Source organism: Homo sapiens, chromosome 1 (assembly GCF_000001405.40).
Source record: "Homo sapiens chromosome 1, GRCh38.p14 Primary Assembly".
Classification (NCBI taxonomy): domain Eukaryota; kingdom Metazoa; phylum Chordata; class Mammalia; order Primates; family Hominidae; genus Homo; species Homo sapiens.
The window spans coordinates 119,816,846-119,876,780 of NC_000001.11; the positions used below are offsets into that span (position 1 = coordinate 119,816,846).

The 59,935-nt window shown below is 40.8% G+C and overlaps 2 pseudogenes across 2 annotated transcripts, besides 2 other annotated features; one reads left to right on the top strand and one right to left on the bottom strand.

Moving 5' to 3' along the window:
• Positions 14,427-14,627: a silencer, noted in NCBI's record as "peak397 fragment used in MPRA reporter construct". NCBI's record gives its function as "represses an SCP1 promoter by STARR-seq MPRAs in K562 erythroleukemia cells {active_cell/tissue: K562}" and the evidence as "EXISTENCE:reporter gene assay evidence [ECO:0000049][PMID:32103011]".
• NBPF7P (NBPF member 7, pseudogene) lies at positions 16,864-27,879 on the bottom strand (annotated as a pseudogene). 2 transcript variants are annotated; one of them, NR_171566.1, is made up of 10 exons: positions 27,768-27,879; positions 27,456-27,665; positions 25,588-25,690; positions 24,541-24,755; positions 23,412-23,484; positions 22,339-22,550; positions 20,439-20,514; positions 19,152-19,363; positions 18,659-18,873; positions 16,864-18,059 (listed from the first exon to the last, which is right to left on the bottom strand). The product of NR_171566.1 is annotated as an NBPF member 7, pseudogene, transcript variant 1 (transcript). The 2 variants fall into 2 exon arrangements; NR_171567.1 differs by lacking the exon at positions 18,659-18,873 and having other exon boundaries at positions 27,456-27,879.
• Positions 36,360-37,146, top strand: PFN1P9 (profilin 1 pseudogene 9; annotated as a pseudogene).
• Positions 41,821-42,115: a silencer, noted in NCBI's record as "tiled region #12070; HepG2 Repressive non-DNase unmatched - State 23:Low". NCBI's record gives its function as "represses a minimal TATA promoter and a strong SV40 promoter by Sharpr-MPRA in HepG2 cells {active_cell/tissue: HepG2}" and the evidence as "EXISTENCE:reporter gene assay evidence [ECO:0000049][PMID:27701403]".

Below are 59,935 nucleotides of genomic sequence, written 5' to 3' on the forward strand. Positions count from 1 at the left end.
TTGCCCAAGAGGCACAATGGAAGTTCCACTACCAAGATGTAAAATAAAAAGCTTTCATCTCTTAAGGTTTTCAACTCAAACTTAATTTCCTTCATGATTCCTGTCCTAAACCAGCCCCCTCCTCTATAACATTTCCCACAGTGTGTGGAAATTATTTGCTTATGGGCCTAATGTCCTCAATAAGGTATCTTTTCTCAAGAACAGAGATGTGACTTTTCATATTTGTCTATATGTCTGACACTTCAGTTGTGTTTAATAAGTGCTCACTAGACAAATCTCAGTGTATTGAAATCCCCAGGATAGCACTTGACACATAATAGGCCCACAATACATGTTAGTTTCTTTACTCTATATTTTCTTCTAAAGATTTTCACAGACTAGGTTGAGCTTTTTATCTCAATAATTTATATACATTTTACAGATGCATATGTAGAGGTGTAAAAGGCTATTATAATAGCAGGCACTATAATTCTTTTTTAGGGGAATTGTCTTTGATAGGGAAAATACCTTGGTAAGTAAATTGGGGTGGAAAGTGAGACCCTAAGAATATTGATTAGGAAAATGCAAGGCAGTAAAACGTACTTAAATTGTTCTGCTTTTTAGCAATAAACTTGAAATTTAATGGAGGGGAGCAGGAAAAAAGGTGAAGAGAGGGAGAGAAAGGAGACAGCAGAGTAGTAAAGCACTGCAATGTGTTCCAAAGGGCTTTTAAAAACATGTCTGTCTAATATTAAACTAAATTTTTGTTTACTCTTTTGTAAATTGTAAGCGTTCTAAATTCTGCTATGTTCACTGAGGCCTTGTAAGAGTGGAGATTTTGGGTTGCTTTGCTCTTATTTTTCTATTAGAATTTCAAAGTGTTGTGTTTATTAAAAAGCACAGTATTATATGTAGACCACAATTTCATTTTTGTAAAAAAAATAAGCTGTATAAGTATTCACGGGTGTATTAATTTGTATGCATAGAAAAATATGCAAATCACACTGATCTGTGATTATTCTTGGGGAATGAGATGGGAGTGGAAAAAGAGAAGAACTTTGACTTTTTATGGAATTTTGTGTTGTTTGAAAATGCTCACTAGCATGTTTTATTTTGTAATTAGCCAAACAAATAAATACATGAAATAATCCCTTTTCCAGCCACCTCACTAGGCTGCTGGGAAGACCAGTTATGATAATCTATGTGAAAATTGTTGAAAACTGTAAAGTGCTCTGAAAACTCAGAAGTGCTATAAACACACAAGGGATTATTTATGTCATTGAGCAAAATGACCCATGACTTTGGTTTCTCATTTCTTTATCATTAAAATAAGGGAGTTGGACTAGATGGTTTCTTAAACGCCTGCCAGGTTCACATTCTCTATGGTGTATCTCTGTTCCTTGCTTTTCAATCACCAAGCTCTCAAAATCTCATCCTCCTGCCTTATGGGCTTCCACAGCATGTCCTCAGGGCTCACCTGGTCTGTAGCCTTGGGCTTTGTGAGTCCCTGAAGATTATTTAGCCTGAGTTCAAGGAGGGCTGCTCTCCAGCACTAAATGTACAGGAAGCCTGCCTGTTTGCTGACTTCATTCGGTTGCCATAAAGCTGGATTAGATATCTGTAAGCATCTTTAATGACCAGGATTATTTGAGAACTTGTCTGTACCTCTTCTGGCTTGGAAAAAGCTATTTAACCAGAAGACCATGGCCTGTGATTTTTTTTCTTTTCTTTTTTTTTTAAATTATACTTTAAGTTCTAGGGTACATGTGCACAACATGCAGGTTTGTTACATAGGTGTACATGTGCCATGTGGGTTTGCTGCACCCATCAACTCATCATTTACATTAGATATTTCTCCTAATGCTATGCCTCCCCCAATCCCCTACCTCCTGACAGGTGTGTGATGTTCCCCGCCCTGTGTCCAAGTGATCTCATTGTTCAATTCCCACCTATAAGTGAGAACATACGGTGTTCGGTTTTCTGTCCTTGTGATAGCTTGCTGGGAATGATGGTTTCCAGCTTCATCTATGTCCCTACAAAGGACATGAACTCATCCTTTTTTTTTTAAATTATACTTTAAGTTTTAGGGTACATGTGCACAACGTGCAGGTTTGTTACATATGTATACATGTGCCATGTTGGTGTGCTGCACCCATTAACTCGTCATTTAACATTAGGTATATCTCCTAATGCTATCCCTCCCCTCTTCCCCCACCCCATGACAGGCCCCAGTGTGTGATGTTCCCCTTCCTGTGTCCATGTGTTCTCACTGTTCAATTCCCACCTACGAGTGAGAACATGCAGTGTTTGGTTTTTTGTCCTTGCAATAGTTTGCTGAGAATGATGGTTTCCAGCTTCATCCATGTCCCTACAAAGGACATGAACTCATCATTTCTTATGGCTGAATAGTATTCCATGGTGTATATGTGCCACATTTTCTTAATCCAGTCTATCATTGTTGGACATTTGGGTTGGTTCCAAGTCTTTGCTATTGTGAATAGTGCTACAATAAACATGCGTGTGCATGTGTCTTTATAGCAGCATGATTTATAATCCTCTGGGTATATACCCAGTAATGGGATGGCTGGGTCAAATGGTATTTCTAGTTCTAAATCCCTGAGGAATCACCACACTGACTTCCACAATGGTTGAACTAGTTTACAGTCCCACCAACAGTGTAAAAGTGTTCCTATTTCTCCACATCCTCTCCAGCGTCTGTTGTTTCCTGACTTTTTAATGATTGCCATTCTAACTGGCATGAGATGGTATCTCATTGTGGTTTTGATTTGCATTTCTCTGATGACCAGTGATGATGAGCATTTTTTCATGTGTCTGTTGGCTGCATAGATGTCTTCTTTTGAGAAGTGTCTGTTCATATCCTTTGCCCACTTTTTGATGGGGTTGTTTGTTTTTTTATTGTTAATTTGTTTGAGTTCTTTGTAGATTCTGGATATTAGCCCTCTGTCAGATGGGCAGATTGCAAAAATTTTCTCCCATTCTGTAGGTCGCCTGTTCACTCTGATGGTAGTTTCTTTTGCTGTGCAGAAGCTCTTTAGTTTAATTAGATCCCATTTGTCTATCTTTAGCCTGTGATTTTTGGTTATTTGCTTTCTCTCATCTTTCTTTTTATTTCACTTTGGATTCTGATGGCTTCAAAATTTCCCCCTCCCTCCCTTCTTCTTCTCTTTCTCCCTGTCTTCCTTTCTTCTCCCCTGGTCCTTTAAGTCATTTTCTTTCTATTATGTATCCACTTGTTTCTTATCTGTTGTGTTTTACCATATCACCTCCTCTAAATGACTAGGTGAAAATACAGATTCCTTTATTACCAAATTCCTTGTTTCATTTTGTATTTTATGAAGATTTTTGTGATAGCATTATTTTATTTGGTTTAATTTATATAGAATAAAATGCACACATCTTAAATATTAAACTAGAAGGATTTTGACATATCTATACACTTGTGTAACATTAATTCAGATCAAGATAGAGAACAGTTTCATCACCTTGGAAAATTCCTCCTGCCCTTTCCCAGTCAGTCTTCCCACCAATGATACAACTATTCTTACTTCTTTCACCATAGATTAATTTTGCCTTTTTGTCAATTTCATATGAATGAAATCATATAATACATACTCTTTCATATCTGGATTTTTTCACTCAACATAATGCCTCTGTAATTCATCTACATTGTTGCCGGTATTAATAGTTTGGATTTTTTTATATTGCTAAGTACTATTTCATTATATGAATGTGGCACAGGTTATTTATTATTATTATTATTATTATTATTATTATTATTATTATTATTATTATTCATTCTTGGTTGACGGGCATTTTGGCTATTTCTGGTTTTGGCCTAAAGTTTCTATGAATATTCTTTTTTTTCTTTATTTCTTCTTAAAAAAAAAAAAGGGACGCATGTGCCGAACATGCGGGTTTGTTCCATAGGTATACATGTGCCATGGTGGTTTGCTGCACCTATTGACCTGTCCTCTAAGTTCCCTCCCCTCTACTCCTATCCCCCAACAGCCCCTGGTGTGTGTTGTTGCCCTTTCTGTGTGTTTTGGTTACTGTAGCCTTGTAGTATAGTTTGAAGTCTGGTAGCGCGATGCCTCCAGCTTTGTTCTTTTTGCTTAGGATTGTCTTGGCTATACAGGGTCTTCTTTGATTCCATATTAAATTTAAAATAGTTTTTTCTAATTCTATGAAGAATGTCAATAGTACTTTGATGGGAATAGCACTGAATCTATAAATTACTTTGGGCAGTATGGCCATTTTCATGATACTGATTCTTCCTATCCATGAGGATGGAATGTTTTTCCATTTGTTTGTGTTCTCTCTTATTTCCTTCAGCAGTGGTTTGTAGTTCCCCTTGAAGAGGTCCTTCACATCCCTTGTTAGCTGTATTCCTAGGTATTTTATTCTCTTTGTAGCAATTGTGAATGGGAGTTCATTCATGACTTGGCTCTCTGCTTGCCTATTGTTGGTGTAAAGGAATGGTTGTGATTTTTGCACATTGATTTTGTATCCTGAGACTTTGCTGAAGTTGCTTATCAGTTCAAGAAGTTTTTGGGCTGAGCTGATGGGGTTTTCTAAATAAAAAATCATATCATCTGTGAACAGAGACAACTTGAAGTCCTCTCTTCCTATCTGAATACCCTTTATTTCTTTCTCTTGCCTGATTTCCCTGGCCAGAACTTCTAATACTATGTTGAGTAGGAGTGGTGAAAGAGGGTATCCTTGTCTTGTACCGCTTTTCAAAAGGAATGCTTCCAGCTTTTGCTTATTCATTATGATATTGGCTATGGGTTTGTCATAATAGCTCTTATTATTTTGAGATATGTTCCATCAATACCTAGTTTATTGAGAGTTTTTAACATGAAGGGGTGTTGAATTTTATTAAACGCCTTTTATGCATTTATTGAGATAATCATGTGGTTTTTGTCTTTGGTTCTGTTTGTGTGATGGATTGTGTTTATTGATTTGCATATGTTGAGCCAGCCTTGCATCCCAGGGGTGAAGCTGACTTATCTTTCAATAGTCAGGTCCCTCTTCTGTAGGGCATCTGCAGTTTGCTAAGGGTTCACTTCAGGCCATATTCATCTGTTTTTCTCCCATGCCTAGGGATGTCACTCAAGGAGCCTGGAGAACAGCAAAGATGGGTGCTTGCTCCTTCTTCTGGGACCTCTGACCTCGAGGGGCACCAACCTGATGCTACTAGGATCGTTCCTGCATAGGATGTCTGACATCCCTTGTTAGAAGGTCTCACCCAGTTGGGTGGCATGGGGAGCAAGACCCCTTTAACAAAGCACTTTGTCCTTTGGTGGAGAGGGTGTGCTTTGCTGCAGGGAATCCCACTTGTCTGGGCTGCCTGGATTCCTCAGAACTACCAGGAGGAGAGGCAAGTCTGCTGGTCTGCAGAGACTGCGTCCACCCCTCCCGCTAGGGGCTCAGGCCCAGGGAGATCCGAATTCTGTCCCTGAGCCTCTGGTTGGAGTTATTGGAGATCGTGCATGGAAGCCCCACCCAATGAGGAAGGATGGGTCAGGTTTAGGCCTGAAGAGGCACTCTGGCCACAGACTGCCACAGCCGGTTGGGCTGTGGGGACAAGTCTTGGGACCAAGCTGTCCAGCCTCCCTGGCTCCAGCAGGGGAAAAGCCCAGCCTGGAGCTATAGAAATGGGTGCTGCCCTTCCCCTGCCCAGGGAGCTTAGCATGTTAGGCAGTTGCTAGTCCCAGTGCTGGCTGCTTCCCCTTCCCCAAAGAGCTCAAACGGCTTAGACAGCAGGCAGCTGCAGCAGGTGCTGGTCACCCCTCTCCCTGGGAGTTCAGTACACTTAAGCAGATTCCAGCTGAGGGGCCATAAGAATCTGCACATTCTGGAGTTGGGACGCAAGGCCCCAGTGGTGTGGGTTTTTGAGAGGGATCTTCCAATCTGTGGGTTGCCCAGTTCTGTGGAAAAAGCACAGTTTCCCCAGCTGGGTAGCACGTTCACTCACCACCTCCCTTGGCTTGGTGGAGAGGGTTTCCCTTTCCCGTGTGGCTCTCAAGTGGGCCATCCACCACACTACTCTTTCTCTCTGTGAGTCATGCCAGCCTTCTAGTCAATTCTGATGAGAGAACCTGGATACCTTGGTTGCCAGTGAAGGATTCACACGGTTATTATGGGTTTTTTGATGGGAGTCTCTGATCACTGCTACTTCTATTCAGCCGTCTTGGCCCCACCACCCTGTGTCTGAAATCTATAGCTGAAATGGATTTATGGAGCCAAACTAAATATAAAAGTAGAAGCAGCAGCAAGAAGAGCTGTGTAGGCACTCCTGGTCCTCAGCTTGAGCACAGGGAAGCCATTCCTGGCTTTATCTCATGGAGGTCCTTGGGGTATGAATATTCTTATACAAGCCTTTTGGTGGACATGTGTTTTAACTTCATGCAAGGAGTGGGATTTTTGTGTCATGTGATAGGTGTATATTTAAGCTTATTAGAAACTGACAAGCTGTCTTTCAGGGCTTTTGAATCATTTTACATTCCCACCAGCAATGCTTGAGAGTTCCAAGTGCTCCACATCCTCAGTAATTGTTAGTAATTGTTAATCTGGCATTGTTAGTGTTTTAATACTTTTTGTCTTAATTCAAAAAGTGAGAAATTTATTTTTTGTGCTATAACTTAACACAAAGTAAGGGACTAAAAACTGCCCAACTATCAACATAGCAAAAAGGCAACCCAAAGAATGGGAGAAAATATTTGCAAATCATGTATCTGATAAAGGAATAATATCCAGAATATAGAGAGAATTTTTAAAAGTCAGCAACAAAACACAACCCATGTTGAAGTGACAATAGCAGTCTGCACTCCCATGTTCATTGCAGCACTATTCACAACAGCCACAAGACATTGAATCAACGTAAGTGTTCATCAGTAGATGAATGGATAAAGAAAATGTACTATAAATACACAATGGAATACTATCCAGCCATAAAAAAGAAGGAAATTCTAGCATTTATGACAACATGAATGAACCTCGAGAATATTAAGCGAAATAAGCCATGCACAGAAATACAAATACTGTATGATCCCACTCATATGTGGAATCTAAAATAGTTGGTCTCATTGAAATAGAGAATAAAAAGGTGGTTCCCAGGGGTGGAGCTCTTTGTAGAGGGTGGTGATTGGGGGGATGTTGCTCAAAGGATACAAAATTTTAGTTGGGAAATAAGTTCAAGAGATCTATTGTACAACACAGTGACTATAGCTCATAATATATTACATTCTTGAAAAATTCTAAAAAGGGGGGTATAAAGTGTTCCCATCACTAAAATATAACCAGGTGAGGTAATGCATATGTTGTTAGATTTAGTCATTTCACAGTGTGTATGTACTTCAAAACATCACATTCTATGTGGAAAATATATACCAATTTATCTATCAATTTCAAAAAAAAAATCTGATTCAAAAATGGGCAAAAGAGGTGAATAGAAATTTCTCCAGAGAAGATATACTAATGGCCAATAAGCATATGAAAAGATGTTCAACATCACTAAACATTAGGGAAATGCACATCAACACCGTAATTAGATAACACCTCACATCCATTAGAATGGCAACTATCAATAAAACAGAAAATAACCAGTGTTGGTGAGGATGTGGAGAAATTCGAACCCCTGTGTGCTGTTGGTAGGAATGTAAAATGGTACAGATGTTGTGAAAAACAGTATGGCTATTCCTTAAAAAGCTAGAAATAGAATTACTATATGATCCAGCAATTCTACTTCTGGGTATATACCCTAAAGAATTGAAAGCAGGGTCTTGAAGATATATTTGTACACCCATGTTCATAGCAGCATTATTCACAATAACTAAAACATATAAGCAACTTAAGTGTCCATCAGCAGATGAATGGATAAGCAAAATGTGGTATATCCATGCAATGGAATATTATTCAGCCTTAAAAGGAAATGAAATCCTGCAATATGGCACAACAGGGATGATCTTTGAAGGCATTATTCTTAAAAATAAGTCAGTCACAATAAGGCGAAAACTGTATGATTCCACTTCTATGAAGCACTTAGAGCAATCAAAATTACAGAAGCAGACAGTAGAGTAGTGATTGTCAGGAGCTTGAGGAGGTAGGCAGGGGGAGTTATTGTTTACTGGGTGCAGTGTTTCAGTTTTACAAGATAAAAAGTGTTACAGAGAAAGACACTGGTAATGGTTGCACTTTATGAATGTATTTAATACCACTGAACTATACACTTAAAAATGGTTAAGATGGGCCAGGCACGGTGGCTCACGCCTGTAATCCCAGCACTTTGGGAGGCGGAGGTAGGTGGATCATAAGGTCAGGAGATCAAGACCATCCTGGCTAACACGGTGAAACCCCGTCTCTACTAAAAATACAAAACATTAGCCGGGCATGGTGGCAGGCGCCTGTAGTCCCAGCTACTCGGGAGGATGAGGCAGGAGATGGCATGAACCCGGGAGGTGAAGCTTGCAGCGAGTGGACATGGTGCCACTGCACTCCAGCCTAGGCAACAGAGCGAGACTGTCTCAAAAAAAAAAATGGTTAAGATGATATATTTTATGTTATTTGTATATTACCACAATAAAAGAAAAAAAAATAGCTACTCAAAGAAAATGTCCCAGTTCTTCTCTAGAAGATAAGTCTTTTGTGGGGGAATCAGTATGCCTTACAAGGCCTCAGTTTTCTCATCTTTAAAACAAAGGGGTTGGAGTGGGTGATTTCTGGCTTCATTTCTAACTCAAATAATGGATTTAGAGGAAAGCAGATGAGTACGGTTGTCAGTGCCTGGGCTTTGGCATCAGAGACTCAGGTTCTCACGGGGTTCTGCTGCTTATTAGCTGGGGGGCTTTGGGGTACATAGCCTCAAGAATCCTCTATTTTCCTTCTAATAAAATCAGATATTAATTACACATCTGCCATAGGGAAGTTGTGAATATTAAATGAGATAATGAATGCAAAGAGTTTAGTATAGTGCTTGACACATAGTAAGAGCTTTATTAAGCTCTTAATATCATTTTTAAAAAGTGGACACATGGGAGGCCAAGGCAGGCAGATCATGAGGTCAAGAGTTCAAGACCGCCTGACCAACATGGTGAAACCCTGTCTGTACTAAAAATACAAAAAAATTAGCCATGCGAGGTGGTGCACGCCTGTAATACCAGCTACCCTGGAGGCTGAGGCAGGAGAAGCGCTTGAACCTGGTAGGTGGAGGTTGCAGTGAGCCGAGATCATGCCACTGCACTCCAGCCTGGGGGACAGGGTGAAACCCCATCTCAAAAAATAAAAATTAAAAAGTAGGCACTTCCTGAAGTACCCCAGTTGTTCCTGTGACACATACAAGCTGGGAATAAAGAGGAGAATATCATTTACTCCCAATATTCTAACCAAAGTACTCACATTAGGTGGGATATAAATTTTCATGCACAGGGTTTATGCTTGAAAGCACAGATGTTACTAAGCCAAGGCTCAAGGCCAACTGTAGGTCTCCAGTACTTTCTACCTCCCTCGATTTTTGGTTTGCTCAGGTTTCCAATCTCTTTAAGAAAAACAAGAAAGACAGGAAGAAAATTATTATTTACCTTCAGTTCTGAAAATTATTCACATCCTTAAATGCTCTCAGGCTTTTTAATTTTGAATTTCAGAAGATGTCTCATCCTTCACATAAACAATCGATACATTTTCTTTTAAAAATAGAAAGTGAATATGAAGAATTTATTTTGAGGGTGATACTATGAATTCATATGAGTTTCTTTTTTTCTATGCTTTCAAAGATTTATAAAAATTTAAAAAGTCAACAAATAAGTGGACTTCATGCTTTCTGGCCGAGGGAGCCTTGAGGCCCTGGTACTGACATTAGGGGAATGAGAGGGCCATGTTTGATTCAGGTCCTCCACAACGTGGTGGGGCATTGGAGTTCATATCATGCAGTCCTACGTACTGAAAGACAGGCCTTGGGGCTCATGATTTCAAGTGAGAGCAATGGGTGTGGTTTGCTCTGGGAGTGGGAACTGTTGGTGATGGGTCCCAGGGTGTCTCTCAGTTGTTTCAGCAATCTTGGCCCTGACTAACATTGACAAGCCATCTGGAAGCACCAGAGCCAGAAAGTGGAAACTGAGGAAGTTCCCGTGTGAGGATGTGGCACTAAGGATCAACTACAGGGTGCAGCAAAGCTGACATTGTGACCTTGATGATAGCAGAGGCTCATTGGTCTGTTTCAGCATCTACCACAGTGCCCAGCATATAATAAAGGCTCAATGTATGGTTACTGAATACATGAGGGAAACATGGTGAGAATCAATGGGTTTATGAACTAGCTGGGCTAGAATCCCTTTTGGGGCTTTCTCCCCTAGAGACTCCCAGCCATTTGGAGGAAGATTTTATCCCCTAGTGGTCAGCTTGGGTAATAGAGGCAAATCCATGTCTTCTGCAAGAACAGGTTGGAAGCAGTCAGGAGCCATCTTTTCAGTTAGTAGACTGTGTGGCTAGAGCAATTTCATGTAAAAACTAGGAAACAAGATTTGTGATGCTCCACTGAGAAGGGGAACAAGCTATCGATGCTGATACTCAGCTCCACCCTCAGGCATGGGGAGACCAAGTCCCCTGAGAGTCCCTCTGGCCATGGCACTGGCTACTCCTGGACTGGCTTTGACAGTTTCTCTTCAAGTTGATGACAAAGAATGACTTTATTTTGGGCAAGAAATTGGTATTCTAATGAACATGGTCATAATATAGTTGACAGATTATGTGGATGGTAATTTCCCTCCTTGTGGGGTCTCCAAAGGCTTGAAGTATTTCCTTATTTAAATTTTTGAACATAAAGCAAAATTGAAAGACTTTTACAAAGGTGGGTGTTTTTACCTGTATATCTGTCTCCTACATTCTATCATTAACATTTACTATCTTTGCTTTATCACATATCTATACATTTACCCATCTCCCAATCCAACCATTCATTCATCTTAGTTTTTTGATGCATTTCAAGGTAAACTGCAGACATCAGTACACTTCCCACTGAATCCTTCAGCATTCACATCCTTTACTAAAGTGCAATATTTATCTACAGCTTTTTTCCTTTTGAGGTAAAATTTATATACAATTAAATACTCAAATCATAAGTGAATATTAGATGAATTTTGACAAATGCATGTGAAGATATGGAACATTCTCATCACCCTAAAAAGTTCCTTGTGCCCCTTCACCATCAATTTTGATTCCATCCATAGGCAACTACTGTTCTGTGGGGACTTTTTCCCACCAGAACTTCTATCAGTGTGATTAAAGAATAGGTACTCTTTTGCATATGGCTCCTTTTGCACTCAATAAAATATTTTTGAGATTCATCAATGTTGTTTTGTGTGTCAACAGTTTGTTCCTTTAGCCATTCCATGGAATGAATGTATCACAATTAATCGCTCCATTCTCATGTTGACAGATACTTCAATGTTTCTAGTTTTTGCTATTACAAATAAAAGTGCTATAAACATTCTCGTGTAAATCATTTTGTGGACATACGTTTTAATTTTTCTTGGATAAATACTTAAGAATTACTGAGTCATACAGTGGGTAACTGTTTAGTTCTATAAGACTCTGCCAGACTTTTCCCCCCCAAAGTGTTTATACTATTGTACATTCCAACCATTAATATATGAGAGGGGAGAAAGCTTTTCCTACTTCCAAAGAGGCCTGTCTACATATACGTAAATTTTTCCAACTGGAGACATGGCTGATGACTTCAGGGACATGAGCATGGGATACAGGAACACCTGGCATCACCACCACCATGAAGTTGGGATTCAGGAAGGAGGTTAATCATATAAGGAATCTTTGACCAGCATCAGCTCCTGTCAGGCCACACAGAGTACTGAAATGTTAATGGCACAGGGGGCCCTGGAGTCATGGTAAGAAAGTATCTCATTGGTGAAACCTTTCTTCCATAAAGCAGGTAAATAAATTATTTGTTCCTTCTTGGTAGTCCTTGAAGATGGTCAAACAAAATAATATCATATCTGCAGAAACTCAGATCTTGGTAAGATTTACTAGTTGGGAATCCAATGATAATGCCAAGAAGCAGCCGCCAGTTGGGATCAAATGTGAGCCTATGGATCAAGGTGCATACTCGAACACAGAGAGCTTTCTGAAAGATGCTACCAGTAGTTTTTCCAGGGCAGAGATGGGTTCTTTATTTTTCTGTCTAATCTAGCCCATATGCTTAGCTGAGAAGTTTTCTTCATATCACTTTAAATGATGATGTCCCTTGGTTTTCTAAACATTCTTTAGATAAGAATTTTATGAGCATTCTTTATTGCATTAGGATTAAAATTAATGAATCTTAAGGTTTTATTGCAAAGTCTTGCCTTGTTTCCTTTCTAAGATGATACAATTTATAACATGCAAGTTTGCTGACTGTCTCCTCCCTTTGTGTACATATAAAATGAGCAAACATGTGGCCATGAAACAGATGGTCATAGAATTGGTTCAGTGGTTGTGAGTGCAGCAACCCAAGAGTGTCTTATCTGAAATACCACCAGGAATGCCTGGACACAGTAGACAAAGGTTGTTCAACTGGACGCCTTAGGATACATGCTTCCAAAAACAAAGTAGCTGAAAAGAAACTAGAATAACAGGATATCAGAGCCAGAGGAGCATTTGGAGGTAAGTCAGTACCTCCTCCTTTTTGTCCTACAGGGGAGATAGTGGAACAGAAGCAGGGATGGGCCTGCCTTCTGTGCCCACAATTCACTGGGGATTGTTGTGGTGAAGAATTTCATTTATAATGAAGGAGAAATAAACCCCCATCACCTTAAATTCAGGCAGGTTTATTGAAAAGGTGAAGAGGCCTCTTGCAGAAGCAAAGCATAGCTGAGGCTTGCGGACTCTGGGAAAACGAGCAGCCGACAGTGACTAATGCTGCCTCTGACTCTGGGGCCGTGTGTTGTCTTGCTCCCTGTGAGCATCTCTTCTATTCTTTTGCATCTTCCCTCAGCCTAGCAGTCTCTGTTTACTCTTCAACACATAATTGAGCAAGGCTGTGCCAGCCCCAATGCCACCTGGCACTTTAGATCAAATTAAAAATGCATGAAATGAACTGGCCCTTTATAATACAGCTGTTGGAACAACAGCTGGAAATACAATATGTTGACTCCTGGTTTAGTGCTTTATGCTAAACTTCCTTTTCTGAAAAGAGCACAGACTTTGGGATATTAGAATACATTACGTTTCTGGGTTATTTGGAGTTTATGGTTTTCATGAAGCTTTGAAAGCTTTCATCCAGTATGTTTTAAATATTTTTCTATCGCCCTTATCCACTCCATTCCCTTCAGGGATTCCATTTAGTAGAGTGTTTAAAATTTTCCCACTGATGGGCTTTTTATTTCTTAAATTCATTTTTTCCTGTGTGTTTCATTTGTGTTCATTGCTATTGCTGTTTCCTTTAATTCATTAATCTTTTCCTCTGCAATGTTCAATCCAGTGCATTTTTTAAAATTTCAGACAGTAAAATGTAGTTTTCACTTATGGAATTTGATATTTTAAAAATATCTCCCACATCTTCATTTAATTAAAATTATAATAACTGCTCTAATGTTATTGCCTGCTATTTCTAACATGTGTGTCGTTTTCAACTGAATTATTTCATTCTTCATTATGTCTCCTGTTTTCCTGCCACTTTGCCTGTTTGATATACTGGGATTTGATGTCACACATTTGATGTCAATGCCCAAATGTGCCCAGTGGCACAACTCGGCCTCAGTGTCTATGCACACCCAAGCTTTTGCAGCAGGAGAGGCAGAGCAGAGGCAAATGTGCCACACATGGGGGTAGGGAGTCCCCCACTTGTGCTTGGGGCTTTCCTCTGCCTCATTGAAAAAATATGTGTTCCTTTTCTTTTCCATAAGACCTGCACTACTTCAGGCCCTGTTCCTCCAATGATCAGGACAGTCCTCTCTCTAGTCTCATCCCTCCAAAGGATGGACAATGGTTCAAAACAATTCAGGAGAGAAAGCATAGTCTTGTCAACAAATTGTGTTGCGAAAACTAGACATCCATAGGCAAAAATAGAAAAAAATTCACAGATGCTGGCGAGGTTGTGGAGAAAAAAGAATGCTTTTACACTGTTGGTGGGAGTGTAACTGTCAACCATTGTGGAAGACAGTGTAGTGATTCCTTTAAGACCTAGAGGCAGAAATACCATTTGACCCAGCAATCCCATTACTGGGTATATATCCAAAGGAATATAAATTATGCTGTTATAAAGATATATGCATGCATATGTTCACTGCGGCAAAGATATGGAATCAACCTAAATGCCCATTAATGATAGATTAGATAAAGAAAATGTGGAATATATACACATGGAATACTATGCAGCCATAAAAAGGAATAAGATCATGTCCTTTGCAGGGACATGGAGGGAGTTGGAAGCCATTATCCTCAGCAAACTAACACAGGAACAGAAAACAAAACCCTGCATATTCTCGCTTGTAAGTGGGAGCTGAATGATAAGAACACAAGGACAGATAGGGTTGGGGTGGAGACAACACACACTTGGCCCTGTCGGAGGGTGGGAAGTGGGAGGAGGGAGAGCATCAGGAAGAGTAACTAATGGATGCTGGGCTTGATACCTAGGTGATGAGATGATCTGTGCAGCAAACCACCATGGCACACATTTACCTATGTGGCAAACCTGCACATCCAGCACATGTACCCCTGAACTTAAAATAAAAGTGGAAGTAAAAAACAATAAACAAAGAAAAAAATCCACTTAAACATCCATACTTGCACTAAAACTAACTCAAAATTGATTATAGAACTAAATGTAAATTGAAACTCTAGTAAACTTACAGTAGAAAACAGAAATTTTTCATGATGTAGAGTTAGGCACGAAGTATTCTTAGTTATATCAACACAAACTATTAAAGAAAACATTGATATATTTAACTTCATAAAAATTAAAAATCCTTGGTCAGCACAAGACATTGTTAATAGAATAAAAACATATGCTACAAACTGGGAGAAAAATATGAAAATCCCACATATGATGAAGGACCTGTATAATGGTTAATTGTGTGTGTCACTGTGACCGAGTCCCAGTGTGCCAGGACATTTGTTCCAATATTATTCTGGGTGTGTGCTGGAGGGTGTTTCTGGATGATATTAACACTGGAATAGACAGACTAAGTGAAGCAGATTGTCCTCCCTAATGTGGTGGGCCTCATCCAATCAACCAAAGGCCAGAGGAGAAGGAAAGGGCCTAATAAGAAGGAAACACTTTCCTGGGTATCCAGCTTTCCATCTTGGGAATTGCGGCCTCCATAATCATATGTCCAAATGTGTGTGTGTATATATATATATATATATATATATATATATATATACACACACACACACACACACATACACACACACATGCATGTACATGCCTTATACATATATGTATGTATACACACATTTCATAAGTAAGTAGGAAGGATTGTTATTTTTAAAAGTTCAGTATTCAATGACAACTGCTGAGCTGGCCACTGCATACGAAGGAGTTCTATTATATGATTCTGTGTCCTTTTTTATACTATTGAAGTTCTGCATTTGAAGAAGTAGGATAGGATAATAGTTGATTTTCTCCACATACCCTTCAAAGCCCTAGGAATTAACAGGGAGTCAAAAATACCACATCCCTGCCCCTAAACACCAGGGGTAGAGAACCCTGTGGCCCTCAGGTGATTGTCTTTAGCAGGGTCTGGGAGCCACACAACTGCAGAGACAGCAGGAAACACTATGCAAATAGAGGCCACGACAGCAGGGAGGGCCTGTTCATGACAGAACACAGGTAAAACTCTCCTCAGAAAGCGAGTGTGGAGAAACAGAAATCATGCCTGAGACCTGGTGGATTAGAGCACTGGCTACTGGGGAATTGAAAGGAAGGGGCTTCACCGTGCAGAGGACCAGAGGTGCCAGTCTCGGAAATGCAGAATTGTTGGGAGATGGGGAGGTATGGACAAAGAAAGCATCCTCTGGAGACTCGTGGTGAAGACAATGAATGAAGTAACTGGCAGAAATTAGTGGTCCTGGTAGAACAAAATAGAATCCCAGAATGAGAACAAACACCATCCTTGTCCTCTAAAGCAAGACAATATTTTCTAAAAACTCAAGAAAAATCTTTTTTGGCAAGTACCTTTTATCTAGTGATGTGCGCCATGTACCAAGGCAGTGGGAAAAGGTTATTAAGCATGCTAAACTCAGCGAGCCCCTATTCCCCCATGAGGACTCTGTCAAGAATAAATTCCTTTCAACAAGTGATGCCCAGGACACTCACTTTTGAATAGTTCATGAGCCTCAGCATATTTAATTGTGGATCTGAACCAAAAGCCAAGGTGGAGACAAGGTGGGAAACACAGGCGGTCACTGGTATATGCTTGGGTTGAACTAACACCATAAGAAATGGCAGGTTAAGAGGTCAGAGAAGAGGAAAATAATATCTTTGGTTGTCATAGTGGTAAAAATTTAAATTCAAAAGAGAAGATTAAAAATGTATAAACCAAATATTAGAAGTGTGTCAAGTTAAAAGGGGACTTTTAAACATGATGCCAAAACATGTTTAGTGCACTTTCAAACATGAGCTACACAACCCTTCCTAAATAACAAACAAAAGACACACACACAAACAAAGACAACAAAATAACATTGACAAAGAAATGTAGTAAATACCATCTACTACTACATATGATAAATGTAGACTAAAATATGGAAGAGTTTGGAATGTAAACAGGGAAATAAGAATGTTTTTATTAATCTGTATCCTTACCCACCAAAAACAATCATAATAATAAAAGCTTAAAACATTGTGTGTAAAAAAAATTCACTAGTCCAGAGTAATAGGCAAGAATATTTTAATTAAACAGATTTAAAACATAAACATTTTAATTTTAATAGACTAAAATTAATCTTGGATGAAAGTTAAAATTTGGGCAGGGAATATTCTTTTTCACAACAGAATGCCAGCAGAAACAAGTTCATACTAAGGACTGAGATAAAAATTTCCAACGTACAAACATAAATATAATAACTGACACAGCCAGGGGTGATTAATTGATGATAAAATGCTCAGAGGAAGATTGTTAGAATACAGGTATTTGTACTTTTTCAAACCACTTTTCAAATTAATTATAAATCAGGTGTCTTTACAAGGGACAGATCTCCTAGACCCCTCCTTAACCAGGTAACCAGTCCTGATATCACAATAATGGTGATGGACAAACTGGACCTTCTCTGCCCGCAGATGGACTGAGGTTGGAAACTCACAGCATTGACTTTGCAGTGTTCCTGGCAAAACATTTAGGCTGAATTTAATCATAAGGAAATTTTCTGACAACTTCAGAATGAAGAAAATTGAGCCAGACAGCTGACGTCCTCTACAAACAAATCCATGTCACCACCATCAATGACAACAACAAAAAGATGAGGAGATACTTTGGGTTCAAAGTGACTAAAGAAGTGAGCTACATTATCTTTTCAATCCTTTTGAACCCAAAATGTCTCTTCTCTTTTTGTTGTGTGATTTGTGGTGACATGGATTGTGTGAAGGAGAGCGGTCAGTTGTCCTGCTCAGTGTTCTACATTCTGCAGTTGTCTGCTGATTACTTCCTATGAAACTCAGGCTAAGTGTTTTCCGCAAGAATATGGCATTGTTCATATTCTGCACTGGCAGAGTCCCGGGTGACATGCTGTCTCCTGCCAGCGGCTCCTGACTCCTGTTCTCTACAGGATGGAATTGAGAGGAGCAGGGCTAAGGCCTCTCAATGCTGTTTGTCCATCTGGGAATTGGTCTCCTTGGGTATTCATCTCAAGTGGAAATAGGATGAATTGTGGTTTCTCAAATCAAAGGAGCCTAGTGGTTTGCAATCATCAAGAGCATTCTGTGTCTAAAATTCAATCCTCAGTGAAGGAGCCCTGCAGTGTTGTGTTTGGAATTGAACTTGGTTTGCTGTTGTAGTTTTTTTCATCGAGCAGAAAAGCTACTTTTTGTGACATCCTTTCATCCTTTTCATCCTTCCAGCAGTATTTGGTATCTGTATGAGAGAGGAAAGGAAAAATGAAAAGAGCATCTATGTCAGGTCTTGCTGATGGCTGAGTTTGGAGGGATTGCTAAGTGGTGATAGCCCAGGGGCAAACTGAGCTTCTGCTGGGAGGATGAGCTGAAGCCTGAGCCTCCGGCTGGCTGAAGAGGCAAGTGCCGTCCACAAGTGAGAAGAAAACAACCCTGAACTTCCAGTCAGCCTGGAGTGCAGATAGAAGGACCTGCTTATGCCCAACCAGCATCCGATGACATCAGCCCCTTTCTTCCTGATCCCCTTTGTCCGGAGCAGAGTGATGGCTTTTCACACCTCCCAGGGAGGATGTGCTCAGCATCAACCATGCACACTCAGAAGCAGAGGGCTTAGAAGGAGAGGGCCCTTTGCAAAGAAAACCACCCCCTTACAACTCCATGTCCCAGTCTTTTGAGAAGATGCAGGAGAGCAGACTATTGGAAGAACCCAGGATATGAGAAGTAGCAGAGGCCTCAGACAATACTCACAAATAGGGAAGAGAAAAGCAGTGGGAGAATGAGCTATCATCATAGACAGAGAAATAAGGAGTGAGGGCCGCTAAGAGCCATAGATGTGATTACCTTCCTACTCTAAGCTTGCAGGCCAGAGAATCTGCATGCCAGTCTCCACTTGCTGAACGGCAGTTTTCTTTTGATCATTTTTGGTTTTAGGACACTTGAGGCGTGAATGTGGCCAATGACTTGATGCCCATGTGTGTTGTCAGCTGAACCTTCAAGAGCATCACCTTCCAGCTGGGGAGGGATCTTCATTGCAAGGGAAGGCTCTAAACCCAGCTCTGAAAATAAAACCACAGACAGTGGGATCCACTGGCATTGATGATCTTACTGTGACTTTCCTTCTACCCAAAGAACATCAAGTAAGGAAAAGTGACACCCAAAGGGTGAGGGGAAGCCAATGGAGTCACTTTGATATTTTCTTTTTTGTTGATCTTTCTCACATTACCCAGCAATGACAAGATTGCCAGGAAGCAAAGACACTCCCAATCCACAAAAATATTCAAAAAACATGTGTCATTCTAGACAGGTTGTGGGATGCAAAGAATAGGAAGCCTACCTGGGAAGCCAAGTGGAGTTTCTTCCCCTTTGGAATTGGAGTGTTCGCTGGCTACATCCTGAGCAGAGCAAACTTTCTGTTCAACTAGTGCCAAGAAAGTGCCTTCACAAGGTTGGTAAGATTGGGACACATCATGGTCACTACAAGAAGTCGTAACCCTTTCCTCCGGGGAGTCCTGCAGGACTTCCTTCTCTTCAGACTCCTGCAGCTTCCTGATGAGCCAGACAGGAGAGGAGTGACAAGAGGGATTAAATACCATGGTATCTCAGGTGATTTCATGGGACACATAAGGGAGTGGTCACAGAAACCAAAAGGGTAGTCTCCTCCAAGAGAGAAAAATCTATCCTTCTAAATGTGGAGTGGAGTGTGACTGCCCTTGGGACAGAGCAGACGTGAGCAGCAGATGCTGAGTGTGGTTGCCACAAATGAGCTGTTGCAGGAGGACCCAGACTCCCCCTGTAAACTGCGATCACGACTTGCAGCACAGAGAACTGACACAGGGCTTCGCTTCCTATGCCTAAACGTGTTGATGTTTACATGCAGCACCCAAGTAAACACAGCTCTTGAGGCATTCCAGATACACAGATCTTGTCTTTTCAAAGCCATTTTTAAAATATTTTGGCATGAATTACAATATCCCTGTTTTGTAATGAAATACTTGCCAACATGCTGACATCAAACACATAGAAAGCATACATGCGTCTCACTCTGGATTAACCACACGGGAGAGAACAGGTGATATCCCTGAGTTTGGTGAGTTCACCTGGCTCAACAGATAGCATGTTCCTATGCAAGAGGGGGATTAAGAAATTGAAACCTGGCTGAGCACTGTGGCTCACGCCTGTAATCCCAGCACTTTGGGAGGTCGAGGCAGGTGGATCACGTGGTCAGGAGATCGAGATCATCCTGGCTAACACGGTGAATCCCCACCTCTACTAAAAATACAAAAATAAATAAATAAATAAGCCCAGCCTGGTGGCGGGCGCCTGTATTCCCAGCTATTCAGGAGGCTGAGGCAGGAGAATGGTGTGAACCTGGGAGGCAGAGCTGGCAGTGAGCCAAGATCACTCCACTGCACTCCAGCCTGGGCGACAGAGCGAGACTCCATCTCAAAAAAGAAAAAAAAAGAAAAGAAAAGAAATTGAAACCTACTCAAGCACCACAATCAGGAAGACAGCATTGTTAAAATGGATAATTTGCAGTTGAATGAATGGATGAGGCAGTTCTGTTCATCACTTTCTATTTTTCCCTGGATCTGCAGTCTCCAGGTGTCACTATTGAACTAACAGCCCACAAATCCACAGAGTTACCTGGGGGGGCACTGGCGCTTTCCCTTCCTCTTCCTCATCATCATTTTGATTTTCTGTAAACAAATTCAGAAGAGCAGGTCATATTATGCAAATCACGCTTCACACAAGACCAAATCAGTGTCCAGTCATAGCACAAGGACATAAATATTCTCAGTGTAAGAATGTGATATTCTGACAGGAACGTTCTAATGTGCCCTAGATTAAGTCTTGTCAGAAGTAGATGAGCCTGCTTTTCAGATCCATGGGACAAAATCTCCCTCATCTGGTAGATCTTAATCTTATATCCTCTGCCCTAAGTCAGCACAAACAATTAAAACATTTTCCCTAAGATCTTCAAAAATTGCCCTAACAACTTTCCATAAGTGTTTCTGCAATACTGATTTATCTCTTCATATATCATGGTCAATGAATGGTTAGAGAAATTTATATAGAAAACTGAACTGATGGATGAATTCTAACAACTTTTGCTTAAAAAAGAATCTGTGGGGATGGCGGGGTGGCTCACGCCGCTAATCCCAGTACTTTGGGAGACCAAGGAGGGCAGATCACTTGATGTCAGGAGTTCAAGATCAGCCTGGCCAACATGGTGAAACCCCACCTCTACTAAAAATAAAAAAATTAGCCAGGCGTGGTGGCGCACACCAGAAATACCGGCTACTCGGGAGGCTGAGGCAAGAGAATCACTTGAACCCTAGAGGTGAAAGTTTTAGTGAGCCAAGATCACGCTACTGCATTCTAGCCTGGGTGACAGAGTAAGACTCCATCACCAAAAAAAAAAAAAAAAAAAAAAAAAAAAAAAAAAAAAAAAAGAAAAAGAAAGAAAGAAAGAAAAAGAAAAAAAAAGAAGAAAGAAAAGAAATCTGTGGTGCTACACAGAAACAGCAGCCATTCATGGGGTGAAGAACTCAGGTCCCAGCCTTGCTTTATGGAAACTTATAAGCAAGATAAGGGTACAAGTGTTGATGTCCTGGTTTCAGTTCACTGCACAGCTGAGACAAAGGAGATCCAGAATTGAGTTGACTTTGTCTTCCTCAAATGTGATTTTGGTGTTCTTGTGAGGCGGGTTGGAGTCAGCTGGCTTAAAGGAAATCCATACTGCAGATGAGGATTGTGAAATCAGGGAAATAACATCTTCAAATAAATGGACCAGGCTGTCAGTGGCCTCAGACAGGCAGAGAAACTCCATGGACATTGAGACACAAATTACACCATCGCAGCTGACAAGAGACATAGGAACCGAGCTCAGAGGCCTGACAGATACCTCCTGTACTCCTCCTGTACACAGGTAGCTATGGCTTTGTCACACCTGCCTCTGTTCCAATAACCTGATACTGGGGCCAGGATGACAAAGGCATGACATGGGCCAAGGAGGACAGGAAAGCTCTCTGACCCACAGGTATCTGTGTTTAATATTCCATCCTAGTTTCTCTTTCTCTCTCTCCTCTTTCACTTCTCTCTCTCTGTCTCTCTTTCTCTCTCTCTCTCTCTTTCTTTTTGACACAGGGTCTTGCTCTGTCGCCTAGGCTAGAGTATAGCAGTGCAATCATGGCTCACTGCAGCCTCTACCTCCTGGGCTCAGACGATTCTTCCACCTAAGCCTCTTGAATAGTTGGGACTATAGGCATGCAGCACCACAGCTGGCTAATTTTTTGTATTTATTGTAAAGATGGGATTCACCATATTGTCCAGACTGGTCTTGAACACCTGATCTCAAGTGATCCACCCACCTGGGCCTCCCAAAGTGCTGTGATTATATGGAGCACCTAGCTCCATCCTAGTTTCTGACTCAAACCAATATTTGTGTATACAGCTCATCCTCAGAATTGATCTTCCATAGCCTAAACAGAGGTATGAGACACAAGGAAAATAGAGGTTACCCAGAAGAATGTTTAGAGCATCCTGCCATTCATCTTGAGAAGATTCACTGTCTACAACCAGAATTGAGTTGACTTTGTCTTCCTCAGATGTGATTTTGATGTTCTTGTGAGGCGGGTTGGAGTCAGAAGGGCCATGGCTATTTGAATAAGTGATGGCACATTCCTCCAGTGAGTCCTCAGGGACTTCCTTTTCTTCAGCCTTCTGCTCCTCCCTGATGAGCCAGGTGGGATAGAAATGACAGAAGATTAAACAGAGAGGGATTGGATCCCAGGGAGACCTAGCTGATTTTGACAGGCGGCATTAAGAGAGTGGTCCCAGAAAGCAAACAGGAGGTTCCCTTTAAGAGGGAACATGCAATACTCTTCTCTCTGCAACAGAGCATGGCTACCATGGGAGCCAGAGAGGAAGAGAGCAGCTGGTGTTCATTGCACTGGACAGATAGGAGCTGAGGAGGATGAAGACTCAGCTATCCCTGTATGGTACACACAGCACACACAGAGAAACACAACAGCTGCCACACCTTGTTTCTTAGCTGGGTTGAATTTCACATACTGTGGCCAAGGGAATGCAGGCTTTGGGCCCATTATAGACTCCAGACATGGTGTGCCTTCTAGGCCTTTTTATTTTAACACTGTGACATAAAATGTAAATTTTTTTGTCTAGGTACTTTTCCTGGTGTTTAGCTTTGCTAGGTACTTCCTAATTCCTCTGCTTGTTGCCTCTTTGCTATTTATCTTTCCTAACAAGAACCTAAAGACAAATGTGGAGAAAGCAGCTTTGCACCTCCTCCTGGTTTTCACAACAGGGGAGAACAGGTCTTCTCTGTGTGTGCAGGAAATCCACGGGGCTGGTGAGTTTATCGAGGGTCATGCTTACAGGTACAATGAAGACAATGGACAAGCATGTTAACAGGACTATTTCCTTGTTGGGTGAGCACATGAAATCAGTGCACTCTGCAGCTTTCTTTATCCTGCATCTGGAATCTGTGACTACCTTCACCTCCCTTGTGTTCTTGCTGAGACCTTTTCCATATTTTACCACTCATTACCTGCTCCTGATTATTCAGTCTTACCTGGGAGCAGGTGATTCCTGTACTTTATCAAGCTCCTTGGTTTTATCATTTTCATCCTCATCTGTGTCATTTTCTGCAAATACAGAAGTGTTCGTTCAGATATTTCCCACTTCACACTCTGCAAGCACAGTCAGCCCAATGTGCACAGATACATGAACATCTATGTATGGGTCAGTGTTGTACTGAAAGCTCTCTTGTTTTATCTTTAACAAAATGACCTGGCATGGTTTCCTGGTCCATCAGGCAATGCATTTCTGATCTGGAGGGTCACCAGCAAGATGTAACCAAACACTGAAAAGACCTTTTGCTCTCCATATCACTGGAGGCTTGTGCAGCCTCTCTCTGGACTTGGGCAGCTGTCTCCCCCATCCTGCCACAGATCTGATTCCCAGGCACAGGCTTGGTGTCCTGTCACAGTTTGCATTTAGAACCTATTTATTTCTCTTAGAAGAGAACAAATAAACTTCTCCCACAGTCCTCCACATGTCAGGGGATTTTGCTGGCCCTCCATGTGGCTTCTGCTGTGTTATTCAGAGACATTCTCTGCATGGGGAGTGCTCCAGTCTGAAGCACTTTCAACCATCAAATGCCTCCATATCAAGTGCCTTCTCCAACACCATATGGTGAGGGGCTTTATCTCATTTTGAAAAGCAGGTGTAAGTGTTCTTCCATTTGACTACTAGAGACACTTGCAAGAGATAATGTGTCTGCCTTTGCAGATTGAGAGACAGAAACCCAGGAAAGATAAATCAATCACTCATCTACAGTTACTAAGAACGTTGCTGAAGACATAGCCTGGGAACCTTCATTCTTAGTCTAGAGCTCTTTTCACTCTAACAAGCACCCTCCTTTCACAGCCTCCTTCCTGTCCTTTAAAACTAAATAGATGCTGCCTCTTGTTCCAAAGACCAATTTCCATTAAGGAAGGAGGAAGATTTGCAATACTGTGACCTCCAACCCCACAGATTTCCCATCTCTGTTCTTACCCAGGAAGTCCTGGTCATGTCATGGCCACATATGTTTAGTGGAAAAAAACACCACTGATACAACTGTCATTGTGGAGGTGTGGAGGTCTGGAGTCTCTCATAAGCCTGGGGTTTTGGGTCATCAGGGCCTGTGGCCACCTTACCTGGGCTGAGCTTGTGGACAAGGTGCCGTGCCAGCCTACACCCCTCAGCCAGCTGTTCTCGGAAGTCCTGCCCCTGGGAGTTGTCATGCTTATCCGGAGTGAGAAGAGCCTGGAGATGCTGATTCAGTGAGTGGGAGGCATCTCTCCCTTCCCGTAACTTCTCCCTTAACTGGATCAGCTCTCGTTCCTGAGAGTGAACCAGGACTTTATATTGCCTAAGGTGAGATAGTAGAGAAAATTTAACACGGAAAGGGATGAGTGATCAGTTCTAATATTGCAATAGAGATTTCTGAGACAATATCCTCAAGGAGACCTCCAAGCAGGAGGTCAGCACATGTTTAAAGAAATGTCTGTGGCCAAGGGAAAGAATAGAAAATGGTTTACAGGCTTCCTCTATATCAGAGAGGGCTCCAGTAAGATCCTCGGTGATGTTCCATTCATCTTTCTCTTCTGTAAACAAAAGTGGGTGTCTTCCTAATTCAGTTACAAAAAGACAACCTTTCAGTTCCTCACTCTGGCCATGGACATTTCCATGTGAAAATACACATAGTGCATCTTGCGGCCACTAGATACAAAGCCATGTACAGAAATGAGGCCAGGTGCAGATGGGGCAAATTGAAAAGACAAAAGAAGAAAAGAATGACAGGGTTGAGAAGGCAACATTGATTGAGTGGAAGAATGAGAAGCCTCAGTCAGTCTGGAGGTGATTCTGACTAAGGGTAAGTGGGGTGGTTATGGGCACCATTTTGAGTATACTGAATGCTGCTGGGTGGTTCCCACTCCTTTGCTTAATTTTGTGTTATGCAAATTTCACCTCAACAATTACTTGTTTGAAAAAGAGAAAACAAGGCTCTGAGAAACAACTGCAACCCATAACTTATTATTATCCTTGTACTCCGTTTGACAAATATTTGTGTGTCGTGAGCCTGCCATGGCAATTCCTGCCCTTCCCCTGGCCCAGCTTAGCTCTTACTTCTCCCCGCCAAGATGCTGTACTTCAGAGATTTACAAACCTGCCCACCTGCCTGTCCCACGGGGCCCCCTCACCTGAGCTCCTCAGCTTGCTTGAGCTGCTCTGCAAGCTTCTCCTCCTTGAACTGCAGCTCTTCCCTCAGCATAGATTTTATGAGGTCTTTGCACTCCTCATACTCTGAGAAAAGACAGATGCACCTGCCTCAGTGGAAGGCTGGACATGCTGCTGTGGTCACTGCCTACAGGGCAGGAGCCAGGCCCATCCCAAGGACAAAACTGTCCCCAGTACCAGGGTCTAGATGGGGACTTCCACATCTTTACTCTTCAGTCTTCTGACTTTCTGGCATCTGATCCTCCAAAATTTAGAGACGAAGAAAGAGAAACTCAAGGGCACATCAAGGAAGTTGACAAGATGATTCAACCACAACGAAGTGGAGTCAGAAGTCACAGTCCCTGAGATCTGACTCTGAATGTGGGGCCACTTTCCCAAGCCTTGCAGCCTCTCCTCTAAAACACTGCACTGGGGCATGAGGTAGTGATTTCCCGCACAGGTGGGAAGGCCCCTAGGACTGTGGGACTGATGGTTTCCCTTTTACTGGGAATTTCAAGGACAAACATGTCAAAGGTTTTAACAATCTTTGATTTTTAAATCTTATCTTTGGATATGATTTTAAGAATCATATCTGAAGCATAAAGCATGAGACATAAGACCATAAGGCCATGAAGGAAATATGCCCAAATTCCAATAAAGTTTGTGTTAATTTAGAAACAGTAGAATGAAGAACTAAAAGATAGTGTTTACTCTGTGCCAATAACTGTTCTAGGAGATTGACAAGACATAGCTCATGTAATTCACTGCAGCAATTTACAGAGGTAGGTATCATTGTAGTACCCTCTGAACAGATGAGGAAACCGAGGAAAAAACACGACAAACAACTTGGATGGAGCCCAGGAGACAGGCCCAGGGTCCCTGCTCTGCACACTGCACTGCTACCTCCACACATTCTTGGGTGCGATCTTTCTTCCTCTTTAGGAACAAGAGCCTGTGCCCCAGGAGGCAGGACTTCCCTCTCACCAGGGTACTGTCTGCTTTCTTTTTCTTTCTTTCTTTTTTTTTTTTGTCAAGTCTTGCCCTGTCCCCAAGGCTGTAGTGCAATGGTGTGATCTTCGCTCATTGCAACTTCTGCCTGCCGGGTTGAAAGGATTCTCCTGCCTCAGCCTCCCAAGTAGCTAGGATTACAGGCACCCGCCACTACGCCCAGCTAGTTTTTATATTTTTAGTAGAGACGGGGTTTCACTATTTTGGCCAGGCTGGTCTCAAACTCCTGACCTCGTGAACAGCCCACCTTGGCCTCTCAAAGTTCTACGATTACAGGAGTGAGCCACCGCACATGGCCCCTACTCCCAGCTCTCGATGCTGTCACTTATAGATACCACAGGATCTATTAGGAGCAGAGTCTCTTGAAGCTCCTCAGAGCAGGTACTGGGTACTAACACCATGTTTCCCCCAGGGGCCCTAGAACAGAGCTTTGCCTATTGGGCCTCAACAGAAGCTTGAAATGAATAAAAGTTCACTAGTCTCAGACATTTAGAACAACAGAATATATGTTATTTGTCTGCAGGATCTTATCTGGTACAGAGAGGATTCTTGAAAACATGATTGAGCCTCTTGGAGAAAACAGGTCGTTCTGTGCCTGTGTCAGAAATCAATAACTGGGATTTTAACTCTAGTCCTACACCCACCTGACTGCAAACATGGAAATTTGCTAAATACCTTGCTACCTCTGTCTTCCAAATTAAACAAAATGTTGAAATACCCATTTCTATTTTCCTAGAAGTACGGGAAGGATGAAATTACTTTTGATGGAGAGAGCATTTAGTGTCTCAGAGAGAAGACAGGACATCATTCATCACTTTCATGATGGTGAGCCTATAGATCTTACTGTATTTGTTCTGCTGGTTGGCCAGGAAGCCGGCCATTTGAGTTACAAGAAATTTCTGCTTCATGTTTCTGAACTGTTGTTTGTTCTCTGCCAGCTGGGGGCGCAATTTCTCATTGATTTCTAGAATGTTCATCTCTGCTTTCTCACTGGACCAGGGGCCGGCAGATACCACCATGGTGACGTTTGTGGCAGAAGAGGTGGAGCCAGGGACTGGGGAGAAGAAACGCAAACACATGATGGGTTAAAAACTGGTGAAATCGAATAGGTTTAATCAGGACTGAGGAAGGTCAGTAACTGAAATTCTTAACTTACTGTTGAGAAAAACGTGATCACTCCCCACAGCACTTTAAGATCCTTCACCACAAAAACAAGGTTCGAGGTGCCTGAGCTCAGAGCTGAAGGCACTGCCTGTAGCTCAGACTCTGACAAGAGTGAGGTAGATTGTGGCCAGCATGCCAGGTAACGGTCTGCAGTTGCAATAACAGAATTAGAAGGTGGGGGTGTCATGGAATCTTAGGAGCCCTGCATTCCAATTGCCCAGGCTTTGCTGAAACACAGGCACCCTGGTCTCACTTGAGGGTCACCACCAATGGGGATCATTCCTTCAGCATTCACTCTCAGTATTCGTGTACCCTTGTGACAATGCCACAGACCCATCTCTTTCCCAATACATCTAAGCATATTCCTCACTGTTTATCTCTTGTCTGTACAACATCATCAACCAGAAACAGTTTCCCAACAGGTTATATTTTCTTAATGGTAGTCATGAAGTCACCCCACCTGCTCTAAGTTAAAACAGAGCTTAAGCCTTTTCCACAGGTATAAGATATCAAACTTTTAGCCTGCCCTGATATCCTCTGGGTCTTCTGCAGTTTTTTCTGTATCCACTAGAAAGTGAATGAATAATTCATTTTTTAAAAATGTTTTCTTTCCTGTCTCAGTATTCTTCTTGCTGCATCCCATGGTTATGTTGATTTCTTTTTTCTTACTGGGGCACCATCTTGGGCTTTCATTATGCTCTAGACCAGTTTGACATCCCTACGTCCAAAGCTCTTCCTCTACATGGGTTGATTTGTTTTTTAATGTCTCTGAGCACTACATTTTATACTTGTCACTTATGAATGTCATTCTAGTGCCACAAGAGCTCTTTTCAAGATATCAAGTGATCAAAATCATTTATATAGAGAGATCTCCTGAAAACATGTGTGACCATCTATTTTGGGAAGTTTCATAAACTTGATGCTATTTTATTGTTTCCATTTCATTTTCCCATATATTGAAAAGAACAGGGCCATGAACAGTTCTTATGGAATATGGTTTGATATATATTTTGCTGAGTTGGACTAACACCATTTGTTTTTGGTTACATTCCACTAACAGAACATGGCAAGATAAGTTTATGGTCAGGGTTGGTTGGTGATCCTCAGTGTTGCTGCGCAGTAGAAGGTGAGTTTGAGGTGAGAGGAACAAGTAGGAAAGAGTGATCCCCTGAACCACCTCCTCACTTTCTTAGCTTTCAACCCCACCTAGGTTTTGTGAGCCTGGAACTTGGGAGACTGTTCGGTAGCCCAGGTCTCCTAAGAGTGGGTGCAGTGGCTGTGACCCTGGGCTGCTCAGCATTCATGTGGAAATGAAGGAAGGAGGACTGGATCAATCCCATTTGAAAGCATCCTTCTCTGCAGCCCACACAATCCTCCAATGACACTGTAAGGATCCTGCTTTGAAATGTATCAAAGACTTTAAATCAATGTATTTTCTGGGGTCTGGGAGGCCTGACATTCTGTGTCAGAATGAAAATCTATCAAGTTTCTTCATTTTAAAAATGATAAAACTGCAGGTTCACAAAGTTACATGGCTTACTTGAGGTCACACAGGGATGAGTTTTCAGCACTGCCAGTAGAAGCAATCACAATAATTATTCAGTAATTATTCATAGGATCCATGCAATTCAGTAAATATTCACATAATTATTTAGTAATTATTCATTGAACAATTCATACCAGGCATTTTGTTCAAAACTGTGCTAATATTTCCACAGTGTATTTTTATCATAATCCTATTATGGTAATGCTATTATCCATAAGTAACAGGTGATAAACCTGAAGATGAGGGATAGCTAATCATGTATTTGGCCATATTTCCATTTTTTGGTTTTTGGGATGCTGGATGAATGACCAGAATGAGTCACAGGAAGAGTATTCATTCCTGTATTATTTTCCAGGACAGAGGTGTACCCTCCTAGTGTACTGGGACCAAAATTCGGAAGTGTCTGCAAACTTGCTTTAACCGTATGGGAAATAACCTCTATCACCTGGAATTTCCTTGGGACTTTGGAAAATACAAGAGAAGTATGAGACTTGGGTCTTCCCTTGGCTGTGTTTAATTCACTCTTCTATGGAATACCAATGATTCTCACTAAGACTTTTGCCTTTTTATAACCACAATGTATGCTTTATGGAGAAGATTTTACTCTTTGCTCTACTTAGAAAGAATAAATATGAGCAATGCTTTAGGTTTTATGCCCTGGACTTAATATTTTTCTGATTTCTGTTTTGAGATTAAATTCTCATGTAAATAGAAAAAATGCTTATTATTTCTCATAAGGCCAAGTTTGTTATTAGTTTGATTGAGTTTTTGAAGATGAGTTACAAACTTTTGATTTTGTCTTTGTCTGTCCCCATCAGCGCCACTCATTGTCTCTTAGTATGACCTGGTCTTGTCCCTGCACTTACCCTTGTCCTGCTGAGCCATCTCCATGCACTGTCCAATTCCATCAGTGATTCGGGGTCCTCCCAAGGCTCACTGAAATGGGCACAGGGATCAGGATGTCAGACACATTCCAGACACAAAGGCAACCCATACTGTAGAGTGGGCAGCTGTGTTCCCACTTCCCTAATGTTCCAGTGATGTCCTCAAACTGAAGGGAACACTTTTCCTTTTTAGGGGTCTGTTCTTCATGTCTCAATGCCTCTGATCTAGTGAACACAACTGTCCTGAAAGTGAAAGAACCTGCTAAATTTCGGGTTTCTGGTTAGGTGGCTAGAATAGATTTATAAGACTTCCTTACTTACCCATGACTGCTGAAGTTTGAATTCTTAGCAGTATGATTCCTTTTCTTGTAAGCTGAGCAGCTTAGGAAAGATTGGCTATGTTGCTGTGCAAAAAGAGGTAAACTTAATTTCTACTCAAAGCATGCTCGAATTTGAAACTAGGGCTTCCACTCTTCCAAAGCTGGACTATCACTGCCTCAGGCATGTGTCCCGAAGGGCTCTTGTCTCTGTTGTACTCAAAGTTTAAATGGAGACCAGCAAGCCAGGTTTCCTTTACTTCTAGGTTCCCTCAACAGTTTCTTCTCTGCTTTAGAGACTTCCTTGAAAATATTCTTGTCCTGCTGTTGTGTTTTGGCTTTGGAATGATGTGATGCAGCTCAGTGGGTCCTACCCCTAAGTTGATCAGAGTAATAAACAGCTGGGAAAGTCAGTGCAAATACAAGTTCATCGTCCTCCTTGCAGGGATTCTGATTCAGAGGGCTCAGGTGGGGCCTGGAATGTGTTTGTTAACATGACTCAGATGTGCAGTCAATTTAGGGACCCGCTGATACCATCAGCCTTACAGTTTATGGGATGATTCTTTCTGTTTTGCTGATGAAGAAACTGAGGCACAGAGAATCTGTAACTTGCCCAAGTTCCCCTTGCTGTAAGTCCTGGAGCCAGATCTCAGGTGGAGCAGCCTCTTCCCCCATCCCCTTCCCACATTTTCCAATTCAGCTGGGTCAATTCTTTCCAAGTACGTGTTTCTCTCCCCTATACCTCATTTCTGAAAAAAGGAAAACTGGAATTTAACTTCTTTCATCTAATACATTTCCTCACAACATGCTGCCAGCATCATATTCTGGCCACTCACTATTAAAGTGAGATGCCTTTTTTTTTTTTTTTTTTGAGACAGGGTCTTGTTCTGTCACCCAGGCTGGAGTGCAGTGGTGATTATAGATCACTGCAACCTCAAACTCCTGGGGTCAAGTGATCTTCCTGCCTCAGCTTTCCCACTAGTTGGAACTCTAGGCACACATCACCATTTCTGGCTAGTTTTTTTGTTTTTCATAGAGACAAGGTCTTGCTATGTTGCTCGGGCTGGTTTTGAACTTCTGGCCCCAAGCAATCCTCCCACCTAGGCCTCCAAAAGTGCTGGGATTACAGGAGTGAGCCACTTAGGCTAGCCCTGAAATGCTTTTGTTTTTGTTTGTGTTTTTTGTTTTTTAATGAAAATACAGGACATGGAGATGTGGAAAGACACCTTGCTTTATTACTGTTGTTATTATTATTATTACTACAGTATAATTCATGTATCACAAAATTCACGATTTTTAAGCATACCTTTCAGTATTTTTTACTATATTCCAAAAGTTTGCAGCCAGCAGCACTACCTAATTCCAAAATATTTTCATAATGCCAAAAAGCATGCCTGCACCTATGGGCTGTCACTCTGCAATTCCCCCCTTCTTGCAGTCTCTGACAACCACTAATCTACTTTCTCTATATATAGATGTACTTGTTCTGGGCACTTCCTCTATATGGAATAACAAATTGTGGCATTTTGCATCTGCTTCTCAGCATAGTGTCCTCAAGTTTCATCCTTTTTAGCCTGCAGCAGTACTTCAACATTTTATGGCCAAATAATATTCCACTATATGGTTATACCTAATTTTGTTTATTCATTTAACAATGTTTTCACTTTTTAACTATTATGAATAATGCTGCTATGAACAGCTTTGTACATGTTTTTGAGTGAACATCTGTTTTTCATTTTTTTGGTTATAAACCTAGGAGTGCAATTGCTGCATCATATATCACTTTATGTTTAACTTTTTTATGTTTAATTTTTTTATGTTTAACTTCTTGAGGAACTCACACACTGTTTTCCAACCTCAGTGGCTATGCTACTTTACATTCCCACTAGTAATATATGAGAATTCCATATTCTCCATAACTTTCCAAACATGTATTGTCTTTATTTTTTTCTTAAGTCATACTAATGGGTGTAAAGTGGTATCTCATTTTGGTTTGAATTTACATTTTCCTAATGATGAAAAACATCGAACATCTTTGCATGTGCTTCTTGGCCATTTGTGTGTTTCCTTTAGAGAAACCTCTACTCACAACTTTTCTCCCATTGTTAAATGTGGTTGTCTTTTATTGCTCAGTTATATGAATCCCTTATATACTCTAGGTATTAGACCCTTGTCAAATACATAATTTGGAAATAGTTCTCCCATTATGTGGATCATCTTTTCACTTCCTTGACAATGTCCTTTGAAGCATACAAGTTTTTTATTTTATGAAGTCCATTTATCTATCTATTTTGGGGTTGTTTGTGCCTTCTTAAAAAATGTCTAATCCAAAGTCACAAAGATTTGTACCTATGTTTTCTTTAATACATCGTTTTTTGAATGAGAACTTTCCTGGGTTTTAGTGGAGGGTGGACATTGTTTATTTATGCCTTCTGTCCATTACTGATATTTCTCCTGATTGTTATTCATATGCTCACCACCCCTCCATGGAGCATCCGTGGCCTGTAACAGAGCTCTGGGGACCGATATCCTTCCACTGACTTTGGCACTGGTGAGAGCCCTGGTCATGTGGTTCAGCTTGGCCTTAACCCGACCCAGTTGCACATATTCTTCAGGGCCTTTAGAATTGAAGTTGAGAGGCTCTCTGAGAACGCTTGCCAGCCCATGCTGTTCTAAGGCTGGAGCAAACTTCTACCGTCTATTCCAGACAGAGGGGACCACAGGAGTTGGACTCAGTCAAGACATCTCTGGTGTTAGAAAGTAGACCTGCTTCAGGATTTGGGGAAGATTGTTCAATATGAACTACGTCCTCCCTAATTATTTTTACTATATGTGTGACTTCTTTCTAGAAACAAAGGAAGAATATTTATGTTAGAATATTTTGTCTATTCTTTGTCAATCGTTGTTTGTCTACAATTTTAACGTGGATTAAGGAGAGCTCAGTGTAAATATATTCTTAACAATTAATTATGGTCCATGTCCACTGCCATGCAATCATATTTAAATCTATGAACTATCCTGTTACTTAGGTATTATCCTGCTCCTGATGAGAAAACAAACTCAGAAAGATTGCAAAATTTCCCTAGGTCACAAAACTAGTGAAGAGAGGAATAAGAATTAGAAACCATTTCCTTTTGGCCTTCAAAGCTAACCGTGTACCATTAGATCAAACTGATTTACATACTTTTGCTGGAATTAGTCTCAGAGTTTGTGGTTCTCGCTTGATTTTCCCAAGGAAACTGTGCCACTTTAATATCATTTCAAACTTTGAAATTTAAAACTTTTTTATTATACTTTTTTGTCTTTGTTCTATTCCATTGCTTTTGGTTTCTTCTCAACTGATCCCTCTTATTTATATGCTAAATATTTGTTACCTATATTCTGTCAATTTTCACATTTTTGAGTGTTTTCTCTCTCTTTGTTGTATGCTAACAGTTCTTCACTGAGGTATAATTTGCATAGAGTATATTGCAAAAAACCTAAAGGTACAGCTTAATAAATTTTGACATAATTATACATTATATAATAACACCCAGTTCAAGACAGACAACATTTTCCTCCATGCCACAAAGTTCTGATGTGGTCCTTGCAAGTCAATACTCATCCCCCAAAGGAAGAATGTATTCTGAATGTTGTCACTGCCTTAGTCCCTTTTTGTTGCTAGAAAGGAATACCAGAGGCTGGGTAATTTATAAAGAAAAGAGGTGCATTTTGCTCATAGTTCTACAGGCTGCACAAGAAGCATGGCACTCGCATCTGCTCCTAATGAGGGCCTGAGGCTGCTTCCACTTGCAGCAGAAGGTGAAAAGGAACCAGTGTGTGCAGAGATCATATGGTGAGAGAGGAAGCAAAAGAGAGCAAGTAAAGGTGACAGACACTTTTTAATAACCAGCTCCTACAGGAACTAAGAGAGTGAGAATTCACTCACTACCTTCTCCCAAGGTGGGGATCAACCTATTCATGAGGGATCCACTCCCATGACCCAAACACCTCCCATTAATCCCCACCTCCAATACTGGGGACCACATTTAAACATGTGATTTGGAGGGGACCAATATCTAAACTATAGCAACCACTATAGATTAATTTTGCTTATTCGTGTGCTTCACAAAAATGGAATCATTTTGGCCGGGCCTGGTAGCTCATGCCTGTAATCCCAAGACTTTGTGAGGCTGAGGCAGGCAGATCACCTGAAGTCAGGGGTTCGCAACCAGCCTGGCCGACATGGCAAAACCCTGTCTCTACTGAATATACAAAAATTAGCCGGGTGTGGTGGCAGGTGCCTGTAATCCCAGCTACTTGGGAGGCTGAGGCAGGGAAAATTTCTTGAACCCAGGCGGCAGAGCCGAGATCGTGCCACTGCACTCCAGCCTGGGAGACAGAGTGAGACTCTGTCTCAAAACAATAACAAAATGGAATCATTTAGTATGTTCTCTTGTTTTGACTTCTCTTTACTCAGGTGGGTATATATGCCACTAATTTGTTTGATTGTGTTTTTTCCTTGTTTCATTTTGTTTTGGCCAAGTAATATCCTATTGATGGTATGACTATCATACAATTTAATATCCATTTTTCTGATGGGAGACAGGTTTACTTGTTGGCTACTGTGCATAAGTAACTATGAATATTCTCATACAATTACTTCTGTGAAGATACATACTTATTTTCCTGGGTATCTATAGCTAGGGATAGAGTTGCTTGGTGAACGGGTAGAGAAACAGGTTTACTTGTTGGCTACTGTGCATAAGTAACTATGAATATTCTCATACAATTATTTCTGTGAAGACACATACTTATTTTCCTGAGTATCTGTAACTAGGGATGGAGTTGTTTGGTGAATGGGTAGAAAACAGGCACAGAGTTTTGCAAAGTAATTGTATTATTTTACATTTCTGTGAAAGATGTAGGCCATTTCCAGTCGCTCTACATTTCCACACACTTAATATGTTCAGTTTTTTAAATAATAGCCATTCTACCAGGTGTGTAGTGATATCCTATTTTGGTTTTCTCATGCCTAATGTTCATTTAGATGTCTTCTTATGGAAAATATCTTTTCAATTTTTTATGTTCATTGATACACTGGGGTGTTTGTCATTTTCTTTGTAAACTATAGGAGTTCTTTATATATTTTGAATGAGTCCATTTATATATACATATTTTTTGCTGTATTATATAGCAAATAATTATTCCTGGTCTACAGATAGCTTTTTAGTTGTTAAACAACAACATAATAAGCAGAAGGTTTTCAAAAATGAAGTGCAATTCACTTGATTTCTTACTGTGGAAAGTGCTACAGTATCTAGTCTAAGAAATATTTTCCTATATCAAGTTCATGAAACTATTTCCTCTTTTTCCTTTACAAGGTTTCTAATTTTAACTTTCACATCTTAAGTTAATTTCAATGTATGATGGAGAGTGGTTGTTAATATTAACTTTTTAAAACAATAAATATTATTTCACTCAAAATCGTTTTACTTAAAAGTCTTTCATTTCCCCAATGAAGGGCATTGGTGTCTTTGTTTTTAAAACATTTAGAAGTGGCGGTGCGAGCATGTTCTCACTCATGGGTGGGAATTGAACAATGAGAACACTTGGACACAGGGCGCAGAACATCACACACTGGGGCCTGTCTTGGGGTGAGGGCTGGGGGAGGGATAGCATTAGGAGAAATATCTAATGTAAATGACGAGTTAATGGGTGCGGCAAACCAACATGGCACAGGTACACCTATGCAACAAACCTGCACGTTGTGCGCATGTACCCTAGAACTTAAAGTATAATAATAAAAAATATATATACATATATATAAAAAGAAGTGGCGGAGCGAGGGCTACTGCACAGCTAGCAGAGCCGTGGTGAGGAGGAGCGCGCCTGCCCCGAGCTCTCCACCTCCCCCGCCCGCCAGCCCAGGCGGCCCCAGCAGCAGCGACCAGAGGAGCCCCTGCAGCAGCGCGACGGCCAGGTGGACGCCTCCATCTACAGCCTCATGGCGGACGGGACCTGTTAGGACACAGCCATTGTGGGCAACAAGGACTCGCCCTCCATCTGGGCCGCCGTCCCAGGGAAAATCTTCGTCAACATCACGCCAGCTGAGGTTGGTGTCCTGGTTGGCAAAGACTGGTCAAACTTTTTCGTGAATGGGCTGACACTGGGGGGCCAGAAATATACTGTGGTCCCGGACTCACTGCTGCAGGATGGGGAATTGACCGCGGATCTTCATGTGAAGAGCATCGGTGGAGCCCCCACCTTCAATGTCACTATCACCATGACTGCCAAGACGCTAGGCCTGCTGATGGGCAAAGGTGTCCACGGCAGTTTCACCATTTCATAACAAAGAAATGTTATGAAATGGCCTCCCACCTTCAGCGTTCCCAGTACTGACCTCCTTTGTTCCTTCCCCTCCACCGCTCCCCACAACTTTGCCCCCCTTTCCTTCTCATACACACACCATTTTAATTTCGGGGGCCATTACCCCACACCCCTTATTGCTGCCAAAACCGCATGGGCTGGGGGCCAGGGATAGATGGACAGACAGCTTCCCCTACCCATACCCCTCCTGTGTGTGGTTGGAAAACTTTTTTGTTTTGATGGAATTTTTATGAATAAAAAAGCTTCTACTAAAAAATTAAATAACTGTGCATATGTGGGCATATTGTTTGAATCTGTATTCTTTTACTTTGATATATTTATGAATACTTACACCAGTACTACCATTTTTAAACTACTGTAGCTTTAAAATCAGGTTTGAAATCTAGCAGAGTAAGTCCTCCAACTTATTGCTTCTTCAAGATCGACTTGCTTATTCTAGGTTCTTTGATTTTCAAATACATTTTGAAATTAGCTTTTATATTTCTCTAAAATCTCCTACTAGAAATATTAATCAGAATTGTGTTGATGTAATATGTTAACAAAATTGAGACTTTCAATCAATGAACATGATATATATTTCTGTAGTCTTCTTTAATTTTTCTCATCAATTGCTTTTAGGGGCCTTGTACCTGCTTCATTGCATGTATTGTTAAGCATGTAATGATTCTAGCTATTAATCTCTATTATGTTTTATTGAATTTCATTTTCTAGCTGCTAATTGCTAGTATGGAGAAATTAAGATGATGAAATCAACTTTATAAAGGCATAATTTCGGTACAACAGACTGCACCACTTTAAAATGTGTAATTCAATGCATGTTTACAAATGGATACACTAACGGAACTACTGCCACAACCAAGATAGAGGAAATTCCCTATGCCCCAAAGTTTCTTGTACCCCTTTGCAGTTCATCAGTCTTTCAACCCTCAGCCCCAAGGAGCCGCTGTCACTTCAGGTCCGTTTGCATTTTTAACCATTTTCTATAAATGAAATGATACCTGTGTTCTTTTGTGTCTGCCTTCTTTCATGCATCAACGTAATTTTAAAATCCATCCATATGAGTATTTGCATCAACAGTTAATGCCTTGTAATTGCTGAGTAGTATTCCTTCGTGTGGCTATACCATGTTTGTTTGTCCTTTTACTTGTTATTGGACATTTCTATCATTCCACGTTTGGGCTATTATGAAGAAACTATCATGAGCATCCATATGTGGCAGGCCAGGTCTCACTAATGCAGGCCTCCCTAACAACTGTTTCAGTACTGACTGAGTGGTTCAGTTAAATATTAAAAGGAAAGAAAAAAAAAAGCCAGTGCCTTTATACAAAGGCTGGAATGTAACAAAAGCCCACCAAGAGTTTTGCCTAGGCTTTTTCTGGGCCTTAGAGCATGACAAAATAACGAAGGAATTCTTAACAGGAGTCATTTAGTATTAAACAAGTTTTATTGGGGGTCTGAAGAAACTCCCCAGGCCTCCAGAAACAAGTTTATTGGAGGTCCAGAGGAAGGTCTTCAGGACTCAGACCTTAGTTATAGAGTAAATGAAGTTAATCACTTATGTATTTAGATGAATGCACACTTCCACATACACATATAGCTTAGAAGGTACATAAGCTCTGGAAAACTTTGTAATTTTGAGTTGGTCTGGTGATAATTTCCAGGCCTTTTCCCTGTAACCAGTTGCAGAAGTAAAAACTCTCTTCCTCCCCAGTTCATCTACATCTCGTTACTGGGCCACGAGAAATAGCAGCCCGCCCCTCAGTTTGGTCTGGAAACACACATACAGATCACTGTGCAGACATGCTGTGTAAATTCCTAGGAATGGAATGACTGTCCATCTGATTTGTATATGTTTAACCTTTAAGAAACTGTTAGATTTTCAAAGGAGTCATACCATTTTTCATTCCTACAAGTATAAGACTTCCAAGTGCTTTATATCCTCACCAACATATGCTATTTTCAACCTTTTTAATTTTAGCCATTCTCAAGGATATCTACTGGTATCTCATTGCTGTATTTATTGATCTCCCTGATGACTAAACAGCAAAGCATGTTTTCCTATGATAATTGACCATTCATGTATCTTCTTTTCTGGGAGTATCTTTTCAAGTCTTTTGAGAAATTGTTTCATTGTGTCGTTTATCTTATCAGACTGCAATAGATAGATAGATAGATAGACTTAAAAAACCCTTTGTTGGAGATAAATATGATATCTCCTCTATTGTGGCTTCTTTTTATGTTATCTTACTGTTCCCTATTTGGAGATAATGATAGATAATCTTCAAAAAAAAAAACCTTCACATATATATATGTGGGTGTGGGTGTGTATACGTATATGTATGTCCTAAGAATCATTAATTAGACATATATGTGAGTATCTATTTCTGGATTCTCTCTTCTCTTCCACTGATATATGTTCTATTTTTTTCAACAAAATACATGATCTTGATTTTCATAGCTGTAGAGTAATTCTGGAAATAGGTAGTGAATTCATTCACCATTATTCTTTTATAATATTGCTGTCTTATTATTATTGATAATTGACATTACCATATAAACGGTAGAATCAGCTTGTAAATTTCTACCAAAATGCCGGTTGGAATTTTTATTAGAATTGCATTAGATCTGGAGACCAATTTCTGAAGAACTGACTTTTTAAACACAACAACTCTTCTTATACATGACAAAGTTTATCTCCCCACTAATTTAGTTATTTCATGATTTCTCAAAGTGATTTTTTTTTGTAGTTTTTGGTGTACTGGCCTTGAATAAATTTTGTTGACTTTCTTTCTTTCTGTCTTTCGAGACAGAGTCTCGTTGTGTTACCCAGGCTGGAGTGCAGTGATGTGATCTCAGCTCACTGAACCTCTGCCTCCCAGGTTCAAGTGATCCTCCTGCCTCAGCCTCCTGAGTAGCTGGGACTACAGGCACATGCCACCACGCCCAGCTAATTTTTTGTATTTTTAGTAGAGATGGGGTTTCGCTGTGTTAGGCATGATGGTCTCAATCTCCTGACCTCATGATCTGCCCACCTCGGCCTCCCAAAGTACTGAGATTACAGGTGTGAGCCACCTCGTCTGGTCTGTTGAATTTATTTATAAGCACAACATGTATTTAGATGTTACTCTAAATGAAATTGTATTTTTATTTCATTTTCCAAATGCTCATTGCTAATATACAGAAATACAAAAGACTACTTATATTGAGCTTATATTCTGCAATGTTACCGAACTCACTAATTAGTTTTGGTAGATTTTTGTAGATTTCTAGGATTGTTAACCTACACACAGTCATCATCTGTGAATAAAGACAGCTTCAATTCCTTATTTTTAAATTTTTCAATACTTTATTTATTTTTCCTACTTTTTTGCATTGATTTAGATCTCTAGTATAATGCTGAATTGAAAGAGTAACAACAGGTATTCTATTTTTTTCTCTGATTTAATAGAAAAGCATTCAATCTTATGCCATTTAATATAATGTTACCTGTGGGTTTTTCAAATCTGCACTTAATGAGGTTGGAATTGGTGCCTTCTGTTCTTATCAATCTGAGAGTTTTCTGGGGTTTGTTTTTATAAATCATGAAAAAAGTTTTCAATTTTGCCAAATGCTTTTACTGTGTATGTCAGGGTAATCATACAGTTTTTCTCTTTTGCACTGATAATACAAAAAAATATATTTTTTAAATATAAAAAAGATTTCTTGAATCAAGCTAGGACAGTTTTTTTTAATTATAAACTTTTAACAAATATATTGAAATGTAACTTACATACAAATAACTGCACATCATTAAAGTGTATAATTTTAAGAGTTTGATCACAGTATACATGAGTCAAAGAGAAAGGACAGAAAATACTAAGTATGGCTCAGCATATGTGGTCTGTCTTGGTGAATGTTCTATGTGAGTTTGAGAAGAGTTATTTGTTAGCTGTTCTTAGACGTATTTTGCTTAAATGTCGACTTGGCTAACTTCTGTCATTGATTGTGTGAATTAATTTTGTTCTAGTGGGCAGTAAAATTACTGCCTGATCACATTGGACTTATGTGGATTTGGCTTATGTTTTATTACAGTGGATTCACGGAAAGCCCACAGCATTTCCCAAGACCCTCTAATTTGGCAGGACTCAATCACCAATCCACCCCTTTGTGGATTTTGACAGGGTTTGATTTCAGGCTTTACTAGGGCTGGTCTAGAAGGGGTTTTAAAGCATGACACTTATTCCTAAAGCACAGCCATTCTAGTGTCTTAGTTGGATACCTGGGTGCTAATGAGGTGTGCATGGGTTCTTCCCACCCTGGATGGCAGGAACTCCATCATCCATTCCCCAATCCTCCTCCACCTCAAGTACCGCTGGTCCAAACTCAATTTTATAACAGCCACCCCTCTGTTAAATCTGTTAGTCTTTTCCTCGTGCAGGTACAGTCTAGTCCTTGATAAGTATGCACATGGAACCCCACATGGACTTCGAGAGCTCCCCCTCTGAACAGCTGTCTCCTATTGGTGCCCTGCCCTGCAGATTGCAATTTCTTCAGTGGCCTTGAACTCTGATCTCTGCCTTCTTTCTCAGCTCAGTGGGGCTGCCCTGCTCTGAGTGGACTCTAGCCCACTGTGCAGCTGCTGAGAAATTCTTCCCAGACAAAGAACTAGGAAATCACAGGGCTTCTCCCTTAAGTATCCTGTTGTACTGCCTGTTGTCCACTGTCTGAAAACAATTTTATGGTTGTTTATGGAGGCAGGATTGGTCTGATATGATTTATTCTAACAGACAGAAGCAGAAATCTGTTATACTCTTTAATTATTGTGTCTTTATAATATTATGGTAGACAGAATCCTAAGATGACCCCCAGTGATCTTTGCTCTTATATAATCACTTCTTCCTGAGTGTAGACAAAGCCAGTGATGAGCTATCACTCCTGTGATTCTGTTACAATTTGTGGCAAAAACAAGTCAGCAGATGTAATCGAGATCCCAAATCAGTCAAATCTAAGATAGAGATTATCTTATGAGCTTGACCTAATGAAGGTGAGTTCCTTGGGGGGACTGAGGTCTTCCTGGAGAGATGTGAAGTGCAGGAGGGTTTCCATGCAGGGCGATTCTCTCTGCTGGCTGGAGGAAGCATGCACTGGGAACACAGGAGGCCTCTAGGAGCAGCGAGAGGCCCCTGGCTGACAGCCAGCAAGAAAACAGAGATCTCAGTCCTACAGTCACAAGGAACTGAACTCAGCTGACAACCTGAGGAAACTTGAGAGGAAGTTCTTCCCCAGAACCTCCAGAAAGAAACCCAGCCTAATCTCAGCCTGTGAGGCCCGGAGAAGAAGACCCAGCTAATCCAGGCCTGAACTTCTGATCTGTGGACACTGCAAGAAAGTAAATGGTTGTTATTTTAAGCCTCTAAAGCTTGCAGTAATTTTGTATGCAGCAATAGAAAATTAATACAAATAAAATGAAGAAGACTTTGGAGTGGGGACAAGAATGAAACGGTGGGAAAGGGATGCCTGTATGCTGATACGGTTGATGCCTGTATGGTTGAATTGGGTCTACCATTCCTCAACTAATTAGCTATGGTCTATTAACGTGCGTAGCTATACACAAATACTGGTACTAGGTTGAATCCTGAGGGAGAAGATATTGCATTCTTGAGAGCAGACGAGAACATCCTGAATTTGGGGTCACCGTATCATAAGTCATATACCAGGTCCCTCTGGGAAGGCCTAGAGGAAGATTTACAGGATACACTTGTGACAACATTGAAGGCTTCTTTCTTCCCCAAAGGGACCCGATCTCCCCTCAGTCAAGAAGCTCCAGGTCTCAGAACTGGACGACAGGTTATAAATTCCCACTATACTGATTCCATCAAGCTTCTGTTCACAGAACTAGAGTTTATCAGTAAAAGATAGACTCATGGAAGTCTAGGCATTTATTCTCTTATTTTATATAAATCAGTTAATATGCAGGAACAAAACAGACTTTGAAGAAAGAAAGTCACAGTTGCCACAGGAAAACAGCTTCCACATCCTCATGAGTCATCATGAGTGTTCTGTTGGGAGGACTTGATATGAGGGTTTCCTCCTCATGGGCTAGTACAGATCCGGGGGAAATGTCATCAAGTCCTCGATTCGGAGTGTAGCAGCTGGGGCTGTTGATTTGTTAGGCCTCCTGCAGCTGGAGATGCAAGTAGTGCATTTTCATGTCCACCGCAGGTGTCCTTAGGCTAGCATTTTCAGAGCCAGAATCCAACAAGCCATAGAAGCTCTGAGTATTTCCCTTTCCTCAGTCACCCACATAAAAGGCTTCAGGTCCTTCTGGGGAAGACCTGGAGGAAGATTTACAGCATACACTTGTGGCAGCATTGAAGGCTTCACTCTTCCCCAAGGGATCCAATCTCCTCTCATCTGAACTTGATACCAGGTCATAAATTCCCACTATGGTAACTCCAACAGGTCTCTGTCCTCAGAACTAGAGCTTTCCTAATTATTACATAAGTTGGTTTCTTAGTGGATTTCCCATCCATTACATCCCAGACACCTCACAATGATTGGTCACCACCACGTGTCCCTGCCTCTCAAGGAAATCCCTTCGGCCTTGTCTCTAGACAGCCGAGTCCCATGGCCTGTCCTCTACTCTTCCAGAACCCTGCTGTTCTCACTGACAGCAGGGAGGGCAAATCCATGCAGCATCTCCCGCCATGACCTCCAGCCTGCAGAGGAGAGGCGCCACAGGACCTTTACACACACACTGCTGTTCCCCTCACCCATGCATTTCTTAATGCCTTGGTGAGAAGAATGTCTCTGGATCTTCCTTGATGGGAGCTAAAAGAACAAAGGTAAATAATGTTATGGGACCCACTGAGAATTGGGGCTGTGGAAGAGTGGCCACTGAAGTAATAGACAGATGCAGCTATTGCCAGATACTCAGTGCCAGAGCAGGGAGGGAGAGGGAAGAAATACGGACCTCACCTTCCTCTCACTTCCAGGCTCCACTGGGTGCCCCCCATTGCTAAACCTAACTGGAAGTGTGCACGCAGGGGAGCCAGGGATGCATTCTAGAAGGGACAAGCCCCGAGTGGCATAAGACAGGGTGGAAATGAGTGGAGAGTGGATCTGTGGTCAGGTGGAGGGGATGTTATAGGGGAAACAAAAGGAGCATACTAGCTAATAATGCTAGATGACACTAATATCCCAAAGTCTTTGCTCTATTCAGAAAAGAAAATTCAGCATAAAGCACTCAACCAGGAGTCAAGATATTATATTTTCAACTGTTGTTCCAACAGCTGTATTATAAAGGGCCAGTTCATTTCATGCCTTTTTAATTTGACTTAAACTGCCAGGTGGCATTGGGGCTGGCACAGCCATGTTCAATTATGTGTTGAAGAATACACAGAGACTGCCAGGCTGAGGGAAGATACAAGAGAATAGAAGAGGTGCTCACAGAGAACAACAGACCATGAGGCCCCAGAGTCAGTTGCAGCAACAGCCACTATCGGCTGCTCATTTTCCCAGACAGAGCCCACAAGCCTCAGCCATGCTTTGCTTCTGCAGGATGCTTCTTCACCTTTTCAATAAACCTGCCTGAATTTAAGCTGACAGGAGTTTATTTCTCCTTCATCATAAATGAAATTCTTCACCACAACAATCCCCAGTGAATTGTGGGCACAGAAGGCAGGCCCATCCCTGCTTCTGTTCCACTATCTCCCTGTAGGCTGAAAAGGAGGAGGTACTGAATTAACTCCAAATGTTCCTCTGGCTCCGATATTCTGTGATTCTGGTTTCTTTTCGGCTACTTTGCTTTTGGAAGCATGTATCCTAAGGCGTCCAGTTGAACAACCTTTGTCTACTGTGTCCGGGCATTCCTGGTGGTAGTTCAGACAAGACACTCTTGGGTTGCTGCACTCACAACCACTGAACCAATTCTATGACCATCTGTTTCATGGCCACCTGTTTGCTCATTTTGTGTGTACATAAAGGGAGGAGACAGACAGCAAACTTGCATGTTATAAATTGTATCATCTTAGGAAACAAGGCAAGACTTTGCAATAAAACCTTAAGATGCATTAATTTTAATCCTAATGCAATAAAGAATGCCCATAAAATTCTTATCTAAAGAATGTTTAGAAAGTTGTTGAACAAGGGACATCATCATTTAAAGTGATATGAAGAAACCTTCTCAGCTAAGCATACGGGCTAGATTAGACAGAAAAGTAAAGGACCCATCTCTGCCCTGGAAAAACTACCGGTAGCATCTTTCAAAAAGCTCTCTGTGTTTGAGTACATACCTTGATCCATAGGCTCACATTTGATCCCAACTGGCGGCTGCTTCTTGGCATTAACAATGGATTCCCAACCAGTAAATCTTAGCAAGATCTGAGTTTCTCCAGGTATGATATTATTTTGTTTGACCATCCTTATCTTCAAGGGCTACCAAGAAGGAACAAAGAATTTATTTGCTTTCCCATGAGAAAAGGTTTTACCAATGAGACACTTTCTTACCATGACCCCAGGGCACCCTATACCTTGTTCACTTGAGTGCCCTGTGTGGCCTGGCAGAAGCTCATGCTGGTCACAGGGTTCTTTATATGATTAACCTCCTTTCTGAATCCCAACTTCATGGTGGTGGTGATGACAGGTGTCCTGTATCCCATGCTCATGTCCCTGAAGGCATCAGCCATGTCTCCAGTTAGAAAAAATTACATGTATCTAGAGAGGCCTCTTTGGAAGTAGTAAAAGCTTTCTCACCTTCATACATTAATGGCTGGAATGTACAATAGTATAAACACTTCAGGAAAAAATGTCTGGCATATTCTTACAGAACTAAACAACTATCTATTCTATGACTCAGTAATTCCTAAGCATTTATCCAAGAGAAATTAAAACATATGTCCAGAAAATAATTTATACAAGAAGGTTCATAGCAGTTTAATTCATAATAGGAAAAACTAGAAAAATTGAAGTATCTGTCAATACAAGAATGGATCAATAAACTGTGATACATTCATTCCATGGAATGGCTAAAGGAACAAATGGTTGACACACAAAACATGGACGAATCTCAAAAACATTTCAAGTGCAATAGGAGCCATATGCAAAAGAGTACTCACTTTTTAATTCCATTGATAGATGTTCTGATGGAAAAAAAAAGCAGTATTTGCCTATAGATAAAGTCAAAATTGACCAGGAAGGGGCATGAAGAAATTTTATGGTGAGGAGAATGTTCCATATGTTTATATGCATTTATCAAAACTCATCTAATGTTCACTTATAATTTGAGCATTTTATTGTATGTAAATTGTACCTGAAAAGCAAAAAAACTATAGATAAATATTGAACTTTAGGAAAGGATGTGAATGCTGAAGGATTCAGTGGGATGTGAATTCAGTGTACTGATGTCTGTAGTTTACTTGAAATGCATCAAAAAACATAGATGAATGAAGAGGTGGATTGGGAGATGGGTAAATATATAGATATATGATAAAGCAAGGATAGTAAATATTAATGATAGAATCTAGGGGATAGGTATATAGGTAAAAGCACCCCACGTTTGTAAAAGTCTTTCAACTTTGTTTTATATTTGAAAATTTTAATAAGGAAATACTTCAAGCCTTTGGAAACCCCAGCACAAGGGAAATTACCATCACTTCATCTGTCGACTATATCATGACCATGTTCATTAGAACACCGACTTCTCGCCCAAAATAAAGCCATCTTTGTAATCACTTTAAATGGAACTGCCAAAGCCGGTCCAGGAGTAACCAGTGCTATGGCCAGAGGGAGTCTCGCTGGAGAGAAAATTGGCAAATACTTCAAACTTAATGAAAATAAGAACAAAACATATTAAAATTTGTGAGATGAAGCTAAAGTGATACTTAGGAAAAAACACATAAGTTTATAGGTCTGTAATAGAGAAGAAGAAAATTTTAAAATTAATGATCTAAATTTATAGTCTTAAGATTCTAGAAAAAGACAAGCAGATTAAACTAAAAGTAAGTAGAACAAAAGAAATCATAAAAAGCAGAAAACAATGAAATAAAAATCAGATAAACAATTAAAAATTAAAGCCAAAAGCTGTTTTTTAAAAGATTAATACAACTGATACATACCTACAAAGATGAATTAAGGAAAAGGAAAGAAAATGCAAATTTTCTTTTTATCAGGAATTAAAAAGGTGATATCCATAGATTCTACAGACATTAAAGGGATAATAAAACATCATGATAAACAACTTTACACCCATAAAAGCAATACTCAGATAAAATGGGCAAATCTCTTGGAAAGTACAATTCACCCGAACTGACAAGAAGGAATAGCAAGAATATCCCTCCCCCATGAAAGAAGTTGCATTTATAATTTAAAAATCTGACACTAAGCAAAATCGAAGCCCAGATGCTTTCAAGTTGAGTTCTTTTCTTTATCTATGGATGACATGATACAAATATTAAATTCTTCAGAATATAGAAGAAGAAACATTTCAACGTTTTTGAGGCAAGCATAACCCTGATACCAAAACCAAAGTAAGTATAACGCTAATATCAGAAAATTTTATAAGAAAAAAAATTATACACCACTCTTTCTCGTAAACATAGATTCGAGAAATCCTACAAAATATTAACAAATCAAATCCAAATATATAACAGGTATAATAAATCCTGACCAAGTCTAGTTTATCCGAGGAACATAAATCAATTAATGTAATTCAGCCCAATGACAGAATAAAAATATTATACAATTATTTCAATAAATGCAGAAAAAGTATTTGACAAGATTGAAACTCATTCATGATTTTAAAAAGAAAACAAAACATGTGGCACACTAAGAATAGAATAAATTTTCTTTAACTTGCAAAATGCATCTAAGAAGAACATAGAGTTAATATCGTGGTTAATAGTGAAATGCTGAATGCTTTCCATCTCAGACAGGGAATAAGGGATTGATGTCAGCTCTTCCCACATTTATTCACTAACATCCTGGAGGTCTTAGTGCAATAATAAAAAACAAAGACAAATTAAAAGGAATAAAGTGTGGAAATGATATGTAAAACAATCTGTATTCACAACAAACATGTATGTAGAAAATCCTAAGAAACATTCTTAAAATTACTAGTATTAATCTGTGAATTCAGCAGGGTCACAGGATTAAATGGACAAAAGCTAGAAAGCCTCAACAAATAAAGAGATATAACATGTGAAAAAATGGGAAGGTATTAATGCTATCACAGATGTCATTTTTACTTTGCATCTCCTGGGTTTCCAGTGTTAGTTGGAAAATTTATCCCCATTGCCAATATTATGTATATACTTTAAGTTATCTTGAAAGCTTTTTAAATTAAATTAAAATTTTATTTTACGTTTTAGGCTTAAATTCATTTAGAAATTACTTTTGAGTGTGATGAGGTCCAACATTATTTTCTTCCAGATGGACACTAAATTTTGCCAGCATAGACTATTTTTTAAAATTTATTTTCTTCACTGATTTGACATATCATTACTAAGTATTAAATTTTTATAGACAATGATCTATAATGAGTTATCTATACTTTTTCACTTATCTATTTATTTTTTGGTTTATGTACTGATACTATACAATTGTTCCTAATCAACTTGTGGAGGCTGAGGCAGGAGGATCACTTGAGCCAGAAGTTGGAGGCTGCAGTGAGCTAGGATCGCACCACTGCTCTCCAGCCTGGGTGACAGAGCAAGACTCTGTAGCAAAAAAAAAAAAAAAAACAAAACTCCTCTTAAGTATACAGCTTAATGCATTTTGACAAATTCATACAATTTTAGTAGACTCATACAGTTGTGCAGCTGTCACCAAAATCCAGTTTTAGAACAGTTTCTTCACCTTTTCAATTTCCCTCCAGCTCCTTTGCAGTCAGTCTCTCCTCCCTCACCCACCCCCTCTACTCCAGCCCCAAGCAATCATTACTCTGCTCCGTGTCTCTATAAATGTGTCCTTTCTGGCCATTTCATAGAAATAGAGTAAAACAATATGTAGTATTTTGCAATCAGCTTCCTTCACTTAACGTGTTTTTGAGGTTCATCCATGCTGCAGCATATATGAGATTTCATTGCTGAATAGAATTCCATTCCACAGACACACCACATTTTGTTTATCCATTTAGCAGCTGATGGACGTTGAGGTACTTCCGGTTTTTGACCCTTGTAAATAATGCTGTTGTGAACATTCCAGAACAAATCTGGTGTAGACATATGTTTTGATTTTTCTTGGATAGATTTCTAGGTGTGGAGTTGTTGGATCATATGGTAACCATATGTTTAACTTTTTAAGAAACTGTCAAACTGGTTTCCAAAGTGACTATTATTTGACCTTTCCACCAGCCCACCAGCAATAGTAGAGGATTCCAGTTTTCCCACATAATCAGCAAGGCTTGGTATTCTCTGTGTTTTTAAAAGCATAATCATATTCATGGGTGTAGGTGGTATATTAGTGTGGTTTTAATTTGCATCTACCTAAAGACTGATGACTTTGAGTACCCTGTTATATGCTTTTTAGCCATTTATATTTCTTCTTTGTTAAAATGTGCATCCATGCCCTTTGCTGATTTTTAAAATTAGGTTTCTTCTTGTTGAGTTAACAGAGTTCTTTATATATTGTGAATTCAAGTCCTTTGTAGGATGTATGATTAGCAAACATTTTCCTTCAGCCTATGACTATTTTCTTCTTAATGGTCTCTTTAGAAGCAGAAAGGTTGTTAATTTTAATGAAGTCCATTTTATTAATGATTTCTATTATAGCTTGTGCTTTTGCTGTATTATCTTAGAACTCTTTGCTTAACCCAAATTCAGAAAGATTTTCTCCCATGGATTCCTCCTGAACTTTTATATTTTAGCTCTTACAACTAGGTCTATATCCATTTTGAGTCAATTGCTGTGTATGTGTGATGTCAGGCAAAGTGCCATGAGGGAGCTTTATCTGGATAGCAGCAGCAGAACTTGGAGGTAAGTTATGTTTAAGAGCTATCCTTCCCCAGCCCATGAAACCGAAATTTCCTGCTGCATCTGTTAGTGATTGGCTAATGCCTTGAGGGAAGAGAGATAAATGGGATATGTGGATTATACACTCCCGTATACATCCCGTTTTGGGGGACTGGGTGCAAAATGGTTACAGTAGCCCAAGGATAGTCCTACTAGAAGAATCCTGAGGAGCAAAAACGCACCAAAAGCAGGGAAGGACTGTACAGAGGGGCTAACAGGGATCTCAGGTGATATAGGTTGGGTTCCTAGGAAGTCTCCTCCTGAGATGGATGCAAAGGGGAACTTGCACATATCAAGGACTCAGTAAACATGTGTCTTGGGAGTTAGGAACATATGGAAGGCATTTCATAGTTTGTACACATTTTTGTCAACATGAAAATAGCAGGCATCTAGACTTATAATCTCCTAAAGAAAAGATACAGAAACTTGACAATCAAGGGTTCCATCCACTTAAGAACCAGTGAACTCTGAGAGAATCCTAAGTGTTAGCTGATATTGCCCTATCCCAGCCCACAGACCCCACACTTTTAAGATTTGTTGGGTTTCCTATGTGTGGTCAAAGGAACACTAGCCTAATGAATTTGACACTCTGAATAAATAGATAGTTCAGGGAATGTAATGTTACATAGTTATAACACATTACTTATCACTCTCACTGCAGTAGCCTTTCTGAAAATGAAAATGAAATCCCTGATATTCAACTGAAACACATGGTAGTCAAAACATAAAGGTTGGGTTTGTAGTTTATTCTAATTATTGAGTCCTCAGCTTGAATGAGGGTAAGTAAAGTGCAGATCCCACTGGAATGTCTTCTAGATTTGTGAAGTGGAATGAAGGGTAAAGGGAGAATGCAATTATATAGCTTAGTATAATAAAATATCTTTCCCACCTCACAATTTCTTTTTTATTTTGTCTGATCTCAGGGTTCCAGGCCCAAGTGTAGCACCAATGCCTAACCGTGGGCAGAGAAGAATCCACTTCCCAGGTACCTTCACTATTTGGGGGCCTATAAAGGTGGAGCTCCTCAAAGGTAGGATTGCTGGCATGTCTTAGATGTCTCAGAGGCCTTTGGACAGGAAATGCCCAAGTGTGTAGGTGAGGGGATGGTTGCCTTTTACAGAGTCCAGCAACATAACTTCTGAGAGCACATCCTGTACCAAGAGCTTTGTTTTTTTTTTTTTGTTTGTTTGTTTTTGAGACAGAGTCTCGCTCTGTCACCCAGGCTGGAGTGCAGTGGCGTGATCTCAGCTCACTGCAAGCTCCACCTCCCAGGTTCATGCCATTCTCCTGCCTTAGCCTCCCTGGTAGCTGGAACTACAGGCGCCTGCCACCACGCCCGGCTAATTTTTGGTAGTTTTAGTAGAGACGGGGTTTCACCATGTTAGCAAGGATGGTCTCTATCTCCTGACCTCGTGATCTGCCCACCTTGGCCTCCCAAAGTGCTGGGATTACAGGCGTAGAACTTTGATACCCATCCCAAAGATACCATATCTATACATTTAAATTTGGAATGTGTATTCCTAATAGTATTTCAGGATGGAATTTAACTTCACATCATGTAGCCTTATGGAAGCCAACTTTGTATGCAGCTCAATTCCAAGCTTGGTCAGGCTTCTGCTTGGCCCCATCCCAGGTTAAACAGTACCTGTAAACTGGTTTCACCACTGGGAAAAGGATATGTGTCCAGGATATAATAAAAAGCCTTAGAGACAGATTATTGCACACCATAGGGGTGTTCTTAGGTGTGTAATGATTCCAGATAGGATTGCTATCATGCTATTTCTAAGAATAATACTCTGAACTAACTCTCTGAGATCTGGCACTGACTAATGGCCAACGCTGGAAGGAATCATTGTTCCTTTTCTTAGACAAGGAAAATTGAACTCCTGCTGATTTGGCTAAAATCTCCACAAAATGATTTGGAGAAAAGACACAAAGAACTGTTTCTTTCAGCTGCTATGATCTCCCTTTACTGAAGGATAGCCTGGGAAAAGAAAAAAGGTAGCCCAGTCAATTTTCATTGTAAACAGATAGTGACAGGCTGCCTGGTAAATACACCAATGGTCCTTACTATTGGAAACCTTCTTATATGTGGAATGCTTTTAGTAAGATGTGTCTGATCTACATAGGTAATCATGGTAGTGAGACCTGGAATCTGTAGATTTGCATGCCATTGTTACTTGGAAATTGTCACATAGTCTATGCAACTATCAGCTTTATCAAATGGAAATGACCAAAAATGGCTCCATATTTAAGTAAGTTACAATCTCGCACATCACTTACAGAGCTCTTATATTACATCTGGGCTACATTATTTCCTAATATGGAAGGGAGGCTCTTTGGGGAATGATGGTGGTGCTCTCATACTTGTGATTTGTGTGTGTCTCACAATTAGCTTTCTTCTTGAGTATGATAATATCAATTAATAAAATTTGAAACTAGGTATGGTTTATGATTCTCATAAGGTTTATTTGCAACCCGATCTTTTGTGTTTTCTCCATTTCATGTGGATATTCTCTTATGCAATTCCCTGACCTTTCTTAAAATAGAGGTCATGTCCTTTGCAGGAACATGGATGGAGCTGGAGGTCATTATCTACACCAACTCAGGAACAGTAAACCAATACTGCAGGTTGTCACTTATAAGTGGGAGCAAAATAATGTGAGCACACAGACACAAAGAGGGGAACAACAGACACTGGAGCTTACCTGAGGGCGGAGGTTGGGAGGAGGGAGAGGAGCAGAAAAAATAACTATTGGGTACTAGGTTTAGTACCTGGGTAATGAAATAATCTATGGAATATGAGTTTATATAACAAACATGCACATATACTCCTTAACCTAAAATAAAAGTTTAAAAACATAGTGACTGTTGGCCAAAGTCAAACCAGAATAATCAGTGTGTAGGGTCATGGTTAGCTTATGGATCAAATACTCCGTGGCCTTTAGGTCCCTATTAAACTAAATATGTTACCGAAGTTCCTTCCCAAACCATATATTCTTTTGTATGTGCCCATTTCCAACTCCAGAAGCATGATGCCAGTTTTCACTGCTACTTTATGGTCTCTGTTTTGAACTCCAGTAATCTTAACTTACAAATTGAAGCTTTCTGTTTTATTACATGGACTGAGAGGTCAAGATAAGTACAGCTTATTGAAGGGCGTAAAGAGACTCTTGTTTCTCTGAAGAACAATGGAGTTGAGCAGCACTCTTTGTTCTTAATGAATTATCTTTTATATTTATCTGGAAAGTGGGTGATTTTTATACTTATTATTAAAAGTTTTATACAGAGTTATTTATACTGCCTCTATTTATCCCATTGAGAAGTGAGTTCATATTGTACCAGTAACTCAAAGATAATTCATCACTCTGAAAACTTACTTTTACCCACTGAGCAATTACAGGCTAGGACTCCAATGGATCTTAATAAGCTTGGTACATAATTGCTCAATATATGGTATGTGATAAGCTTAATTTTATTAGCACTCCTCATAAATCAGCATAATGTGATTTTCAGAGGGAAGCCAAATGGCTTGGAGCTCTGGCATACTGAACCTTGTTGTTTGTGGTCAACAGCTCTATGGTGATGTGGGGTCTTACGAGGCTTCCTGACAGATGAGAGGTATCTCAAGGGACTCTACTTCAACAGGGAGGTAATCACAGCTTCCTCATTCCCAGCATAATTTAAAACACCTTTGTTTTCAATCATTTTATTCACTATTCTTTTTCTTCTCACACACTCTTGGGATCCTGCACCTTCCCCTCATGGCTGTATCTCTCTTTTTCTCCCACCCACGACAGTCTCCAGGCCCATGGGACTGAGGAAGTAGTTGTCTGGTGGTGGCGCTGAGTTTTTCACTTAGGAGCTGCCCTAGTGCTGCCATGTCCCACTGAGACCTTTTTCGTGACTTGACCTCCTTAAACCATTATTTCACTTCAGCTCATCCATGTAGGTTGGAAGAAAATTGGGCCATTTATAAAATGCATAATGGAATTCTTCCTCATCTCTCCTAACACGGGCAGCAACTGTGACCTCCAAGAAAACTCTTGCCCTGAGCTCCGAAATCCTCCAGCATGAAAAGGAGAAAAGATAAACTGAGGCTGAACTCCAAGAGCTGAAGGAACTCTACTCTGGGCCTTCCAGGTAAGACCCCTTCCCTGGAGGAGGGAAGTTCCTTGCTAGGGATCACCAAGGACAAAGGACTTGCGCTACACCTGCTGATTCCTTCTATTTTCCTCTGATTTTAAAACAAAGTAAAACACGCGCGGGTGCCTACTATACTTAAAGAATAAGTTGGTCTTCCAGGTTAGCACTGCTTCTAGGGCCAGGAGGACCCCTAGGGCTCTGCTTGCAGTCCCCACGGGGGCCACAAGAGTGCGCCATGGTGCTTTCCCTTGGAACTCTGTAATGAAGCAAGATGCCTGCCGGTTTCAGTTCCTGGGAGATTGTGGCAAATATTAGCCCTGCGTATCCAGAGGTTCCTGACTTTTGGTCACACCATTCCAGGGAGCGGCCTAAGGCCTGCACTGCCCAGGCCTCGGGAGTTGGCTGTGGAGGCTCAGAGCCTCGGGTGAAGCAATCTTATTTGATTTCCTCGAAAACAGATCCTAACCGGAGAAAGACGCATTCATGCTTCTTCTGTTGGTGGAAAATATTCCCTCGTATTTCTCTCAGACTGAGCAAACCTTCCAGTAGTCCGGGGCCTCCTGCTGTGTGCTTTGGGGCAATTCAATTGGGAGAGTGGAGGAGAAGCAGTAACAAGATAGGAGGAGAATGGCAAGACTGGGGAGGTGGAGACAGATGAGAAAAGGGCCAAAGAGACACATGCGGAAGAGTGGTGGGGCACGGGGGGCGGTGGGCGAGCTGACTGTCAAGGTGGTTCTCTTGTCATCCGCAGAAGGGCAGACCCTTTCTCTGGAATGCCCCCGACCCTACTCTGTGCCCACACATCCTACCGTGGTCAAGCATCCCCTAGCTGCCTTTCTTTCTACAAAACAGCTTCTTATCCCTTTTCCTTTCCGCTGATTATGGGGACTCTTTCATTTTCTTTCTTTCTTTTTTTTTTTTTTCAGAGTCAGGGTCTCACTCTGTCTCCCAGGCTGGAATGCAATGATGTGATCATAGCTCACTGCAGCCTCGAACTTCGGGGCTCAAGCAATCTTTCCACCTTAGCCTCCTAAGTAGCTAGGATTATAGGTGTGTGCCGCTATGCAGAGCCCAATTTTTTCTTAACCTCAAAAAGGCTTAGATTAGTGAAACACAGGGCCTGGAATTCCATTCCTTGTGTGTAACCCAGAGGCATTGGTGCTCCCATGCCCCCGGACACCATTACATGAATGACCACAGCCACACTGTGCCTAACAGCCACAAACTGGAAACAGCCCAGATGCCCATCATCAAGCATGTGCATAAACAGATTATGGTATATTTCACTAGCAACGAAAGTGGGTGAATCAGTGATGACTGTTAAATCCACAACATTTAGTTAAAAAAAAACCCAGGCATAAGAGAATACACGTGTATGATCACAGGTTAAAACCTAGACCCATCAGGAGGGCGGGCATGAGAAGCAGAAAATTATAAAGAACCAAACATCGTGAAAATCAGGTAATGGTCATTGCTAAGGATATGAGGGGTGCTGTGGTGAGGAAGGGGCATGTGGGAAGCTAGTATTTAGTCCTAGCTAGTGCTTGCATGTTAACATATGCAAGAATTTATACCTATGTTTTATTCAACTTCTGTATATTGCATTACACAATTAAAGAAAAAATATTATTTCTTGTCAGTACATATCCTAATAACTAATATTAGCAGAGCTTTTACCAGGAACCATACTGTGCTAAGTGTGCATTTGGGTTATTTCAGTCGGCACAGCATACTGAGCTGTGGGTACTATTATGTCCATATGACACACAGGGAAAGGATAGGAGGTAACCCTGGTCCCAGCCAGGCCAGCGATGTCACCAGGACTCTAGGAGGCCCTCTGTGCAGAGATGGTGCTGGCAACCACAAGCCATACCTAATGTCCCAGAGCAACAGCAGTGCTTCAGAGGAGCCTGGAGCCCTTTGTATTCTAAAGCCTGGGACTGTGGTGCCAAGTGCTTTCCGGGGGGAAAGGATTGTCCTGACTCCTGGGACCTCTCAAAGCAGAGAGTGTGGAAACTGGCACAGCACAGCACAGCCCAGTTACCTGCAGGTATTTTGTGAGCCCAGAGGATAGAGTTCCTTAAGGACAGGGTTGTCAGAGTGTTCCAGGTGTCTTAGAGGCATTTAGACAGGATGTCTAAAGGCAGAAGCAAGGGTTGGTAATCTCCAACAGAGTCCAGAAAATTTGGAGAGAATGGACAACAGAGATGAGACAGAGCCTGCAAGACATAGCATGAGATTCCCACATGCACTTCTTATGTTCTCCCGAAAGATCATTCCTGATGGAAACATGTGGAAGCATGCTTGCATGCATGCCTATGCACACACACACACACACACACACACACACACACAGAGCAACAACAAAATAAAAAATAGAAGCTGGCAGCAATGGTGCAGTGACCGCACTGCAGCCTTTTACTTGAACTTGATGGCACAGGGAAATGTCCTGACAGAAAGGGCAGGTGGTTTATAAGCCCCAGTGAGATGATGTTCTAGAGATATGCCTGGATACCTGGATGTTCCTTTAGGAAATGAAAATAGTCCTGAGGGTTGGATAAAGATGAAGCACTTTATTAAACTGTATTTGGCCTCAGGCCATCTTATCACAGAATTTCTGCTCTGGTAGATATCTACACGAGAAAGAAAGAGGTTTTAAAGACCCCAAAACTAATTAGAGCAGTGTAGATAAATGTTTTGTCTACATAGATTGTTATTTGATTTTTAAAAAAAGGTTCATTTCCTTCAGAATTAAAGTTGACCCTAAGCTCAGCTCACAAATTCTTCTCTGTGGCTGCTTTTGGTTTTGGGTTCACGCCTGGGGCAGATGTGATTTATTTTCTTGTGCTTGTTATTAATCCAGAAATGTAATTTCAGTGTGGGCTTGGAATAGTGCTCTGGGACATGAAGCAGAAGTGAACAATGGAGGTTAGGTGGATATGAGTCAAAGAAAACTGACCACACTTTCTCTCAGCTCTCTTTTACAGCATGATGAGCCTCAAGAGCTGGGGGAGGTTTCCATTGCTGTCAGTGCTCCCAGTTCAGTAAAAATGTTTGGCATGAGTTGACAAGTACATTTGCCAGAGGTGGTGCATGAGCTCCTTGTGTCTGGGAATGGAGATTTTCATCATGGTGCTTTTATTTTGAGCTAGATGTTCCTGTTTCAGTCCAGCCTCTAGCTGGTGAAGAGTTATTCTCTAGAATGAGGCTTTTCTCACAACCATCTTTCTATTTTTTTTTAAGACTGTAGGGATGGAGCTTTTTGATTGAGAGAGGAAAATACTTAAATCTGGGACTGGACAGGTATTCTCACTTATATTCTGCATGGAGGAATGGGAAAATGTGTCTCATATTTCAATTTATCTGCTGTCAACTTGATTGTGAGGACTCTACAGTAAGCCTGTTCTCTGAATTCTACCTCCTCACCCCAAATTCAGTTTCCTATCAGTTGGGCAGACTGCCACAGTGCTAACTGGAAGCACCCTTGCCCCAGATGTCCCAGAGTTGATTAGTGGCGCTGTTGGTGGAAACAGGGACAAGTGGATAGTCTAGCCCCACATGCAGGAGGTGAGACTGCAGGATCTTTCCTGCCCTGCAGTCCATGACTCAGGGTGTAGCCTTGGCTATGTTACAGGCACGATCCAGTTTAACTTCATGGCTCTCTAAGCCTCCATGGAATGATTGTAAGTAGGTTCAATAACATATTTATTGAACAACTACTACATGAAGTATATTATGCTAGATGCTGTAAGAGACACAAAGAAAAAATTAATTCCTATTTTAAGAGTAGTAAAATTCACTAGGGAGAAATAAGAAAGTCCACATATAGTCACACTAAGAAGTAGAAAGTATGTGTGAATGTGAATTTCTTTTTTTTTAATTTTTATTATATTTAAGTTCTGGGATACATGTGCAGAATGTACAGGTTTGTTACATAGGTATACACGTCCCATGGTGGTTTGCTGCACCTATCAACCCGTCATCTACATTAGATATTTCTCCTAATGCCTTCCCTCCCCTAGCTCTCCACCCCTTAACAGGCCCCAGTGTGTGATGTTCCCCTCCCTGTGTCCATGTGTTCTCATTATTCAACTCCCACCTATGAGTGAGAACATGTGGTATTTGGTTTTCTGTTCCTGTGTTAGTTTGCTGACAATGATGGTTTCCAGCTTCATCCACATCCTGGCAAAGGACATGAACTCATCCTTTTTTATGGCTGCCTAGTATTCCATGGTGTATACGTGCCACATTTTCTTTATCCAGTCTAAAGCTGGAGGCATCATGCTACCTGACTTCAAACTATACTATAAGGCTACAGTAACCAAAACAGCATGGTACTGGTACCAAAACAGATGTATAGACCAATGGAACAGAACAGAGGCCTCAGAAATAATGCCACACATCTACGACCATCTGATCTTTGATAAACCTGACAAAAACAAGCAATGGAGAAAGGATTCCCTATGTAATAAATGGTGTTGAGAAAACTGGCTAGCCATATGCAGAAAACTGAAACTGGACCCCTTCCTTACACCTTATACAAAAATTAACTCAACATGGATTAAAGACTTAAAAGTAAGCCCTAAAATTATAAAAACTCTAGAAGAAAACTTAGGCAATACCATTCAGGACATAGGCATGGGGAAAGACTTCATGACCAAAACACCAAAAGCAATGGCAACAAAAGCCAAAATAGACAAATGGGATCTAATTAAACTAAAGAGCTTCTGCACGGCAAAAGAAACTGTCATCAGAGTGAACAGGCAACCTACAGAATGGGAGAAAATTTTTGCAATCTGTCCATCTGACAAAGGGCTAATATCCAGAATCTAAAAAGAACTTAAACAAATTTACAAGAAAAACACAACCCCATCAAAAAGTGGGAGGAGGATATGAAGAGATATTTCTCAGAAGAAGGCATTTATGCGGCCAACAAACATATGAAAAGAAGCTCATCATCACTGGTCATTAGAGAAATGCAGATCAAAACCACAATGAGATACCACCGCACGCCAGTTAGAATGGCGTTCATTAAAAAGTGGGGAAACCACAGATGCTGGAGAGAACGTGAAGAAATAGGAATGCTTTTACACTGTTGGTGGGAGTGTAAATTAGTTCAACGATTGTGGAGGACAGTGTGGCAATTCCTCAAGGATCTAGAACCAGAAATACCATTTGACTTAGCAATCCCATTGCTGGGTATATACCCAAAGGATTATAAATCATTCTACTATAAAGACACATGCACACATATGCTTATTGCAGCACTGTTAACAATAGTAAATGTGAATTTCAAAGAAGCAATGGTAGGAACTGGGAAGCATCTAAGTACTTGGTGGGGTAAGGAAGGTGCTTGAGAGGAGTCAACTTTTGTTTTAAGTCTGAGTAATGGGAGAATGCGGGAACTATTGACAGAGATAGAGAAATAGGATAGAGATGATGGTAAGTTGGAGATGAGTTTTCCAAGTGAAAAACATGAAGCAGTAAGACCCAGGAGTTCAGAATACAGGGAGGGATGAGAGACTCAGATTTTGAATCTTTTTTTGGTTACCACGGAATGTGTTAAGTCTGTGAGGGAAAGTGGGTGGAGTGATAAGAAGAGAGGATTTGGACCTGAAGTATGAGAAATGTCCACACTTCAGAAAACAGATGAGGAAGGGGATCCAAAGAAGGAACGTGAGAAAAAAGGGGGTTTCAGAGGTGGGAAGAGAGCTCGGCCATGATAGCATCCTTGAGTCAAAGGCTGCAGCCTTAGAAGCTTGCCCTGAACTCAATTCTACACGCCTCGGTGGCGGCTCCTGTAATATTTTACTACTCTTACTGGGTTATGTGCTTAGCTTGCCTAAGAGACTATCAGCCTCTGGAAGGCAGGAAACTGCTCTTACTTATTTTGACATTCCCAGGACTGATTT